General features: G+C 45.1%; 1 protein-coding gene across 1 annotated transcript; it reads left to right on the top strand.

Annotated features, from left to right (window-relative positions):
• The first annotated feature begins 30,514 nt into the window (after nt 1-30,514).
• C8H16orf72 (chromosome 8 C16orf72 homolog) lies at nt 30,515-62,608 on the top strand. Its single transcript, XM_044304874.1, has 4 exons — nt 30,515-30,983; nt 31,439-31,519; nt 43,852-44,127; nt 62,103-62,608. The coding sequence occupies exons 1-4, from the start codon at nt 30,788-30,790 to the stop codon at nt 62,345-62,347; spliced, it is 798 nt and encodes a 265-aa protein (XP_044160809.1). The 5' UTR covers nt 30,515-30,787; the 3' UTR covers nt 62,348-62,608.
• The last annotated feature ends 9,481 nt before the right edge of the window (nt 62,609-72,089 follow it).

The following is a 72,089-nucleotide window of genomic DNA, read 5'->3' as shown; positions in this document are numbered from 1 at the left end:
ATATACCTGCTCAAGCCTGGCAGGCGCAGCTGCATTATTTAAAGGGGGGGGGCATACATTTTTTTTTGCTATGGGGCCCAGTCATTTCTAGCTACGCCCCTGGTGACCTCCTAATAATCCCTAGGGCTTTCCCTAACTCCTGCCAGTATGAGCAGATCCTGATGGTGGAAATGCTCATACGCCGTATACCTAGGCCCTGCTGAAACTGACGATCCCTAGGATAGGTAGCAGGACACTAGACGGCTGGTTCTTTACTAGATGAAGGAACCGGCGTCTCCCTGAGGCTTAGAACAAAACACACAAGCGAAAACAGAAAAGGCAACAAGCACTTAGCTTTGGGATGTCTGGAGAAGCAAGAGATCCAAAGCAGCAGTGTGAGGCGGACCTAAATAGAGCCTCATCACTGATAACGAGCAGAACCTGAGGAGACGTGAGATCCTGCCAAACAACATGCTAAGAGTAAAACAGAGAGACCTGTCAGATAGCCTCACGTGCAGCAAGTCTATCCGATCTTCTCACCTCTGTCACGGGAGGGACCGTGACACTAACGTCCCAAAAAAAGAAAATGTAATTTACAAAATGATCGAAACATGAAGTAGACATATGGGAAATGTAAAGTAATAACTATTTTAGGAGGTATCACTATCTGTTTTAAGAGCAGAGAAATTGAAGTTTTGAAAATTTGTTTTGTTTGTTTTTTTAAATGAAATATTTGGACTCAAATTTACCACTGTCATGAAGTACAATATGTGAAAAGAAAACCATCTCAGAATGGATTGGATAAGTAAAAGCATTTTAACGGTATCACCACACTGTCACGGGACGCCGAGGTGCTCGTTCTCCTCAGCGCCGCCGGCCACGCTCTTCTCCTTTGTGCGGCCGGCGTCCTCGGTCCCCCCGGCAACCAGGCAAGGTCTGAGCATCGAGCTGGGCACTCGGTGCTCAGCTGTATTTACTAGTGTGGGTCATGTGGCGCTGGCCATGTCACATGACCCCAGCTAGCCAGTATTTAACAGGCAGTCTGTTAATTAGGTTCTTGGCGATTTTGTATCTGGCATACTTACCTGTTCCTGTTTGTTCCCTGACGATCCTCTGCCTGCTCCTCCTGTACTGCGCTGCTCTTCTGGTATTCTGACCCCGGCTCCCACCTGACGATTTTCTGCGGACTCCCGTGGTACTTTATTACTCTCCTGGTATTTGACCCCGGCTTTTCCTGACTATTCTCTACCTAGCCCTTTGTACTGCGTTGCTCTCTTGGTCTTGACCCGGTCCGTTCACTATCCGTCATTTGTCTTGTGTGTCCTCCCACCACTCTAAGTTAGGGATTGCCGTCCATTTGTCCCCTGTCATTAGGACTTGCGAGGCAAGTAGGCAGGGCCAGGGGTGAGGGTGGAGCGCAGTTGTCACTATCCTCCCCCCTGTGTGTAGTGTACGCGACCGTTACACGCACAAAGTGACACATGTCAGATTTGCAAAAAATGGCCTGGTCCTTAAAGTGAAAAATGGCAGGGTCCTGAAGGGGTTAAAGAGTCTTTGTAAATGTCCTAAAAAAAACAAACACAGTTTGTAGCTCACCAAGTAGCTGTACAGTTTCCTGGCAATGGTTTTCCAGTTAGAGAGGCCTGCAGCCTCAACACTTGCTTTCCAGCAGCTCATTGTCACGGATGGTGCTGCAGAAAACTAGAAGACACAAATGAAGATCCGACTGACTTGATCCAAAACTAAGGAACAAGGGGGTAAGTCCTGTAACAGCCCTAGCACTCTCCCTTACTGCTCAGCGTATGCAAAAATCTCTATGGTAGATAATTGCATACCCTCGTTCCTCGACTGTATGACACCTGAACACCCTATTATAGTGAGGGGACACGACCACCGGCTCCCTACACTAAATACAGAGGGAGTCAGGGTCACCTAGGATCAAGACCACAGGAAAACTGAAATAAAGGAACAGACTTATCTTGTGGATGCAGCAGTAGCAGCTTCTAGCATCAGCACAGTCCAGGAAGTTGTATAAACCGCAAGGTGAGGCAGTATGGGGAGGGGATATATAGGGAGGCAATCACTGCTAATAGATGACAGCTGGGAGAGGGAGGAGAGATGTCAAAACGAAAGCAAAACAAAAGAAGATCATGCAGAAAGTACTGAAGAACGTCTATCAGAACTTCTCAAAGATCTGGTGGTGATACTCATACACCATCCCTGCTGCTAGCTGGCCTCTTTTTAATTACCCAGAAGCCCCACATGGAATCCTAGTCCAAACAATGTGAAAACTTGGAGAGGGTAAAACTGGATCTGTGCCAAATGATTCCCATACTCCAGCACCAAGATGGGAATTATACTGCTGAGACTAATAATCTCAGTGGCACGTATCTACCCTCCAGTACTTTTCCTGCTGGATGCCTATAGAAGATAGTTTAAAGAATCAGGCCAGAAGTAAACATATGTTACCTTGCCTCACTCAGCCCCCATCAGACCTCAGGTCAGCCCAAAGACCCCCAGTCAGCCCTTATCAGACCTCAGATCAGCCCAAAGACCCCCATCAGACCTCAGATCAGCCCAAAGACCCCGTCACCATCAGACCCCCCACTCAGCCCCCATCAGAACTCATATCAGCCCAAAGATCCCCAGTCAGCCCCATCAGACCTCAGATCAGCCCGAAGACCCCCATCAGCCCCCCACTCAGCCCCCATCGGCTCAGATCAATCAGCGGCAGCCCACAGAGTGATCTCCAGGCCCCAACATACTTACCTGTTCTGCGTCGCGGATACTCTTCCTCGAGTCGCGCTCCTCTGTCTTTTCAGCCGGCGCTGCACTGTCACCTGACAGCATGCAGCGTCAGGTCATAGTACGAGCACTACGTTCTGATGCTGTACGAGCTCAGGACAGTGAAGCGCCGGACGTGGAGGGTAAGTATATTATAGGAATGGGTCGCACGGAAACGAGGAGCACTGGGCCCCAGGTACAGCACTACTGCAGGGCGGGGCCAGGAGTCCACAGGCAGCCGGGGCACCCTGGAGTGCCGGGCCCAGTCGCAACTGCGCCCCCTGCGACCCCTGTATGTACGCCAGTGCTTGCAGGCACTTGTGTATATAGGTGTCCACTGTAGTACAGGCTTAATGTTTGTCTGGTCTAGCGATGGTTTAATTAAGTGGTAGTGTCTGAGCTGTTGTCCCTCACCTTGCAGCAGTGTCTGTAAATCTGTATTTCACTGATCACTCTGCTGTCTTGTCTCTCAAGACTTTTCTTGAGGCAGCATTACGTTGTTCTCATAGGAGAATATCTGGTTCCCGAGTTTCCCTCACAGGGGAATAAGATACGGTTCCTGGGACCTCTGAAATGTGCTTCCTCACTCCCCCACTTTGTGAACAGAAGCTCTCTTTCCTCTCCTAGCTACAGTGGAACTCCCCTTCCTGGGAGGTAGCAGGACCAGCCCACTCCTACCAAGAGGGGAGGAACAGGGTGGTTAGCCCTGCTCCTGTCAACCATTACATACTCTGCTGGAACACATGACCACTACAATGAAAAATCCACATAATACATTATAAACATTTGCAGATACCCCCAGCTCTGTGGTATTACACTGGAGATTCTGCACACAGCACACAGACTTTTAGGGGGTCATTTATCAAACTGGTGTAAAGTAGCACTAGTTTAGTTGCCCATAGCAACCAATTAGATCCCACCTTTCATTTTGGACAGCTCCTTTGGAAAAATGAAAGGAGGAATCAGATTGGTTGCTATGGGCAACTAAACCAGTTCTACTTTACACCAGTTTGATAAATGACCCCCTTAGCATATTGACTACAAAGGAGAGCAATGTGTGGACTGGCGGTCAGACTGGGGATCATATGACACAGCTGCCCATAATGAAAGGGCTCAAGTGTAAAAACAAAATCCACCTATATTAACCCCTTCCCGACCAGCGGCGTACTATTACGGTGCAAAGATTCCCCGGCCCCCGGGCATAATCGCTCGGGAACCGGGGTGCAATGGCTGCTCTGCCGAGCAGGAAGCCATGTTAGCTAAGGGCTGAGGGAGGTATTTCCGCCCCTGCAGCCCTGATCGCTGCTATTGGCCGGATTACACAGACATGCGCATCGAAGCTCCGGCTGCGATATGGAGCTGTAGGGGGGAGGCGGGGGGTGTCATCTGGAGGTGACCGGTGCTGAACAAGTCATTACCTGTCTCCTCTTAGGTCAGGCAGTGTCACCAGTGTTTTGGGTCCCCTGCCAGGGCTGCTATTGGCTGGACCAATGCTCCAGCCAATGGTAGCGCTATAGCTGCACAGGAAGAGGCAGAACTTCCCTGCATGCAGCCACTCTAGCTGGTGACTGTGTGCAGAGAGGTTCTGTGCCTTTCTGTGCTGCTTGTGGCTTGCTGGGACTTGGTGCACCACCACAGCGTTTTACCCCTGTAAAAGAAGAAAAGAAGAAGAACATCTGGAATAACTGCACAGATTTGTTTTTTTATTTGCAGCTGTTCCAGATCCTTAAACCACCCTCCGTCCCTGTCCCTTCCTGCCCCCCCCCCCCGTCCATCCCAACGAGTATACTCAGCTGAAGAGGCATACGCCATTCTTGCCTCCGAGAAGAAAGGGAAGGACCCAAAAAAGATGCAGAGTGTGTTCAAAAAGGGGTATTAGGAAGGACACCATTTACCACTGCAAAACCTGCCCTGAATAACCTAGCCTGTGCATGAAGGAGTGTTTTAAAATATACGACACATCCATGGAGTATTAATTTAATGTAATCCTTTATGCTCCCTGTAATATTTCCACTTTATATCTCTGATTTAGTCCACCTCGCTTGCATATCCACTTTCCAACAACCACTACATATTTTTTTCTGTGAGACAACCATGCCCTTTCCACCCCTTAAAATGTTCATACGGGGGTGCACTTTCCAAAAAGGGGTCACTTCTTGTTTTTTTTTTATTTCAGGGGAACTGAGGAATTTTTTTAATGCGACATGGCACCTAAAATCCATGTGTGTTTATTCAGGCCTGCAAAAAACATATTTTTCACTATGCCTCTAAAGCCCGGCTGTGCACCCATACAGCAGGCTACAAGCACATATGGGGTATTTGCAAAAAGGGGAAAAAATGGGAAACATATGCTGGGGTTCATTTTTTCCTTTAACCCCTTGTGAAAGTTGAACATTGGGGTCTGCTAGTAATTTTTCATTTTTACAAATATGTGCTTTGAAATCCTTTCTCTAGTATTTCTGCCTTCTGTGAGACACCTGTTTGCTGAAAAGTACCCTTTCCACCACTTAAAATGTTCGTACGTGGGTGCTCTTTCCTAAATGGGGTCACTTCTTGGGGTTTTTCATTTCTGGGGACCTCAGGAAATGTATTTAATGCGATACGGCAGCTAAAATCCATGTCTGTTTATTCAGGCCTGCAAAAAACATATTTTGCACTTTGCCTCTAGAGACCTGCTGTGCGCCAATACAGCAGGCTACAAGCACATATGGGGTGTTTGCAAAAAGGGGAAAAAATGGGGAACATATACTGGGGTGCATTTTCTCCTTTAACCCCTTGTGAAAGTAAAAAAATGGTGTCTGCTAATAATTTTTCATTTTTACAAATATGTGCTTTGAAATCCTTTCCCTAGTATTTCTGCCTTCTGTGAGACACCTGTTTGCTGAAAAGTACCCTTTCCACCACTTAAAATGTTCATACGACGGTGCTCTTTCCGAAATGGGGTCACTTCTTGGGGTTTTTCATTTCTGGGGACCTCAGGAATTTATTTAATGCGACATAGCACCTAAAATCCATGTCTGCCAATTGCCGTTTGCCTGCTGTGCGCCCATACAGCAGGCTACAAGCACATATGGGGTGTTTCCTGAATGGGGAAAAAATGGGGAACACAACCTGGGGTACGTTTCCTCCTTTAACACCTTGTGAAAAGAAAATGGGGTCTTCTAGTAATTTTAATTTTTTTTACAAATGTGTGCTTTGAAATGCTTTCTCAAGTATTTCTGTCTTTTGTGAGACACCTGTTTGCTAAAAAGTACCCTTTCTACCACTTAAAATGTTCATACAGGGGTGCTTTTTCCAAAATGGGGTCACTTGTTGGGGTTTTTCATTTCTGGGGACCTCAAGAATTTATTTAATGCGACATGGCACCTAAAATACATGTCTACCAATTCAGGTCAGCAAAATCCATATTTAGCTGTTTGACTCTAAAGCCCTGCCATGCGCCCATACATCATTTTTTGAGCACATATGGGGTGTTGGCATATTCAGGGGGAAATGGGGAACAAAATGTGGGGTGCATTTTGTCCTGTTACCCCTTATGAAAGTGAAAAATGTGGATGTAAAGCAACTTTTTCTGGAAATTTTTTTATATTTTTCATTTTCACAGCCAAGCGTTTCCTAATTCTGTGAAACACTGGGTGGGTCAAAGTGCTCACTACACACCTTAAAATATTCCTTGGGTCGTTGTCATGCTGAAAGATGAAGTTCCTCTTCATGTTCAGCTTTCTAGCAGAAGCCTGAAGGTTTTGTGCCAATATTGATTGGTATTTAGAACTGTTCATAATTCCCTCTAGCTTCACTAAGGCCCCATTTCCAGCTGAAGAAAAACAGCCCCAACCCCAAAGCATGATGCTGCCACCACCATGCTTCACTGTGGGTATGGTGTTCTTTTGGTGATGTACAGTGTTGTTTTTGCGCCAAACATATCTTTTGGAATTTTGGCCAAAAAGTTAAACCTTGGTTTTATCAGACCATAACACCTTTTCCCACATGGTTTTGGGAGACCAGGTGTGTTTTTGCAAAATGTAGCCTGGCTTGGATGTTTTTCTTCGTAAGAAAAGGCTTTCGTCTTGCCACTCTACCCCAAAGCCCAGTAATATGAAGAATACGGGAGATTGTTGCCACATGTACCACACAGCCAGTACTTGCCAGATATTCCTGCAGCTCCTTTAATGTTGCTGTAGGCCTCTTGGTAGCCTCCCAGACCAGTTTTTTTATTGTCTTTTCATCAATTTTGGAGGGACGTCCAGTTCTTGGTAATTTCACTGTTGTGCCATATTTTCTCCACTTGATGATGACTGTCTTCACTGTGTTCCATGGTATATCTAATGCCTTGAAAATTCTTTTGTACCCTTCTCCTGACTGATACCATAAAAATGAGATCCCTCTGATACTTTGGAAGCTCTCTGTGGACCATGGATTTTGCTGTGGGATGCGACTAAGAAAATTTCAGGAAAGACCAACTAGAGCAGCTGAACTTTATTTGGGGTTAATCAGAGGCACTTTAAATGATGACAGGTGTATGCTGACTCCTATTTAACATGATTTTGAATGTGATTGCTTAATTCTGAACACAGCTACATCCCCAGTTATAAGAGGGTGTGCACACTTATGCAACCACATTATTTTTTATATTTTTTTGTTTTCTTCCCTCCGCCTAAAAGATTTCAGCTTGTTTTTCAATTGAGTTGTACAGTTTATAGGTCACATTAAAGGTGGAAACAGTTCTAAAATGATTTATCTTTGTCTTTTTTTTTTACATCACAGAAACCTGACATTTTAACAGGGGTGTGTAGACTTTTATATCTAATGTATGGGGTGTTAGCGTATTCGGGGGGAAATGGGGAACAAAATGTGGGGTGCATTTTGTCCTGTTATCCCTTGTGAAAGAGAAAAATGTTGGTGTAAAGCAACTTTTTCTGGAAAAAAATGTAATTTTTCATTTTCACAGCCAAGCGTTTCCTAATTCTGTGAAACACCCAATGGGTCACAGTGCTCACTACACACCTTGAAATTGTCCTTGAGGGGTGTAATTTCCAGAATGGGGTTACTTTTTGGGTGTTTCCCCTGAAGGGCCACCTCAGGGTGTCTTCTTATACGTCATAGCTTCCAATTACCATTCCAGCTAAATCCGCTCTCCAAAAGTCATATGGTGGTCCTTCCACTCTGAAGCCTGCTGTGCGCCCATATATCAGTTTTTGAGCACACATGGGTTGTTTCTGTAAACTCCAGATTCAGGGTAACAGATTTTGAGTTTTGTTTGGCTGTTAACCTTTGATTTGTTGCAGAAAAAATAGATTCAAATTTTAAATCTGCTAAAAAAATAATCTAATTTCATTCCCATTTTCATTTAATTTTTCGTGGGACACCTAAAGGGTTAACAAAGTTTGTGAAATCAGTTTTGAATAGCTTGAGGGGTGTAGTTTCTAAAATGTGGTGATTTATGGGTGGTTTCTAATATGTAAGCCCCAGAAAGTGACTTCATAACTGAACTGGTCCTGAAAGAATTGGGTTTTGGAAATTTTAAGATTTGCTTCTAAACTTTAAACAGGAGTCCAGGGGGTCACGTATACCGTTTGTTACTAAGTTCCACCCATGGGTCAATAGGTGTCGACTTATTTTTTCTAAGCATTGGAACATCTTGTCAAGGGCTTATCCCTCTATTGAGGAGTTTAAAAATCCTCCATTATTGTGTTATAAACGTAACAAAAATATTCGCGATATGGTGGTGAGGGCGGATGTGGGCAGTGCTCAAACTGAGAAGCGACAGAAGACTCTATCAACTCCTAGAAAGGGCACATTCCCTTGCCTAGGGTGTATACCCTGTTCAAGTGTTATTAAAGGGGAATATTTTACGCATCCCCATACAGGCAAGCGCTTTCCAGTTCGAGGCTTTTTCACATGCAATAGCAGTTTTATCATATATCTACTTAAGTGTCCTTGTGGACTGTTATATATAGGTGAAACATCCATGCGCATGAAGAACCGCTTCTCCAAGCATAAGTCCACTATTAGAAAAAATAATTTACTCCTACCCGTCCCTCATCACTTTGACCGCTGTAAGCACAATATTGCGCAATTGCGCTTTCAAATTATTGAGCAGGTACAACAACCTCGCAGAGGTGGTAATCGTTTAAAAATGCTAAAGAAGCGTGAATCCTATTGGATTCATACACTTCAGACACTGGAACCCATGGGGTTAAACCGGGAGTATGATCTCCATAGCTTCCTGTAGATGTTTGTTTCTTTTATATGTACGTTAAACTTATACTTTATTATTCTTTTGTATTTTACAGAGAACGTGAGGAACCCCCCAACCGCATCATCTGAATTGCAAGCTAGTACGAATATCTAGAGAACTTCATAAGAATTCATGATTGCTACCATTTTCATTGATGCTGTTGCGATTGGGCTGTTTCTCACGTGTATCTGATTATTTAAATTGTTACTTTCTGTTTTCTCTTTTCTTTTGTTCCCTCCCCCTTTGCTTTCTCTCTTTCCTTTTTTATTTTTTTCCATTTTGTTTGTCTAAATCACCATGACTACATGATGTCATTTCCGCTGTGGCGGTCTATTTAAATCACCTGTATTGTATGACTTTGTTATATGCCATTGGTTTGAGAAAGGCTCGCTATAGAGCCGAAACGCGCGTCACTGAATATTTCTATGCGTGGCGAATAAAAGGAAAATAACCTTTGAAGATAAAGTGAGTGCCGGTCTTTTCTTTCTTTCATTTTTACCACTGTCATGAAGTACAATATGTGACGAGAAAACAATCTCATAATGGCTTGGATAAGTAAAAGCGTTTTAAAGTTATTACCACATAAAGTGACACATGTCAGATTTGCAAAAAAATGGCCTGGGCAGGAAGGTGAAAACTGGGCCGGGGTTGAAGGGGTTAAAAATGTACTGCACAATCTGAACCAAACACATAAATAAGCAAATAAATAGCACATGTTTAGGGCACTTTCACACTTGCGTTTTTCTTTTCCGGCATAGAGTTCCGTCACAGGGGCTCTGTACCGGAAAAGAACTGATCAGGCATATCCCCATGCATTCTGAATGGAGAGTAATCCGTTCAGTTTGCATCAGGATGTCTTCAGTTCAGTCATTTTGACTGATCAGGCAAAAGATAAAACCGTAGCATGCTACGGTTTTATCTCCGGCGAAAAAAAAACTGAAGACTTGCCGGAATGCCGGATCCGGCATTTTTCCCCATTGGAATGTATTAGTGTCGGATCCGGCATTCAAAATACCGGAATGCTGGATCCATCCTTCCGGCCTGCGCATGCGCAGACCGGTAAAAATGTGAAAAAATGACAAGCGGAGAGACGGATCCAGATGCGGATCCGTCTCACAAATGCTTTCAGTCACATCCAAATCGGCGGATCCGGCAGGCAGTTCTAACGACGGAACTGCCCGCCGGATCACACTGCCGCAAGTGTTAAAGTAGCCTTAGAGATATTCAGTATGATGTAAAGCAGGGGTGCACAACCTGCGGCCCGGGGGCCACATGCGGCCCTTGATACCATTCTGTGCGGCCCCCAACCATCTGGTAACACACATGTATGCCTATGTCTTGTGGCTGCTCACATTTATTTTTCATGTATTTCTCCCATTAGATCGGAGTCCTGGAAGTGTAACTAGACATTTATGTTATATAATGTGTGTTCAATATGCCATAAGTACAATATTTCAGTTGATAAAACACCTTAAAATTTTTGTTTCGGCCCTCGTCATTGGTTCAGTCTGGCAATGTGGCCCCCAACCAGAAAACGTTGTGCACCCCTGATGTAAAGGAACCAAGCTAGTGCTTATTAGATGACTCAGAACAGGAGAACAGATTTGTTTTCCATGAATCTGAAGACACTGCATTCATTCCTTCATCCTAGAGCACAGAGAATGTAACATTCGGAGATGTAATTACAAATTTACTGCTGAAATTACTTGAAAAAGTTATCTGGGTGGAAATATGTAAATTCTTCAGGTATTTAAAGAAAGCTGAAAATAAATGTTGATTACTAACCTATTTATCTGTTTCACTTGCTGGTTAAACATAGGAATGAGGCTTTCTTCTTAAGCCCCAGAGCTCTGTGTAAAGCAGTGGTCCCCAACCTTTCTTGCCTTGAGAGCCACATTCAGCGCTAAAAGATGGTGTCGAGCCATCCTTGACATGAAGAGATTGTGGAAGCTATATAACTAATGTGAAACAGCTGGAAACGGTCCCAAATAATAATTAATCAGTTCAGTGAGAGACATGGTGCTGCATGCTTTCTGCTAATCTTTCAAAATCTGGATTTTGGCGGGGTGTATGGCGGGTCTCACCTGACTATTACGCATTGTCTCCACCCAAATCTTGCTTGAAGCTCTATAGAATAGCAGAAAGGTCTTCCTTTTCTGCCAGAGGGTCGACTTGGGAAACCCCTGCCCAGATTACCCCAGGAAGGAGTTAACTAATCAATAGGTTTATTTGGGAAAGGGTGAAAAATGGTGAAGAACATAAAGATAATACAATAAAAGCAACATAGCACAGATTACAATACTGTCTAAGGAAAACCCCTGGTGACGGCGGCGGCTATCTATAATGGTAAAAAGTGATGGTGGTCACACACACACTCTTCTTTGGAAGATAAAAGCAATACCCTCTTCCTAGCTATCTACTCCTAATACTCAGATGGCCATAAACTACTGTCTAGCAACTAACCCAGTCCAAACGTTGGGGTCCGGTTGCAGAAAACGTTGGTGTGCAAGTGTTTGTGCCCTTACGATTATCCTGCCTGAGAATCAGCTGAGGTCTGCAGCATTAAGACGCTTGGATGCCAGGGGGTAAGATCCTCCTGGAGTGTAGAATGATACTCCTCTGGGAAAGCGGGTTGGACTAAAGAGTTGATGCTGCAGCTGGACTCTCTCCTTGCCCTCTGTAGTGCCTTAACTAGGTAAAATAGCCCAGGTAGAGCCCTCAGTAGATATAATGCCCCCTGTCGTGCCCTTCATAGGAATAATGCCCCTCTGAAGTGCCCTCAGTAGGTATAATGCTCCCCTTAAGTGCTCCCAGTATGTTTAATGCCCCCTTTAAAAAAAAATTGGAAAAATTAGCAATTTTCAAAATTTCTGTTTCTCTCCTATTAAAGATAGTGATACCACAAAAATAGGCATTACTTTACATTCTCCATATGTCTGTTAGAAGGATTTGAATTTTAGATGCAATATATTGTCCTTCCCAGCATGGGTATAACTACAACTGTAGCTGTCTTAACTGCTCATATGGGTCTCATAGGCTGACACGACTAAGGCTACTTTCACACTTGCGTTTGGGGTTCCGCTTGTGAGATCCATTTGAGGGCCCTCACAAGTGGCCCCGAACTGATCCGTTCATCCCCAATGCATTCTTAATGGATAAGAATCCATTCACAATGCATCAGTTTGGCTTCGTTCCGCCTGCATTCCGCTCAGGAGACGGACATCCAAACGCAGCTTGCAGCGTTTTGGTGTCCGCCTGGCCGTGTGGAGCCAAACGGATCCGTCCTTACTTACAATGCAAGTCAATGGGGACGGATCCGTTTGACGTTGACACAATATGGTGCAATTGCAAACGGATCCGTCCCCCATTGACTTTCAATGTAAAACCAGGAGTCCCTAATAACCCCTTAAGGACACAGCCTTATTTCACCTTAGGACCAGGCCATTTTTTGCAAATCTGACCAGTGTCACTTTAAGTGGTGATAACTTTAAAACGCTTTGACTTATCCAGGCCATTCTGAGATTATTTTTTCGTCACATATTGTACTTCATGACACTGGTAAAATGACGTAAAAAAAAATATTTTTTTTTGCATAAAAAAATACATAATTTACCAAAAATTGGGAAAAATTTGCAAATTTCAAAGTTTCAGTTTCTCTACTTCTGTAATACATAGTAATAGCCCTAAAAATTGTAATGACTTTACATTCCCCATATGTCTACTTTATGCTTGAATTATTTTGGGAATGATATTTAATTTTTTGGGGATGTTACAAGGCTTAGAAGTTTAGAAGCAAATCTTGAAATTTTTCAGAAATTTACAAAAACCCAATTTTTAGGGACCACTACAGCTCTGAAGTCACTTTGCGAGGCTTACATAATAGAAACCATCCAAAAATGACCCCATTCTATAAACTACACCCCTCAAGGTATTCAAAACTGATTTTACAAACTTCGTTAACCCTTTAGGTGTTGCACAAGAGTTATTGGCAAATGGGGATGAAATTTGAGAATTTAATTTTTTTGCCTAATTTTCCATTTTAACCCATTTTTTCCACTAACAAAGCAAGGGTTAACAGCCAAACAAGACTGTATCTTTATTGCCCTGACTCTGCCGTTTACAGAAACACCCCATATGTGGCCGTACTGTACGGCCACACAGCGGGGGGTAGAGTGAAAGGTGCACCGTATGGTTTTTGGAAGGCAGGTTTTGCTGGACTGGTTTTTTGACACCATGTCCCATTTGAAGCCCCCCTGATGCACCCCTAGAGTAGAAACTCCATAAAAGTGACCCCATCTAAGAAACTACACCCCTCAAGGTATTCAAAACTGATTTTACAAACTTTGTTAACCCTTTAGGTGTTGCACAAGATTTAAGTGGGTAAGTAACTGGCTCAATGATAGAAAACAGAGAAAACGGTACATACTCAGATTGGGTCACTGTCACTAGTGGAGTACCTCAGGGGTCAGTATTGGGCCCTATTCTCTTCAATATATTTATTAATGATCTTGTAGAAGGCTTGCATAGTAAAATATCAATTTTCGCAGATGACACTAAACTGTGTAAAGTAATTAACACTGAAGAGGACAGTATACTACTACAGAGGGATCTGGATAGATTGGAGGCTTGGGGCAGATAAGTGGCACATGAGGTTTAACACTGACAAATGTAAAGTGATGCACATGGGAAGGAATAATTCAAGTCACCCGTACATACTAAATGGTAAAACACTCGGCAACACTGACATTGAAAAGGATCTAGGAATTTTAATAAACAGCAAACTAAGCTGCAAAAACCAGTGTCAGGCAGCTGCTGCCAAGGCCAATAAGATAATGGGTTGCATCAAAAGGGGCATAGATGCCCGTGATGAGAACATAGTCCTACCACTTTAAAAATCATTAGTCAGACCACACATGGAGTACTGTGTACAATTCTGGGCTCCTGTGAACAAGGCAGACATAGCAGAGCTGGAGAGGCTCCAGAGGAGGGCAACTAAACTAATAACTGGAATGGAGCAACTACAGTACCCTGAAAGATTATCAAAATTAGGGTTATTCACTTTAGAAAAAAGACTACTGAGGGGAGATCTAATTAATATGTATAAATATATCAGGGGTCAGTACAGAGATCTATCCCATCATCTATTTATCCCCAGGACTGTGACTGTGACGAGGGGACATCCTCTGCATCTGGAGGAAAGAAGGTTTGTACACAAACATAGAAAAGGATTCTTTATTGTAAGAGCAGTGAGACTATGGAACTCTCTGCCTGAGGAGGTGGTGATGGTGAGTACAATAAAGAAATTCAAGAGGGGCCTGGATGTATTTCTGGAGCATAATAATATTACAGGCTATAGCTACTAGAGAGGGGTCGTTGATCCAGGGAGTTATTCTGATTGCCTGATTCGAGTCGGGAAGGAATTTTTTATTCCCCTAAAGTGAGGAAAATTGGCTTCTACCTCACAGTTTTTTTTTGCCTTCCTCAGGATCAACTTGCAGGATGACAGGCCGAACTGGATGGACAAGTGTCTTTTTTCGGCCTTATGTACTACTATGTTATGTACTACTATGTTAATTTAAAAATTTCACTTTTTTTTGCAGATTTTCCATTTTAATATTTTTTTTCCAGTTACAAAGCAAGGGTTAACAGCCAAACAAAACTCATTATTTATGGCCCTGATTCTGAAGTTTACAGAAACACCCCATATGCTGTACGGGCACATGGCAGGGCGCCGAAGGAAAGTAATGCCATACGGTTTTTGGAAGGCAGATTTTGCTGGACTGTTTTTTTTGACACCATGTCCCATTTGAAGCCCCCCTGATGCACCCCTAGAGTAGAAACTCCATAAAAGTGACCCCATCTGAGAAACTACACCCCTCAAGGTATTCAAAACTGATTTTACAAACTTTGTTAACCCTTTAGGTGTTGCACAAGATTTAATGGAAAATAGAGATACAATTTCAAAATTTAACTTTTTTGGCAGATTTTCCATTTTAATATTTTTTTTCCAGTTACAAAGCAAGGGTTAACATCCAAACAAAACTCCTTATTTATGGCCCTGATTCTGTAATTTACAGAAACACCCCATATGTGGTCGTAAACTGCTGTACGGGCACACGGCAGGGCGCAGAAGGAAAGGAATGCCATACGGTTTTTGGAAGGCAGATTTTGCTGGACTGGTTTATTTACACCATGTCCCATTTGAAGCCCCCCTGATGCACCCCTAGAGTAGAAACTCCAAAAAAGTGACCCCATTTTAGAAACTACGGGATAGGGTGGCAGTTTTGTTGGTACTAGTTTAGTGTACATATAATTTTTGGTTGCTCTATATTACACTTTTTGTGCGGCAAGGTAACAAGAAATAGCTTTTTGGCACCGTTTTTTTTTGTTATTTACAACATTCATCTAATAGGTTAGATCATGTGGTAATTTTATAGAGCAGGTTGTCACGGACGATGTCTAATGTGTATACAGTTTTTTTTATTTATGTAAGTTTTACACAATGATTTCATTTTTAAAACAAAAAAAAGTTTTAGTGTCTCCATAGTCTAAGAGCCATAGTTTTTTCAGTTTTTGGGCGATTATCTTAAGTAGGGTCTCATTTTTTGCGGGATGAGATGACAGTTTGATTGGCATTATTTTGGGGTGCATATGACTTTTTGATTGCTTGCTATTACACTTTTTGTGATGTAAGATGACAAAAAATTGCTTTTTTTACACCGTTTTTATTTTTATTTTTTTACGGTGGTCACCTGAGGGGTTAGGTCATGTGATATTTTTATAGAGCCGGTCGATATGGACGTGGCGATACCTAATATGTATACTTTTTTTTATTTATGTAAGTTTTACACAATGATTTCCATAGTCTAAGAGCCATAGTTTTTTCAGTTTTTGGGCGATTATCTTGGGTAGGGTATGATTTTTACGGGATGAGATGACGGTTTGAGTGTTACAATTTTGGCATACATGCAACTTTTTTAATCACTTTTATTACCTTTTTTGGAAAGTAAGGTGGGCAAAATTTCTATTTCATCATAGTTTTTTATTTTTTATTTTTATGGTGTTCACCGTTCGGGTAAAGTAACATGACCGTTTTATAGATCAGGTCGTTACGGACGCGGCGATACCAAACATGTGTAGGTAATTTTTTTTTTTCATTTTTAATCAGTGATAAATGTGTTTTTTGATTTTTACTTTATTTTCAATATTTTCAATTATTTTCAAATTTTCTTTTTTTTACCCAGACCCACTTGGTTCTTGAAATCCAGTGGGTCTGATGTCTGTATATTACAGTACAGTACACTATATAGTGTTTTGTACTGTATTTTACTTACACTTTGTCTGAACAGATCTATGCCTTTAGCACAGATCTGTTCAGCACCATGGACAGCAGGATGCCTGAGAAGGCGTCCTGTTGCCATGGGAACCTTCCCCGTCTGCTCAGTAGTGGCCAGAACTGCGCAGACGGGGAAGGGTAAGGAGGGGGGCTGTCTGGGGGCTCTCTCCCTCTCCATCGGGGGGCTGCAAAGGCACAGCAGCCCCCCGATGGGAGAGGGAGGGAGCTCCCTGAGCTGTTAACCTTTTCCATACGGACCGCGGTATGGAAAGGGTTAAACGGCTGACATCGCAGTTTTCTGCGATCGCATACATGGGGGGGGGTCACAGGACCCCCCGGCGCATTTGCCCCAAGTGCCTGCTCAATGATTTGAGCAGGCACGGGGTTCCGATCACCGCCCGCCGCGCGGCAGTGATTGAAAATACACAGGGCGTACATGTACGCCCTGTGTCCTTAAGTACCAAGACACAAGGGCGTACCTGTACGCCCTATGTCCTTAAGGGGTTAATATACCATCAGATCGGAGTTTTCTTCAATCTGATGGTATATTTTAACTTGAAGCGTCCCCATCACCATGGGAACGCCTCTATGTTAGAATATACCATCGGATTTGAGTTAGATCGTGAAAACTCAGATCCGACAATATATTCTAACACAGAGGCGTTCCCATGGTGATGGAGACGCTTCAAGTTAGAATATACTAAGAACTGTGTACATGACTGCCCCCTGCTACCTGGCAGCACCCGATCTCTTACAGGGGGCTGTGATCAGCACTATTAACCCCTCAGGTGCTGCACCTGAGGGGTTAATTGTGCGTATCATAGCCCCCTGTAAGAGATCAGGTGCTGCCAGGCAGCAGGGGCCAGACCCCCCTCCCTCACCAGTATTAAATTAATTGGTGGCCAGTGAGGCCCCCCCTCCCTCCCCTGTATTAAATTCATTGGTGGCCAGTGCGGCCGCCCCTCCCTCCCTCCCCTGTATTAAATTTATTGGTGGCCAGTGCGGCCTCCCCTATCCCCCCCCTAATTAAAATCACCCCCCTCCCCCATGGCAACAGAGAGTTCCAGTCGGAGTCCCAGTTTAATCGCTGGGGCTCCGATCGGTTACCATGGCAGCCAGGACGCTACTGCAGTTCTGGCTGCCATGGTTACTTAGCAATTTTAGAAGCATTATACTTACCTGCGCTGTCTGTGGACGGCCGGCCACTCCTCCTACTGGTAAGTGACAGGTCTGTGCTTTAAGCAATGCGCCGCACAGACCTTTCACTTACCAGTAAGAGGTACGCTCTTACTTGTAAGTGAAAGGTGACGCTGGCCACATCATGTGGACCTATTTAAACAGGTCCATCAAGAGGACCTATTTAAACAGGTAACCTGCTGGCCACAGGTTGCCTGTGATTGGTCTTATCACCTCACTAGCGTATCCTGCATGTGTGACTTCGGTTTGTTTGACCTCGGCTTGTATTTCACTTCGACCTTGTGTTACCCCCTTGCACTGACGCAATATTTTGGCTCCTGACTTCGGCTTGTTTTGACTTCGATCTTGTATTACCCCTTTTGTGCCTCCATTATCTCCAGGCTCTTGATCTCAGCTCCATTGATTCTATTGCTATTTTGAGGCTGGCCTGGGAAGCTCTCGCTTCCGTGTTGTCTGTCTTTGTGTATAGTTTGCTCCCTGTGTTGTGTTTCCCCTTCCTTAGGCCCCTGAACGTACCTAAGCTAGGGACTGCCGCCCAGTTGTGCACCGTCGGTTAGGATGGACCGTGCAAGTAGATAGGGATAGAGGTGTGGGTGGAGTTAGGGCCGCACTTATCCCTACCTGTTTGTGACAGGTGCGCAAGGGCAGACCGACATGCTAAAGCGGCACAGCTCACCTCCAAAATGAACCATAGGGCTGCACGTGTCTAAAACAACAGTTCACCGAATCCTACTGTGTATAGGGCTCTGAAGCAGATGAATGGTCACTGCACCTTTGCTTCAATTTTCGCTGCAGTATCGGAATTGGACCACTGCTGATTGGCAAAGGGTTGACTTCTCCAATGACTCATGTCATCGGATGGACGTTGGCAAGTCAGGCAAGAAACATCAGAGAACAAACACCCTGAAACCATTGTTGGTGGTGGCAGTGTTATGGTCCGGGGAATGTTTTTGTGGTATTCTCTGGGCCAACTTATCCATGTGGAAGGCACTGTCAACTGATTTGGGTATGAATCCATCCTTGCAGATCACATATACCGATATATGCTGACTCTCTTCCAGCAAGACAATATGACACGTCACACGGCTAGAAATGTCCAAAATTTGTTGGAAGAGCATGACAAAGTCTTCCAAGTACTACCCTGGCCCTCTAATTCCCCAGACTGTGGCTCTGTGGACTCATATTGATCATCGTGTTCACTCTATGGATCCTCTCCCGCGCTCCTTTCAGCAACTGTGGGATACACAGTCAGTATGGCTCCAGGTACCTGTGATAACCTACCAGGACCTTATTGAGTTACTTCCAGTCCATCTACCTGCTGTCCATGCAGTACATAGCAGTTACTCTGGATATTAGCTGGTGGTCATAATAATGTGACTCGACTGTGTACAATTCTCACTTGCCTGCCCATGGACACATTCTGTTTTCCAACTCTCTCGTACTCACACCATTTAAAATAAAAGATATATTATGTAATTTATTTGATTGTGGAAATGCCATTTTTACACTGTTAACCTATCACAATAAAAGCATTAAAAAAATTACAAAACAAAACACCTTCAGTACTTACATGAATACACTTTGTAAATGTATATCTTCCTATGTATGTGCAACAGGAGATCTTTTTTATGCTACAAAAGATGTAACAATGGTAAAAAAAACACCTGATAAAAATGAAGATGAGGACAGAAAGTATATTATTTCTACTATGAAAGCAATAGAATTATTATGTCTAGATAAAGGTTTAACTATGGCAGGTGATTGATAATGACGTATCACTGCTTTGCAGGGAGACTATATTACAAGAGGAAACCACCTAAAAGTTTAATATTTACAATTCTGATCTCAGGACAAACTTTTAAGATAAAACTGACTGTGTTGACTCCATCTGCCATTGTTTTCATGGTGTGACATTGGGGGGGGGGGGACATGGTAACAAAACAGTGGTTCTGTCTAACAGTAAAAGAGAGATTTTCTTCATTTTTAGATAGTTCATTTCGAAGTACTTCTAAGTACCGTAATTATGCACTGTGTAAGGGCTCATTCAGAAAGCCTGTTTTGCGGATCCACAAAATACGGATACCGGCAAAATGCAGAATGCACACAGCTAGCCCTATACAGAAAATGCCTATTCTTGTTCGCAATTCCGGACAAGAATAGGATATGCTCTATATTTTTTGAGAAGGCTCAGAACGGAACTACGGACATGGACAGCACACGGTGTGCAAAATTGCGGAACAGATGCGGACTCATTCATACAGTCGTGTGAATTTTTAGGATTTTTGTGGGAACGGAACAGCTGGCCCCTTATAGAACAGTACTATCATTGTCTGTAATGTGGACCATAATAGGACATTAAAACTAAATGGGCAAGCACTCAAAACATCATGGGACAGGCACAATATTTAATACTGGTAAAAATACAGTAGATGTCGGTAAAACAGACAACAATAGTAAAATAAGCAGCAATAATAAAAACAGATGACACAATAAAATATCATAAATATCACTATGGAATAAGGTGCAAGGTAAGTTCCTGTCGGAATGAATAGGTGTTCCAAATTGTGTCCTTATTAGCGCATCTGATGTTACCGCTAAATTGGTAGCAGCCTATATGTCATGCACGCTTTGGTCTAGCGTTGTATCAGAACCGCAAGCGAAAAAGTTTTTATGACCACAGTATGGTGTCAATATGCGGATAAATGGTTGCTCACTGAGCACTCACCCAACCTAATGGTAAAGATCTTCACACCGACTGGTATGCGCTCAGGTGTGCGCATTTGGAGCTGATCGATACCTGTGGCGGGGTCCGACTTTCAAACTGTTGTTCGGACTGCTTCTGTGTCTTGCTATGTGTGTAGTTCTCGCGAGAGTTTGGGTGCGAGGTCACGGGTCAGATCTCTTCTTGCATTAGATTCTAGTATTGCTGAAGGATCGTCTCACAGGTCACTGAATTCATTCGTAGAGTTTTAAAATCGCATGGCCATGCTTAGACTAGTTGTGGAATCTTTCAGAGCATCGGTATACGGCACCAGACGCGTTTCGAGGTCTTGCTAACCTCTTCCTTGGTGGTTATACTCCACATGCTTAGACTCTACTATTTATACTCTACTCAGTGATAAGTAAATCCTGGAGAAACAAATCTCAAGGTGGACCAGATGGTAATAGATAAGTCCTGGAGCAGCGGATTTCAAAAGGACAAAATTCAATCTAATGCGATTTTGATGCGTTTTTTTTGATTATGCGATTTTTTTTCAGCAGATGCGTTTTTATGACCAAAGCTGCTGAATTGGAATTATAATTCATTTTAATGTACCGAAAGTTAGAAAATTCATTCTTATTCCTTAAAAATATACAAAATGAATAAACAATGCAATATACATATAGGTGATGTTAAAAGTGCTTGAATGGTTAAAAAATGTTTTATAAAAAGTGTACATAAGGGTGGGGATATAGAAACTTTATTTAAGTGACTTAGTAAACAATCGATTTGTGGGATATCTTGCAGGTGTATTAGGATGGGGGCCCGCCTCCAAGGGGACCGCAATGGCAATAATATACCAACACCGCGATCTTCCGTCAGAGGCCCCCACTCACAAGAAGCCGAAGATCTCTAGTTCAGCATTGAGACCGGCTGGAAGTAAACTCCCAAATTCGTAGATTCGTCTAGATTCAATCCTAGCCATTCGGTGAATATGATCACCACCTCTCCAGTGTCGATCCACCTTCTCCAGTGCCGCAAATGTCCATTTAGTAGGGTCTTTATTATGAAATTCCCTAAAATGTCTCGAACCCATTTTTGATCTTGGTCATATGTTCAGATATTCTTGTTTTTAATGGTCGCTTTGTACGTCCAATACATTTTTTCTGACATGGGCACTGGATGATGTAGATGATGTAGACTGGAGGAGTTACATGATAGACTATTCCTGATTTTCCAGGAAAACGAATTCTGTGTGGATGACACTTCTAGTGTTCTTTTAGGGAATATTGTATTTGTACAGGCAGAGCACCTCCCGAACCTAAAGAAACCGTTCATATTTGTCCAAATTTGGAACATAGAGATTTTCTTACTCTTTTGTTGTTTAATAGTGGGCGCTATTTTAAGGCCTAAATTAGGCACTTTCGTGAAAGATATCAAAGGTACCTTTGGTAATAGATCTCCTATTATTTTATCGTCCAATATATAGTGCCAATGTTGTTTCAGAATATATTGGACTTTCTTGTAGTGTGCATTAAATGGTAGGATGACTCTCAATTCCGTTTCTTTTTGTGTTATATTTTTATTCTCATTTTTATTTTTATCCGAACCATCAGAGAAGAAAGAATGTCTTTCTAATCTCTTAACCCGATCCAATGCACTATTAACAATTTCCTCAGGATATTCCTTATTAATAAATTGATCTTTCATTCTTATGGCCTCCTCTTCAAACTTACTGTCTTCCGTACATTTATTTTTAATCCGGCGGAATTGCCCAACCGGAATATTTATTAGCCAACTCGGCAGGTGGCAACTAGAAAAAAGTATGAAACTGTTTTTGGATGTTGGTTTCTGGAAGGTGCTACAAATATATTTTCTGTCCTGTCTGGAAATCCAAGAATTTTGTATGCATCTTATTAACATTAACAAGTCAAATTCCTTGTGTTATTATTTATTTATTTCAAAAACTCCCCCAATGTATCTTCTGTGCCTTTCCAGATGAATATTACATCATCTATATAGTGCTGCCATAGGGCCAGGTCAGCCCCTAGCCTAGGTCCAATAGTGGCCTGCTCCCAATCAGCCAGGAACAAGTTGGCGTAGCTGGAGGCAAACCTGGTCCCCATGGCGGTGCCCCGTTTCTGGAGGAAATATTCCCCCTCAAAGAAAAAATTATTGTGATTTAAAATATAGCCTATACCTTCCACTATAAAATCAATTTGAGATAGATCCAATGAACCATCTAATATCAGCTGGGATTTGATTGCCTTCATCCTTTGTTGGTGATCTATGACTGTATATAGGGACTGGATTTCTAGTGTCCCCATAATCCAGTCAGTTGGATTTCCAATTTTTCGAGGGTCTGTATTATATGCGTTGTATCCTTGATGTAGGAACTCATCTTTTTTAACTACAGGTTGTAATAGAGTGTCGATGTATTTTGAAAGGTTAGAAGCTAACGATCCTATCCCCGATATTATAGGGTGGCCAGGGGGCTCCTTCAAGTTTTTGTGGATCTAGGGCAGGCAGTAGAAGACAGGGAGTCTTTGCTGCGTGCCCAAGATAAAGTCATGCTCTTGTTTTGATAATATATTTACATCCAAACCTCTCCCACAGTATTCCTTCAAAGTCCAGTGGAAGTCCTCTACAGGGTCCTTTTTGAGTTTCAAGTATGTATTACTGTCGGACAGTTGGCTGTAACATTCCTTATTATAATAAGCTGTGTCAAGGATCACCACTGCCCCTCCTTTATCCGCCGGACGTATCGTGATATGGGCTTGCTTCTGAAGCTGTTTAATGGTCTGTATTTCTCTATTATTTAAATTCTTCTTCTTAATATATCCTTCTTTTATTTTTTGTAAATCACTTTCGACACTCTTTTGAAATGTAGCTATTTCGTAGCTGATTTAGTTTCTTGGGAATTTCATGGATTTATTCCGTAAATTTGTATGTTTTATAAGATCTTGTTTGGTGTTATCTGTTTGAATAGCTATCGGATTTTTTAGATGGTACTTTTTTAAACAGAGTTTACGGATGAATTACTGAATACCAAAATATGTATCAAACTTATTTTTTTTTTAGTGGGGGCGAATTTTAAGCCTTTATCAAGGAGTTTTATCTGTGCATTTGTGAGTGGAGTGAAGCTGAGATTTACTATTGAACCGTGATCCTTTTCTAGTACCGTCGTTTGTGTTGTGTTTTTCTTCCTTTTTCCTCTTCTCGTTTTTTTGGTTCTGGTTTGTGGTAACTGTGTTTTTTGGGGGAAGGGATTGGGAGTGAATTTGTGATATTGATTCCATACTTATGTTGTCCTGTAGTGTATTTTTTCTGGAGTGAGTTGGTGGTGAGTGTTTTTCTGTCTTAGATTGTATGTGTGTGCTGGGGCCCTCTGTTTGTGATAATTCGTTTCTGGTGTTCTGTGTCTCGGTCGTGATCTGTGGTGTGGCGGGGTTCGATCTAAAAAAATGATGTTCTGAAAGTCACTCATATCTGTTATTAACAGGTATAGGATATTTACCGGGTCCATCTACCTTTTCTTTACTTTGTATAGAGGATTCCCCTTTTTGTATGTTCTCTTCATATGCTGGTATTCGGTACTCATTTCTCTGTATGTATAGATGTTTTTTATTTTTTTATCAATAATATCCGATTCGATTTTATCTAAGCTTTTACAGAGTTTTTCTTGCCAAGATTCAAATTCACTGTTTTTAGGTAGTTTGTCAACTGTATCCTTTATTTTATCTATTCTATTTGTCAAATCCATTAAAATTTGAGATCTTCTTTTGATCGCTAGTTGGATCTCTGCTATGGATTGGGTAAATAGTAGGTCATTCCATTCTCTATCAAACTCCTCTGAATATAAATCTTGTGCAGGAGTCTTATTAATCAAAAGACCCTTTGGTATTTTACCCAATTCAATGCACTGTGTTAGTGAACAAATTTCCCAATGTTGTCTTAATTTTTTATGTAAAAGTCCCTCTAATTCCCTGAAAATTTCAGGATCTTTCTCCTTCAGTGGGAACATAATTAAAGGGAGTCTGTCACCACATTTTAGCATGTTAGACCGTTAAAATAGGGTTATGTGATCCAGCCAGAACATAAAAACGGTACCTTTGTGGTAGAAAACTGACTTTTCTTTTTGCCGAAAATGAAGTTATAAGATTATGTTCTGAGCCCTCTCAAGTGCCCAGGGCGGTCTCTTAATCCTCGGAGCCCCAGGCAGGCACCTCCTAAACGGCTCATAACCCCGCCCTCCGTGCGCCTCTGCCCGCCCGTTTACTCCCCTCCCCTGTCCTTTTCCACTGCGGCTGTGCGGTCCAAATCGTAGCGGGCGCATGCGCAGTAGGTATTGCGATGCCCTGCCAGGAGCGGGCATCGCATTGCGCATGCGCCCGCTACGATTTGGACCGCACAGCCACAGTGGAAAAGGACAGGGGAGGGGAGTAAACGGGCGGGCAGAGGCGCACGGAGGGCGGGGTTATGAGCCGTTTAGGAGGTGCCTGCCTGGGGCTCCGAGGATTGAGAGACCGCCCTGGGCACTTGAGAGGGCTCAGAACATAATCTTATAACTTCATTTTCGGCAAAAAGAAAAGTCAGTTTTCTACCACAAAGGTACCGTTTTTATGTTCTGGCTGGATCACATAACCCTATTTTAACGGTCTAATATGCTAAAATGTGGTGACAGACTCCCTTTAAGTTTTTCAAAGATATAATTTTCTGCATTTTGTTTTTTACTTTCAGCATGACTCCAGATGTCTATAGTCATAAAGGGCGAGCTCACTCACCTAAAGGGTGACGTGTGTCAGAATGTTTTGGAATATAGTATTAGGGTGGCTCACCCCCTATGACTGTGGATAGGTGCTAAAACCCTGAAATTGAATCACCCTATTCAATACATGCAAAATAGATACAATAAAACTAAATGGGCAAGCACTCAAAACATCATGGGGCAGGCACAATATTTAATACTGGTAAAAATAGATGTCGGTAAAACAGACAACAATAGTAAAATAAGCAGCATGTCACGGAAGGTGTACAGAAAACTAGAAGACACAAAATGAAGATCCGACTGACTGGATCCAAAACTAAGGAACCAAAGGGATAGCCCTGCAACAGACCTGGCTCTCTCCTTAACTGCTCAGCCTATGCAAAAATCTCAATGGTAGATGATCGCATATCCTCGTTCCTCGACTGTATAACACCTGAACACCCTATAATAGTGAGGGGACACGGCCACCGGCTCCCTACACTTGATACGGAGGGAGTCAGGGTCACCTGGGATCCAGCAAACAGGAAAATACAAATGAATGAACAAAACTTATCTGTAGAAGACTCAGTAGTAGCATCCAACATGCACACACTCCAGGAAGTTCTATAAACCGCAAAGTGATGCAGTATGGGAAGGGATTTAAAGGGATGCAATCAGTGCAACTACATGACAGCTGAGAGAGGCTAACGAGATGAGAAAATGAAAGCAAAACAAAAGGAACCTCAAGGAGTAGGTTCTGAAGGACGTCTGTCAGAGCTTCTCAGATGTCTGGTGGTGACACAGCAATAATAAAAACAGATGACACAACAATAAAATATCATAAATATCACTATGGAATAAGGTGCAAGGTAAGTTCCTGTTGGAATGAATAGGTGTTCCAAATGGTGTCCTTATTAGTGCATCTGATGTTACTGCTAAATTGGTAGCAGCCTATATGTCGTGCACGCTTTGGTCTAGCATTGTATCAGAACCGCAAGCTAAAAAGTTTTTATGACCACAGTATGGTGTCAATATGCGGATAAATGGTTGCTCACTGAGCACTCACCCAACCTAATGGTAAAGATCTTCACACTGGCTGGTGTGCGCTCAGGTGTGCGCATTTGGAGCTGATAGATACCTGTGGCGGGGTCCGACTTTCATGCAGTTGTTCGGACTGCTTCTGTGTCTTGTTCAGTGTGTAGTTCTCGAGAGAGTTTGGGTGCGAGGTCACGGGTCACACTCAAGGGAATAAAGCTTACCCAAAATATAGTGTGCTTGAGAAAGGCTTAAATGTGGGGCCAAAACGTCGCTACAACACGGGTGAATAAACTTTTTGTATTTTATTTTATCCTGCGTTGAAGTGCTGCTCTTTTTTGCACAATATATATATATACCGGTGTATCGTATTTTTACTACTCCTGAAGGAGGGGCTGTTTACCCTAGACCCCCGAAACGCGTTGAGTGCCGTGAGTTTATCCAACAAAGGAATATTGATCAGACGCTGGACATCCGGTTGCCATGATTTCTACTATCCTAGAAGCGAACCCGGCCCGGGGGGCTCTGTCTGGACGTGTCTTGAGCTTTATGCGACAGACATCCTCCCCAGTAAAGTGAATTCTACTTATGCATATTTTAGCTATGATTTGAGTGCTTTTATATATATATATATATATATATATATATATATATATATATACAATTACATTTGCCCATTTTTACTTATTTATTCGTTCTGTCCACTATTATCCATTATTGATTTTATTACAACTATCTTTACTTCCACCATCCCTATCCCATTTAATATTTTACGTTTTTCACTTTTTGGTGTGTCGCTATATCGTCTCTTGGGCCTTATCTCTGGACTTATAGTGCACATTTCCTTCATTCATCATTAGTAGTTAATACTGTTTTTATTTCATTTACTTATATTAGGGTTACTTGACTGTTCTGGCCAGGGAGTTGCGCCTGTCTGTGGGTCACCTTTTTACGGTTGATTGGTTTTCTGGTGTGCTCTTTATTGAGCCTCTAGATATTCCATTATAGGCCGAATTGTCTTTCTTGTATTTGGGTGTTAGCTTTGCTACACTTTGACCACTAGTGCTGCCTTCCCTTTACATTTCCTTAATACATCTTTTTTCACTGGTTTTCCACTTCCCTTTTGGTGTCTACATTCCACCCTCCCGGCACCCGTCACATTGTTGCTTTCTATATTCTGGGTATGTTACCCTTAATATATATCCTGTTTCCTAATCCTCTCTTTTATATATTTTTATTTCTGTTCCATCAGGGAACAGCCTGCCGGATCTCTTTGCATTCCAGCATTGCTGGAAGCTTGTATGTCTCCATTTGGCCCTGTTTGGCCAGTGAATAGCGGCTGTCAAAAAATAGAGCCTTTCCTGCCAGATGGACCTGATTGAAATCAATGGGACTGTTTTTAACGTCTGTTTAGACAGGAGTGCACCAATCTAATGGCCGTTAAAAACAGCTACAAAGAACTTTTCATGGGTTAAAAAATACTCACCTCATCCACTTGAACACAACGTTTCAGGAGCCCAGCCACGCCCACTTTGAAGGTGCCCAGCACCCCCCCCAAATCCTCAGAATCCCCTCCTTGCTCCCCGACGTCACAGAGGAAGCGCCGTAATCTCGCACATGACAGCTAGCACGCGTGCTGTTCCTTCTCTGATGCCAGCACAGGGAAGGAACACCATGCTGGCACTGACATGCGGCGTAATTGCGCATGTGCAAGATTACGGTGCTTCAACTGTGTGACATAGGGGGAGCAAGGAGGGGATTTGGAGGATGCGGGCGGTGCTGGGCTCCTGTACAGTGGGAGTGCCTGGGCTCCTGAAACATTGGGAACTGACCCTTGGGCTCCTGTACAGTGGGAGTGGCTGGGCTCCTGAAACATTGGGAACAGCCCCTTGGGCTCCTGTACAGTGGGTGTGCCTGGGCTCCTGAAACATTGGGAACAGCCCCTTGGGCTCCTGTACAGTGGGAGTGGCTGGGCTCCTGAAACATTGGTAACAGCCCCTTGGGCTCCTGTACAGTGGGAGTGCCTGGGCTACTGAAACATTAGGAACAGCCCCTTGGGCTCCTGTACAGTGGGCATGGCTGGGCTCCTGAAACATTGGTAACAGCCCCTTGGGCTCCTGTACAGTGGGAGTGGCTGAGCTCCTGAAACATTGGTAACAGCCCCTTGGGCTCCTGTACAGTGGGAGTGCCTGGGCTACTAAAACATTAGGAACAGCCCCTTGGGCTCCTGTACAGTGGGCGTGGCTGGGCTCCTGAAACATTGGGAACAGCCCCTTGGGCTCCTGTACAGTGTGTGTGCCTGGGCTCCTGAAACATTGGGAACAGCCCCTTGGGCTCCTGTACAGTGGGCGTGGCTGGGCTCCTGAAACATTGGGAACAGCCCCTTGGGCTCCTGTACAGTGTGTGTGCCTGTGCTCCTGAAACATTGGGAACAGACCCTTGGGCTCCTGTACAGTGGGTGTGCCTGGGCTCCTGAAACATTGGGAACAGCCCCTTGGGCTCCTGTACAGTGGGAGTGCCTGGGCTCCTGAAACATTGGGTACAGCCCCTTGGGCTCCTGTACAGTGGGTGTGCCTGGGCTCCTGAAACATTGGTAACAGCCCCTTGGGCTCCTGTACAGTGGGTGTGCCTGGGCTCCTGAAACATTGGTAACAGCCCCTTGGGCTCCTGTACAGTGGGTGTGCCTGGGCTCCTGAAACATTGGGAACAGCCCCTTGGGCTCCTGTACAGTGGGAGTGGCTGGGCTCCTGAAACATTGGGAACAGCCCCTTGGGCTCCTGTACAGTGGGTGTGCCTGGGCTCCTGAAACATTGGGAACAGCCCCTTGGGCTCCTGTACAGTGGGCGTGGCTGGGCTCCTGAAACATTGGGAACAGCCCCTTGGGCTCCTATACAGTGGGCGTGGCTGGGCTCCTGAAACATTGGGAACAGCCCCTTGGGCTCCTGTACAGTGGGCGTGGCTGGGCTCCTGAAACATTGGGAACAGCCCCTTGGGCTCCTGTACAGTGGGTGTGGCTGGGCTCCTGAAACATTGGGAACAGCCCCTTGGGCTCCTTTCTAACCTAATTTACATAGATATAAAATCGTTTTTCTGACTGAATAAAAGCACTCAGAGAGCTATAGAAAATGTATATTGCGGACATGCTAGTGGCGATCTAGCAGCGCATGTCCTCAGCTCTATACGCTAAAACTAGCTGAAACAATCCCCTTAAAAGTTAGTAATTTCCGGAATACAGCTTTAAGGGCTCATGCACACGGCTATAGTTTCTGTCCGTATCAGATCAGAATTTTTTGCAGATCGGATGCAGACCCATGCAAAGGATGTGGACAGCCCACTTTGTGCCATTCACATCCACACATCCGTTCCGTGGCCCCTTAAAAAAGATAGAACATGTCCTATTCTTGTTTGTTTTGCGGACAAGGAAAGGACATTTCTAGAGGAGTGTGAAACAAAATGGCAGCATGCACTTCCGTGTTTTTGCAGATTCTGTGTTCCGTCACAACACATCCGTGTTTTGCAGATCCACGATGTGGGGACTGCAAAACGGATGCGGTTGTGTGCATGAACCCTAAGGCTGATCGGAGTAGGCAAGGAGTGGGGGTCTGTCTGTTGTCTGTGACCTTTGGGGATACAGGCCATGGCTATGCAGATACTTTCTGGGTTCATGTAAACCACCTTTGTAAAATCCTACTACACATAAATGGGGTGATGTCACTTGGTGGAAATTTTCACCCTAAGGTCTCATGCACACAACCATATCCATTTTGCGGTCCGCAAAGTTCGGAGCCATTCCGCAGATTTCTCACACCCATCAGTAGAAATAGCCAGATGGGCAAGAGGACATGTTTTAGAATTAGCGGAACGGTCACACGGATGCGGACAGTTGTCTGCATTTTTTGCGTCCCGATACAAATTAATAGGTCTCTGTGCGAACCGCAAAAAATACTGATAGGACGCGGACTCGAAGTATGGTTGGGTGCATGAGGCCTAAGGATGGGAGGCGCTGGCTGGCATTGTACCAGGGGTGCCCACTATAGAAGGGGGCTTTGTGGCATCACGCAGTCATGGAACGCCTCAGTGACATCTAATATTTTTTATAATTGACAACAGGGATCCATTATCCCATAGGCTGCATTACAATGTGGTTATTCCCAATTCATGTCTTATTTAATACTGATATTCCCAAAAAACTATTGGCTTTATCCATTCAGGAAGAACAATAGCTTTGGACATGAGGTCAGCACAACCACAGCAAAGAAGAGGAAGACAAGTGCTACTGCCCCACTGACTGCCATACACAACCACTGAGATTCACGCACATGCGCAGTGCACACGTTCTGCCTTCATGTAGCCAAGCTTGTCTGAAGCTTTCCACCCTTTGTGACGTAGTTAGACGTACGGCGGCATCAACCAATCAAAACAACGTCCTGGAGTTCAAAGCGCCTGCTCTACCAATGGTGGGGAGGGGAGACGCCAGGGGGCGGTCTTCTCGTACTAGCAGGTTTTCGCCGAGCTTACACTTAGTGTCAGGTCAGCGGCGTCACAGGTTCAGTTTGTTTGGCGTCAGCACGGAGGAACTATGGGGGTGAGGTAGCCGGCGGGCCGCTGTGGTCTCTCGTTGTCGCTACCTGTTGTGCGCGGCACGGACTTCTTTTTTTTAGGAGCCCGGCGACGACAGACGTAAAAGGGCGTCAGCCGAGCTCTGTAACTGCTAACCACCCTACCCCCCCGGAGGAGGTGGAGAACGACAGGCCCGGGGGACGGTATAAGATGGAGGACAAGAAAGAGGAGGGCGAGGCGGAAATCCAGGAACACGGACCCGAATACTGGTTTACCAAATGGGAGCGCCAGTGTCTAGCGGAGGCCGAGCAGGAAGAGCAGCCCGAGGCCGACGCCGAGGACGGCCAGCACAAGCTGTGGCATCTGTTCCAGAACTCGGCCACCGCCGTGGCGCAGCTCTACAAAGGTCAGTCCTAGGGGAGGCCGGGGCCTGCTGGAGCTCCTCGGGGGCCGGGGCGGGGAGTTCCGCAGCAACAGAGGCGAAAATAAGATGGCGGACGGCTTTACCTCAGCGCTGGCCCGGGGTAGTTCCGTGCTGCCCCTCCCGCCTGGTCTCCCCGGGGGGCGCGGAGAGGGGCTGGCTGCACCCCGGGTGGCGGCCTGTGCTCCTGGCCTGACAGCTGTGTGCGCCCCGACGTAACCCCTTCCCTGCCGGAACCGAGGGCTTGATTACAAAATGGCGTTGGCTATTGTGAGGAACAGCTCCGTCCTGCGGCCGCCCGGCGGCGCTGCATGCCTTCCCGATCTCCGCTGTTATTTCACTGGAACCGACCGGCTGATCAAAATGGCCGCCCGCCCCGTGTGCTGAATGTGCGCCTCTGTGATCCGCATTGACATCGGCCTCTCTGTTTTCCTTTCCAGATCGCGTGTGTCAGCAGCAGGGGCAGCCTCTGTGGGCCACCTTCCAGAATGCCGCAACAGCTGTCACCAATCTATATAAAGGTAGGGCTGGAGCTGTCACCTGGCATCTCCGAGTGGAGGCCGTGCCAGCCTGTGTGGTTGGCGAACGGGACTGGTCCAGTGAGGGCTCCTGACTCTGCCACTAGGGGCGCTCTGCATGTAAACAAACTGAACGGCCTACCCCCCCAGCTGTGGCCCTGCCACATGGAATCTACTGAGAATGGACGGGCAGGAGTCTGACCACACCTTTTGTTGGCCTCATCTGTGCTCTCAAAGTCCTGAAAAAATGCACTTAATCTGGTATGAAAATGAGGCCTAAAGGGCCCGGAAGGGCGTACCAACGGTTTAAGAGCCCAGGACCGCCTCGCCCAAGCCCAGCTCTTCACCCCCTCCTTGCGTTTCCACTCCACCCCTCTTGGACACCACTGTTTCCCCTTCAGCTCCACTTGCGAGATCAGCCGGTGTCTGACCAAAAACCTGCTCAGGCGTAGAGCGTGAATCTGCCCACACAGCGCCCTTTCTGCAGTGGGTCTAGTGCAACCACATATGCATACCAAATAAAGTGCCTTTTCTGGGTTTTGAAAGAATGGATAAAGCTCCCAGAGGTGTCAGACGGATGCACTTTGTGCTGGCGTTACATATAGTGGAAGTAGCTGACAGATTCCCTATAAAACGCACTATATTTTCTGGTTCGGACCTCCTCTGCACCTTCTGGCCTAGCTTTAAGTCACCTGCCCGTATAGCGCTGAGGCCAGGAACTGGCTGCAGCAGTCAACGTGCTATATGGACAGGGGATCGGAGCGGTAGAGGTTTGGCATGGCAATTGTAACCTTTTTTGCTTAACACTTTCCCTGCCATTTAGACATTTATTTCAACACTGCGCTCTGCTAAATGCACCTCATGACCGTTGTCCAGTTGTGAATAATGACTTTAACTGCTAAGCTTGGGCGCTTCCTTGTGACCCTCTCCGGCCAGTCACCTGTCTGAGCCGCTATAGACTAGACCAGTGTTTCCCAACCAGTGGCTGTGCGAGCATGCTGGGAGTTGTAGTTTTGCAACAGCTGGAGGCACACTGGTTGGGGAACACTGGACTAGACCTTGTACTGTGACCCCCTGGTTATGGTATTGGAGGGGACATGGGCGTCAATGTAACAAGAGTCTGTTCTTAGTGTTATCCTGGAGTGGTCTTTCTCAATGGCTTTCCACTTGCCTTTTTAAGATTCTGCCGGTTAAGTTATTTTCACAACTGCGCAAAAGCTAACCGGCGGAGGAGAGCTGCCGGGGTTCACCATATCTGGGCTAGCCGTTCACTGCCATGTCCTATTGACTAATGGGATTCCGCCCGACAAACTGGTGCTCGCACTTGTTTTGGTCCTGCCAAACCTGTCGCTCATGCTGGAAACTAACCAAATCCCTGACAGGTCCCATTGTAGTCAATGGGCTCCGGCAGTGCGTGGCCCTGTCCGGCTAGGCCGGTTGTGGTGAACTCCGGCAGGCTGTGCCTCTGCTGGATAGCTTTAGTGTGTGTGAGAGTAGCCTTACGCCTTAACCACAGGCCACAAACTGCTGCCAGTGTTCACCATTACCGGGAGTTGGTAGTCCTCTAATGGTTGTGGAGGCCTACTTGTTCTGTGGCACTCGGTGGTCAGGTCACAGCACGTTACTATGTAGCCATAGCCTCATTCGCCCATATGACCTTTTGGCATCTGGTCAGTATACAATTCTCCTGACGCCTACTGTACCTCCCATGGTAGGCTGTAACGCTGTGTGAACGGAGCCTAAGGGCTTGTTTATTTTGCCTGATACTCAGGATCTGGAATGAACTGACTGTTCTTGATTACTGCCAGTACTCGCACATCCCCATAGGTTCGTTATGTGCCAGGAGGACATCCCCCGCTTAGTGGTGTGCTGCCCACATGAAAGATCTGATCACTGAGTGATCGACAGCAGCTTTACATGGGCCAGTATTTGAGAACGAGCGTTCCTGTGACTTTCTCCCCCACAGTTGTCCCCGTGCTGGGTCTGTGTGAAGGGATCTAGGTCTTGTGTATGTTCGGATGCACCTGACACAGTTGGGCCTGTCTTGCCGTTTACTCTGGTATTCCTGACCTTGCACATTACACAAATTACTTGACTGACATACCTGACACATAGCTGCTGGAAAGATGGTCGGGTAAATCCTTAGGGTTAGAGCAGGAAGGAACGCTTTCCACTGTTGGCGGCGGCCGCATGTTATGGCCATATCTGGATTTAGATATTTGGGGATTGCTGGGCTCCTCTGGTAGAAGAGTATTGCACATGATTGGGAAGTCCTCCCCAGTAAGGACCGGTTTTCTTATCAAGATTATCTACGACTTGTCCCTAAACACTTTTTGCTGAAATATTTCTCCTGTGGACAGTAAAGGTATGTCCACATCCACACAGGGTGCAAAGTCTGCATGACATGCGGTTATTGCCACGGAAATGGCTTTGGATTTCATCTTCTCCATTGCGGACAGTGAATTCTTCAGTGGGAAGCAGCAACGTAGATTCAGTTCCGCACCAGTCTATGCTGCAGCCTTTTTTTTTTTTTTTTGCATCATGTGGGTGGTACTTGGCGTTTTACACCACCAGGAAAATGGACTAAAACTACATGTGTGGATGTACAGCGGTCTTTACTGATTTTGATTGGCTTTAATGGGACCTATCAATTGTCCAAGGGGTTGTTCCCACCCACAACATAACAGGCTGACTGGTCAAAACAAACATAAAATTATTGTTGGGGCTTGCATGATGTTGCAAATGATTGGCCGAATCCAGCTGGTCATGCGTTCAGCCGGCCACATCCCAAATTTTCCTACTGGACAGATGAAACATTTAAAGGGGTTCTGAATTTTATTTTTTTTATCCGATGATCTATCCTCTGGACAGATCGGCGGGGGTCCGACACCCGGGACCCCTGCTGATCAGCTGTTTGAGAAGGCAGTGGCGCGTCCTTCTCACTGTTTACCGCAGGCCCAGCGACGTCATGACTAGTATCAATGGCCTGGGTGGAGCTAAGCTCTGTTCATTTTAATGAAGCTTAGCCCCGCCCAGGCCATTGATGCTAGTCGTGACGTCGCTGGGCCTGTGGTAAACAGCTGATCGGCATGGGTCCCGGGTGTCGGACCCCCCCGCCGATCAGATGCTGATATTCTATCCAGAGGATAGATAATCAGTTTAAACAAACTGCAGAACCCCTTTTAAGTTTTATCCAATGTTTACGGCCGCCACAATACAATTGTGAGATGAGGCAGTTGGGCTTCTGTGACATTTCTAGTGGGGGCCATGTAAGACTGTTTCCTTTACTCTTATATGCTGAGGGTGGGCTGCACCTCACTGCTACAGTTTTTGGCCACCTTGTATGACAAATTGGAGGTCTCAGAGGCTAGAACGTTCAACTAAGATATTTGACATATCTGTCTTTGGTCAGAATTGTGTTTTCTGGGATCTTTATATTAAAGGGACTGGGCTCCTTTGCTGGAAACATCCGTTTTGACATCTGTAGCCAATCACTGGTGGCAGTGGTGACCATGCCCCTTGCATTGTGTGGCCATTTATCATGATATAAGGGGACCTGGTCAGTGATTGGCTGCAGACGATGTTAGTGGATGAGCACAGTGGAGCATTACAGGGAGGAGGAGGGGTGGGGAGTGAGCGAGTGCAGGTCCGGCCAAGTGGGTGGGGGTTGCGTTGCCAAAACCACTTCGTTCTTGCACAACCCCTTTAGTGGCCTATCCTCAGGATAAATCCTCAATATGAGATTGTGGGGGTCTGACTCCCTGAAACAGCTGATCAGCGGGGGTGCTGGAAGCCATTGCACTCACTAGCACTCCGGTGAGCGAGGGTGCCTTCTTGCAGCGTACCCTGCGCAGCACCATCCACTTGATGGCTGCTATGCTTGGTATTGCAGTGCAGCCCATTTCCATGAGCCCACTTAAAGGGGTTCTGCAGTTTGTGTAAACTGATCGGCGGGGGTCTGACACCCAGGACCCCTGTCTGTCAGCTGTTTGAGAAGGCAGCGCTGCAGCCTTCTCACTGTTTACTGCAGGCCCAGTAATGTCACGACTAGTATCAATGGCCTGGGCAGGGCTGAGCTCTGTTCACTTGAATGGAGCTTAGCCCAGGCCAGTTGATCTGCAGGGGTCCAGAGGATAGATAATCAGTTAAAACAAACTGCAGAACCCCTTTAACTCTTCAATAACTGGTCTAAACTGATTCTCAAATCTGAAGCAAGTGGTGTCCTCTATTTGATATGAAATGAACTGATATGTGGATGAATGTGAAGTAGACCAGGTCTCCTGTCAGTAAGCTGCTAGTGAGGCATGATCCATCGTTCTGGATGTGATGGTGTTACTATGACTTTTCAGTGTGGTCGAAGCTGCGGTATGCCCTCTTTGGCTTTGACGTTCTATCATGATTTTATCCCCTTTGATGGTGAGGAGTTAAAAGCAGTTCTTTAGTGTTATCTGTCAGAAGGTGCTCAAGTTTTGAATGGCAGAATTGTCTAAAAGAACATGCATCTGCCTGGTTAGAGGTTGCCTACTTTGCAGGATATTGGGCTAAACTGCATGGACGGTTTTGTTTTATTTCCCCCCCCCCCCCCCCACTTCTAAACTGTTACCATGTTCGTTAAAGAGGAGCTGTCACCTCTCCCAACATGTCTGTCTTAATGTCTTCATGCATTCCCCTTGTAATAACTCTGGAGCATCTGTTCTTATGCTCTGTTGTGCCATTCCTTTATTATTCCTAGTAGAAGTTATGAATGAATTGCTAGCAGTCTGCCGTAATGGTACAGAGGGGAGGTAACCAGTTTGGGGGGGGGGGGGGGGGGGTACATGTACAGACTCTCTCTACCCAGTCAGTGCTGCAATTGTCAGACTGTGCAGGTACACCTCCCCCAACTGGGTAACACCCTTCTGTACCCCTACTGCAGACTGCTAGCAATTCATTCATAACTTCTAGTAGGAATATTAAAGGAACGGCACAACATAGTCGTAAGAATAGTTCCAGATATGTTGTTACATGGGGAATACATGAAGCTATTAAAACGAGCGTATCAGGAGTGGTGACAGGTCCTCCTTAAATGGGTTGTCTGCAGAGGCTGCAGTAACATCTGTACAAGCGTTAGACACCTGTACAGGCAATTTCTACACTTGAGAATTTCTTCGGTCTGGAGAGTGGCTCAGCTTGTAAAGTCTATTAATTCCCTGTGTCCCGCACTATTAACCCTAGCATGGGCAGCAGTAAATGAAAAGACCTGCGCTTCGGATCACTGACTGAAGCCAGGTTTCTGGAACCTCTAGCATCAGAGTGAAATCCATTTAACTCCCTAGATGCATCAGTCAATAGCAACTGTGGCATCTAGACATTTAGATAGACATGGCTGTATGTCTTTTAAACTGTGCAGCAAGCATGGCCAATAGACTGGTACAGTGAGAGGCTGTAATGCAGTGGTATGCACTGCCTTGTAGGTGATTTGGTGTCAAGGGAAGGTAACATCTATAAACTTGGTGAACATGAGGTGGAGCATTATGGATGACAGGGCTTCTAAAGCCAGAATTTATAAAACCGCCATAGCTGGCGGTGGATCTGCCAAAGTTATGAAGTGTCACAGGTCTCTCCATAACTTCGGCACATCCAGTTCTAAATGTAAGCCGGCCTCCGCCTAAACCAGGCGTAGAAAACGATGAATGAAACGGGCCTACAATGTCACACCCACAATTTTAGACCTGGCGTGAGTGGGGAGAAGTCACAGATGGCGGTGCATCTAACCGTTGTGCTGCCTTCTGCGCCTGAAATACGTCTAATTTAGGCTGATTTCAGATTAGTAAATAACCCCCACATTTTTTAAACTGAACTCCGTTGATACTTAAGGCTACTTTCACACTTGCGTTCGGAGCAGATCCGTCTGGTGTCTGCACAGACGGATCTGCACCTATAATGCAAACGCTTAGATCCGTTCAGAACGGATCCGTTTGCATTACCATGAACAACACAATTTTTTATTTATTTTTTGTTCATGATAGTGCAAACGGATCCGTTTTAAAAATTGAGCCATAGTGTGTCAACTTCAAACGGATCCGTCCCCATTGACTTACATTGTAAGTCTGGACGGATCCGTTTGCCTCCGCAAGGCCAGGCGGACACCCGAACGCTGCAAGCAGCGTTCAGGTGTCCGCTTGCTGAGCGGAGGACAGACGGAGCCAGACTGATGCATTCTGAGCGGATCCGCATCCACTCAGAGTGCATTAGGGCTAGACGATCCGTTCGGGGCTGCTTGTGAGAGCCTTCAAACTGAACTCACAAGCGGAGCCCCGAACGCAAGTGTGAAAGTAGCCTTACTTTGGCTCAGATTTACCAATTCTGTGTGAATGGAAGTGGCTAGACACTACTGCGGACAGGAGCGGTCTAACCTTCTGCTAGGGCAGAGTGCACCTACCTGAGTTGTGTGTGTGCACTGATGGTGAGGGATATAATAACCCGGCTTGCAGCATATCTGCTACATGTAGACAGGCTTCACTAACTCCAGCCGTTATAAAACTAACTTCCAGCACGCTTTATTCACTTATGTGGAAGTTCTGAGAACAGCTGAACAAGTTGTTGCATGTTGTGGGTTGTAGTTGCAGCTGGAGTACCAGGTTGCTGACCCCTGGAATAGTGAGACATTTACAGCTGATGCCTATATTTGTTCCTGATGTAATTGACACTTCCCAAAACTATTTCATAGAAATCCACATCGCAGTACCATGCATTTTTAAAAATGAGGGGGTGCGTGAGGTCAACGAATCGGAGTTATCGGATTAGTTTGTTAACCTGACCCTTGTCTTAATTATGTGGGTATCGGATTCAGCTATGACTAGCACTAATAAGTACAGGCAGAACATAAGTAAGGTACTCGGATATTATGGATTTTCTATAGCACCATGTTTTCCATACTGCTCTACAGTGTAATAAAGTAATAACTTGCAGGCGTGTGCACATATAGAAATTACTGGGGATCTGTCACCAGGTTTATGCTATCCTATCTGGGTGCAGTGCAGTCTGGTGATGAGGACCCCTTTAAAATCACTGTGAGCTGTCACAGCATGAGCTGAGGGCAGAATATCTAGAGTCCCGAATTCATGGGCCCCTTCCCGCTGGTGATTGACAGCTCTTCCTAATGCTTCTGTGCACAGCCATAAGTGTTTTTTGGCTGCAAAAAACATGGATACCAGAAACGTCCTGTCTTTGTCAGCTAAATAAAGTAGGGCATGGCTGCGGCACGGACTTGTGGGTGTTCTGTTTGTATCTTTTGCGGCCCCAGTGAGATGAATGGATCTGCATCCAGTCCCCTTAAAATGCGGACAAACTACGGCAGTGTGTATGAGTCCTAAGAGTTGGGGGGGGGGGGGGGGGCTCCTGAGCTTGTGCACTGCATTGAGCAGACTCCAGCATTAGGCAAGGAGCGCACATTGTGTGGTCATGGATCACTATGTAGCACTGCAGCCAACAAACTGAATGGGGTCACAGTTCTATATCAAAGTTGTCACAAACAATACATCTGTGTCAGACCTTTTAATTCTACGGTCACTGCAACTTGCGTGTTGTGCTGCGACTCTGTACAGCGTCGTCTTCAATGTTCACATGGATTAAGAAAATTATTAGGACACTTGTATTGACCCCCAGTCTTCATTGGGGTCTGTCATCTGTTTCTGGTTCCCTCAGATAGGACAGCATAAAACTGGTGACATTACCTTCAAGTTATGCAAGTAACTGTAGCAGAAGAAAAATGGTGTCCGAGTGTGTACAGGCATTTGGTAATGGTGAAAGTGCTGGATTATAAGTAATAGTTCTGTTGCCCATCCTGCTGCTCCAATGTAAATTTACGTTGGTGGGGGTTTAAAATGGGTCACAAGCACAGTGGGCGCCATAGCCACAGGGGTGCTTGCCTTTTTTAAACGGCAGACACCCGGGGCTAATATGTGATTAATGTAGTTTGCATAGATTTAACCCCTCAGATACTGTAGTCAATTGTGACAACTGCATCTGAGAAGTCAAAAACTAGTATTTGTGCTCCCAGCCGTGCGCCGCAGCCTCTACTCCTGAGTGATACGAGGCTGCCGCTTGTTAGTTACCATGGAGAAGCCTGCCTGTGGCAGGGCTCCATAGGAACATAGTGTAATCCTCATAGACCCCCAATGCTTTAGCTTATTGATTGCTTGTTAACGTTCCCTAGGGAAACTATTAAAAAGATAAAAAGAAAATATTAAATATATAAAAAATGCAAATCGCCCCCTTTACCCAAAATAGCAGTAATATACATAAGCAATAAAAAAAAATAAACATCATGGGCATCGCCCATACTATTAAAATATAAAAATACTTTCCCATACGGTAAAATGCTCCCGGGTCTGCACAGCCGCACCTCAAAAGATAAAACCGGTCTTATTCATCGTTGCATCTTGTGGATCGCGGGACCTGTTGAAGTCATTGGGGTGCACGCTGATGCATCGTGTGTTTTGCGGTACGGAAAATTGAGTCATGTTATTGGGTTGGGTAATATAAAAAATATTCCCACAATATTAAGAAATTTATAGCAATAACTATAACCAACAAGGAAACATTATACTGTATGGCGTGTATTCTCCTTGGGTCTTGCACATCCCCCATCTATGTGCACTACTGAGAAGTAATTGTGGGATAGCGGTCATACATCATTATGGCCTCTTTCACACTTGCGTTGTCCGGATCCGGAGTGTACTACACTTGCCGGAATTACACGCCGGATCTGGAAAAACTCAAGTGTACTGAAAGCAAATTTCAAAATGCTTTCAGTGTTACTATGGCACCCAGGACGCTATTAAAGTCCTGGTTGCCATAGTAGGAGCGGTATACTTCCAGTCTGCGTGGCTCCCGGGGCGCGCCAGAGTGACGTCAGAGCCCCCCATGCGCATGGATGACGTGTCATACGATCACGTCATCCATGCGCGTGGGGCGCCCCGGGAGCCGCACGGACGAAGTATACCGCTCCCCACTACACTTTACCATGGCTGCCAGGACTTTAGCGTCCCGGCAGCCATGGTAACCACTCTAAAAAAAGCTAAACGTCGGATCCGGCAATGCGCCGAAACGACGTTTAGCTTAAGGCCGAGTCCGGATCAATGCCTTTCAATGGGCATTAATTCCGGATCTGTCCTTGCGGCAAGTCTTCAGGATTTTTGGCCGGAGCAAAAAGCGCAGCATGCTGCGGTATTTTCTCCGGCCAAAAAAACGTTCCGTTCCGGAACTGAAGACATCCTGAACGGATTTCACTCCATTCAGAATGCATTAGGATAAAACTGATCAGGATTCTTCCGGCATAGAGCCCCGACGACGGAACTCTATGCCGGAAGACAAGAACGCAGGTGTGAAAGAGCTCTATATCATGTGTATATGCCACTGCTTATGGCACCACTATTCTATTTGGACTCCATAGCAACTGCAACAGCTAGTGCTACACCACAGTGCACTCCCTCTTCAGCCTGGCAGGGTATCCTCTTCAGTGAAACTGCAAGTCCCAGCTAAACCCTCCAGTACAGCCTCAAACCAGAGGGCATACGGACTTAACACTACGCCCAGTCATACTTTACTATGCTTCTCATACATCACTGCTGAGGGAGCGGGAGGGCGGTGTCTGCTCCAGTGTGCTGCTCCTTGTCACAAGCTGGGGAGACTTCAGCATCCACTGTTGGGCTAGTGGGTTGGGGATGTTGTTTATAAGGCGCATGGCACGTGCTCAGATGATAGCACTGCTTTATGGAGTGTATCTGCACCCGTTTTGTCTGACTGCCCCTATGATGATGTTAAAATACAGTGGTATTTACGAAACTGAAATCGCTTCTATTAGATCAGCAATGCTAACAGTCCCTGGCCTGTAAACTTCAGGACGAATTGTCAGGTACGCATCTGCAGCCAATCGCTAGCCTCAGAGTTATGTCCAAGCGGCATGTCACTGCTGGTACATGTGCTTCTTGGGGACAAGCCGCCAGTGATTGGCGACAGCTCCACACGTGACTCCCGCTCATAAGTTTACAGGTCTGGGATCAGTAGCAGCATCGAAGTGCACCTCAGCTCTGGCATCAAGTAGCTGAGGCACATTCTGGTGCCAAATAAGTGCGCTAAAGCTGTAAAACACCATTAAAGGGGATCTGCACTTTGTTTAAACTGATCTATCCTCTGGATACATCAGCAACTGATCGGCGGGGGTCCGACACCTGGGACCCCTGCCGATCAGCTGTTTGAGAAGGCAGCGCCGCTCCTGCAGCGCTGCGGCCTTCTCACTGTTTAAAGCAGGCCCAGTGACGTCACGACTAACCCTGCTTTCACACCTGAGCGTTTCTCAAACGCGCGTTTTTGTCGCGCGTTTTTATGCGCGTTTTTTTGTAATAGTAAACGCGCGTTTGTGTGATTGACTGCAGTGTCCTATGGCCACAAACGCGCGTCAAAACGCCCCAAAGAAGCTCAAGTACTTGAATATGCGTCGGGCGTTTTTACAGCGCGATCGTATGTGCTGTAAAACGCCCAGGTGACAACCATTCCCATAGGGTAGCATTGGTTTTCATGTGTTGAGCGTTTTACAGCGCGTTTGAACGCGCTGTAAAACGCTCAGGTGTGAACTTAGGGTAAGATCACAGGCTTGGGCACGGCTAAGCTCCATTCAAGTGAACACTGGGCCAGCGGTAAACAGTGAGAAGGCCGCTGCGCTGCTGGAGCGCCGCTGCCTTCTCAAACAGCTGAGCGGCAGGGGTCCTAGGTGTTGGATCCCGCCGATCAGGTGCTGATCTATCCAGAGGATAGATCATAAGTTTAAACAAAGTTCAGAACCCCTTTAATTAAGGCTACTTTCACACTAGCGTTCATGGGTCCGTTCGTGAGCTCCGTTTGAAGGAGCTCACGAGCGGACCCAAACGCCTCCGTCCAGCCCTGATGCAGTCTGAATGGAGCGGATCCGCTCAGACTGCATCAGTCTGGCGGCGTTCAGCCTCCGCTCCGCTCGCCTCCGCACGGACAGCTGAACGCTGCTTGCGTTCAGCTGTCCGCCTGGCCGTGCGGAGGCGAGCGGATCCGTTCAGACTTACAATGTAAGTCAATGGGAACGGATCCGCTTGAAGATGTCACCATATGGCTCAATCTTCAAGCGGATCCGTCCCCCATTGACTTTACATTGAAAGTCTGAACGGATCCGCTCAGGCTGCTTTCACACTTAGAAAAAATTCTAAGTTATTAATGCAGACGGATCCGTACTGAACGGAGCCTCCGTCTGCATTAATATGATCGGATCCGTTCAGAACGGATCCGATCAAGCGCAAGTGTGAAAGTAGCCTAATGCTGTGATTTGCGTTCTTGAGCACTTGATAACTGTGTGGGACATAGTCATGATACACTAGGAAAGCCTCCAGTATCTCTGCAGGGCTGGCCTGTTTCTGATTTTACAGGGAAGGACTGATGCCTTGTCTATTGGCTGGTGTGTACCCAGTGTTCGTCTTGCCGAGCTCTCGTGACTTTTGTTCCAGCCGCCAAACTTTTACAGCAAACTGCGTTTTGGGTAAGGGCTGAAAAAACTCCCCACCCCCACCTGGGCACACTTTGTGTCCCAGTTACTTTGGCAAGGTTTCAGCTTTGCAAGCTCAACAGTGGTCTGTGTTAAAATGTGTGAAGTCAGCAGTTTTTCTGTGGATGAAGTAGTTGACTAGAGTAACAAATTGGGTTTTGTTTTGCATAACTAAAATTGTTCAGTCCTTCTATGCCTTGTAAAAGGGAACTGCAAATGGAAATTGATAGCGTTTAAAGGGGTTTTCCAGGATTGTGTATATGTCTAAACGGCCTACGTGTGACTTGAGCGTTCCTTTTCATTTTCCTGCTCCGGTGCCTCCCATCCGGTCGTACAGCAATCTCGCAGTGCATGTATCGGTTTTGCCGGTAGCGTACCAGGCTTTTTATCTCTGCTAAGGCCTGACTTCCACCAATCATTGTGCCTGGTAAAGTCACTGGGATAGCTGACTATGCTCCAGCACTACCAGGGGCTGGTACTATGCAGACTTGCGTGGCCTATGGGACCCATAAGGCAGTGTGACAGGAAATGGCATGGGGAGAATGAGAATGTAAACAATATGGAGAGCAGCATCAGGGAGCTGCTGGAGGATGGCGAAAATGCCTGAAATGCCATCAAGGCAGCCTTAGACCAATGAGATTAGGTGATTTAGAAAGTAATTCAGATTTAATGTGAACCCTGATAACCCCCTTCAAGGTGTCCCTGTGGTGTTGTATTCCATCTAAATGTATGAGAAATGTTTCTCTGCCTTCAAACTGTAATTTTCCCTCTGTTTGCATTTTAGAAAGTGTGGATACCCATCAGCGGACCTTTGATCTTGGAATTCATGTTGGCTATCAGCGGCGCAATAAGGATGTTTTAGCCTGGGTAAAAAAGCGTCGACGAACTATTCGTAGAGAGGATTTAATAAGCTTTCTATGTGGCAAAATTCCACCTCCACGAAACTCGCGTGCACCACCAAGACTAACTGTTGTATCTCCGAACCGAGCTTCACCTTCAGAAACTGACTCCTCTGTAGAGACTGATTTGCAGCCATTCCGAGAAGCGATAGCTCTCCATGGTAACTGTCAACTTCTGCTTATCTTATTATGCATCACATTCCATAAGGGGTATTCCTGTTTTGAAAGAGCAACTCAAGTTTTCTAAAACCTTTTCTAAATCCTAAAAATTATTTTTGTAATGTACTTTATTAATCAGTAATTCTAATCAAATAGACGCCCAAATTTGTGGGTGCTATTGTGCCTTAAAACTGAGATTTCAGATTTCACTCGGGCCGCAGGTAACATCACAGGCCGGAGCGCAAATTACAGCTTCTGCCTGTGCTCCCCTCGAGCTTGGCTGTTCTAGCACAACGGTACCCTGCACAAGTGTGCTTACTACTACACCAATGTGCTGTAGAGCAGCGGCCCCCAACTGCCCAGCATCGGGCTCTGGAAGACTGTTTGCTGGGCCACGGCAATAGAGGAGTGGAGACGCCATGCGCGTACAGCAGGAAGGAAGGGGAGCGTTCCTTCCAACTGTGATGCCAGCCACTGCCACCAATGAAAAATGCTTGAAAAGGGCTAGTGAGGCAGGTATTTGTTAGGTCCCACTGCCCCACCAATGGAAATAAACATGACGGCCCCGGGGGGGGGGTTGTCGGCATCCAATTTCAGCTAGTATCTGAGGGGGGGCTCAGTGCCCATTAGACCCTAGTCAGTTTTGTGCAGCCAATTCAGGTATAGTTGCCATGTCAGATTGAATAAAGGCAGGGAGATATCAATGTAATAGTAAGGCCTATTTCACACTGATTCTGCATAATGGTGAGTTGAGTCACACTTAAATAATTGTCATATAGTGTTATATATTTTAATATGCACCTGAATCAGTCAGCACCCCACCCCCGGACCCTGCTGTAAGTCTGAGCTGAGTGGGCTCAGGCAGGAGCCTGTTCCACTCAATCCTTGCATAGCACACTTGTACGTGGTGCCGTTGTGCTGTGCAGAATTTAGCTTTGCATGATGGGAGCACAGGCATGAGCAGCGATCTGTGCTCCTGCCTGTGCAGCATTACCTGTAGTCCTCAGTGAAATCTGTACAGCACTCTACTAGGGGAGTGATTTTTAAGATGTGATAGCACCCAGGGGTTTGGGTGCCTATTTGGTTAAGGCTACTTTCACACTAGCGATTTTACTGGATCTGGCAGGGTTCAACAAAAAAAACCGCTTCCGTTACTGATAATACAACCATCTGCATCCGTTCAGAACGGATCCAGTTGTATTATCTAACATATCAAACACGGATCTGTCATGAACTCCATTGAAAGTTAATGGGGGGATGGACCAGTTTTCTGTTGTCAGAGAAAACTAATCCGTCCCCATTGACTTGCATTGTTGGTCATGACGGATCTGTCTTGCTCTGCATCCCAGAACGGAAAGCAAACCGCGGAATGCATTTTAGAGCATTACGTTCAGTTCAATTACATTTTGTCCCCATTGACAATGAATGGGGACAAAACGGAAGCGTTTTTTTTCTGGTATTGAGATCTGTCATAGGGAAAATATTAATGCTAGTGTGAAAGTAGCCTAAGAATTATTTTTTTTAAAGGTTTTAGAAAAGTTGGTACACTTAAATTTATTTGTTTATATAATAGGAAATTATAAAAAAAATTCTAATATACATGTATTTAAAAGCTTTCATACACTTCTTTTTTTTTATTTATTTTTTTATCAGGTTTATGGCCCCTTTTCTGTATAACTGAATGGTATAGCCCTGTGATGGCTTGGGCCTCTTTCACACTTGCGTTGTCCGGATCCGGCGTGTACTCCACTTGCCGGAATTACACGCCGGATCCGGAAAAACGCAAGTGAACTGAAAGCATTTGAAGACGGATCCGTCTTCAAAATGCTTTCAGTGTTACTATGGCACCCAGGACGCTATTAAAGTCCTGGTTGCCATAGTAGTAGTGGGGAGCGGGGGATCACGTCATCCATGCGCGTGGGGCGCCCTGACATCACTCTGAAGCGCCCCGGGAGCCGCACGGACTGTAAGTATACCGCTCCCCACTACACTTTACCATGGCTGCCAGGACTTTGGTTACCATGGCTGCAGGGACACTATTCAGAAAAAGCTAAACGTCGGATCCTGCAATGCGCCGAAACGACGATTAGCTTAAGGCCGGATCCGGATTAATGCCTTTCAATGGGCATTAATTCTGGATCCGTCCTTGCGGCAAGTCTTCAGGATTTTTGGCCGGAGCAAAAAGCGCAGCATGCTGCGGTATTTTCTCTGGCCAAAAAACGTTCCGGTCCGGAACTGAAGACATCCTGATGCATCCTGAACGGATTTCTCTCCATTCAGAATGCATTAGGATAAAACTGATCAGGATTCTTCCGGCATAGAGCCCCGACGACGGAACTCTATGCCGGAAGAAAAGAATGCAAGTGTGAAAGAGCCCTAACCTGCACTCCAGCTGTGGTGAAACTATGACTCCCAGCATTCTCCATTCATAGAACAACGATGGGGGGCATCTTGGGAGTCGTAGTTTTGCCACCGCTGGAGTGCCGGAGGTTAGCCATCATGGGTATAGCCCATGAATCGGTCCTTCCACTACCTAAGTGAACATGGCATCAGTCATGTGACATCCCACTGACAGATTAGGTAATGGGTCAGCACATGGGACACTTTCATGGGATAACTACATAGGACTAGTCAGTGCTCCAGATGGCAACCAAAATGGTTGCCAATGCGACTTAGAATTGCAAAATGTTTTTGTGGACCGCAAAAAAAATATATGCAACGGACACTGAAAGAAAATACGTTCGTGTGCATGAGCCCTCTGGCCTCTTTCGCCCGAGAGTAGTGAATTGGCTCCGGGTGCATTCAGTGAAACTTGCACCATTTTGCAAGCAAGTTGTCAGTTTTGTCTGATTGCGTTCTGTTTTTTTTTTTTTTTTTCTTCCGCGCGGGTGCAATGTGTCTTTCACGCGCATGCTAAAATACTGAAGGTTTACAAACTGCTAACCATCTCTGAAATGCATCACACCCGCACTTGCTTGCGGATGCAATGCGTTTTTCACACAGCCCCATTCACTTCTATGGGGCCAGGGCTGCTTGAAAAGCACTGAACTGATGAGTGAAATGAATGGGTCAGGATTCAGTGCGGGTGCTATGCGTTCATGTCACGCATTGCACCCGTGCTTAAAACCCGCTCATGTGAAAGAGGCCTTACTCTGTCAAGGAAAGTTTTTGTTTGGATGAGATTGTCGAAATAGCAGACAAGCAGCAGAGGCCTGGAAGGGAACGAGCCACGACCCAGCACCTCAGGATTACCAACATATATCTGGCTAGTCTGACATGTCATGGAAATGAGTGCGAAACCCCTTTATATGTATTTTAACCCCTTAGGGGACCCATGACGTACCGGTACGTCATGTGGTGTTCCGATCACTGCTCCCCGGCGGGTGGTGATCGGAACGAGGTGCCTGCTCAAATCACCTCAGCTAAATCAGAAATTGTATCTCTATTTTCCATTAATTCTTGTGGAACACCTAAAGGGTTAACAAAGTTTGTAAAATCGGTTTTGAATACCTTGAGGGGTGTAGTTTCTAGAATGGGGTAGTTTTTGGGTGGTTTCTATTATGTAAGCCTCGCAAAGTGACTTTTTTTATTTAATCCAATAAAGTACAAAAAAAGCAGTAGTAAAAACATCAGGCATCAACCAAGAGGGAGTAAGAGTGCTTAATACAATTGCACCAATAAGAGTAGCAGGGTATTCGCTATTTGCTTCTAAACTTCTAAGCCTTGTAACATCCCAAAAAAAAAAAAAAAATTTCCAAAAATGATCCAAACATGAAGTGGACATATGGGGAATGTAAAGTAATTATTTTTGGAGGTATTACTATGTATTATAGCAGTAGAGACATTGAAACTTGGAAATTTGCAATTTTTTAATTTTTGGTAAATTTGGTTTGTTTTTTTTATAAATAAAAATGAATTTTTGTGACTTCATTTTACCAGTGTCATGAAGTACAATATGTGATGAAAAAACAAAAAATAATCTCAGAATGGCCTGGATAAGTCAAAGCGTTTTAAAGTTATCGGCACTTAAAGTGACACTGGTCAGATTTGCAAAAATAAGGGATTAAATTTGAAGAAAAAAAAAAAGTTTCAAACACGGCACATACAGGGGGGGGGGGGGGGGGGGGGGGGGGGGGGCAGTGACTGTATATTCTGTATCTCGCTAAACCCCCCCCCCCCCCCCCCCCAGTCACCTGTTAGAGCTGGACAGTTAACGGACATGTCACGCTTGAATGTCACATGAGCGATACAATCTTTAGTACCGATCAGATCTCCTACGTGTATATTTTGCAGGACTAAAATAGGCTGAACCAATTTTTCTTTCTGCGAGAAGCTAGTGTGCGAGTATAACTAAGGTCTGAGAGCGAAATTTAAATTACATATAAGAATATTGTAGAACTGCCTATTCTCTAAACCAGTGTTTCCCAACCAGTGTGCCTCCAGCTGTTGCAAAACTACAACTCCCAGCATGCCCGCACAGCCAAAGGCTGTCCAGGCATGCTGGGAGTTGTAGTTTTGCTACAGCTGGAGGCACACTGGTTGGGAAACACTGCTCTAAACAAATGTAGTAATTAAAACCAGAATGCCTCTAACTGTGCAACAGTTTTTGAAGAGCTGTGAGTTAACATGCTGTTCACATTAGTCATTGCACAGCCTGCAAGAAGGCCTGTCTTGCGGACAATTTGTAACATGGTGCACGGCCTCTGGAAGGGGAAAATGCAGATGCACATGGTTGGTAGCCGTGTTTTGTGGATCTAAGATTAGTGTGCCGCAAAATAAATACAGTTGTGTGCATGACTTGGGTGTCACAGCTAACAATGCATAGCTGAGCAAAAACCCAAGCCACGAGGAAGAAAGAACAGCCTGTAGAGCCCAGAGACAGGATTGTGTGGAGGTACGAATCTGGAGAAAGGCACAAAAACACTGGCAGTTCCCCAGAGCACAGTGGCATCTATAATCCTAATGGGAATGTTTCATCAGAAAATAAGTTTTTGTTTTAATCAGTTTTTTTGGTGGTTTTTAGTCTTTCAATGTCACGATTTTAAAAAATGTTATTCTGCACTTTGTACATTGGGCATTAAAACATGTTAAGACTCCCGTCTTTTAAGAGCTGCTATATGGGCCAAAGGCCTAATGGACGAGCTGACCCCATCGACTTGTATGGGGGAAGTTGTCTAAGCATGCATTGTAATATCACTGATTGTGAATGGTGGGTTCTGTGTTATCTAAGAAGAGGTGTTACCTGTTTTAATTCTGCCTTTGTAACAAGATGGCTACTAAAAACTTACATAATGATTCCTGTACAGGTAGTATTAGAGGTAGTGGCAGGTGTAAAAACTGCAGGATTATATAATATAAATTTTTTTATTTCAAATATAGCCATAGAAAAATAAACTTTTCCTAAGATATACAACTTAAAAAACGTGATTTTAAACAATAGTATTTTTTTTTTTTTTTTTGGATACATTTCCCTTTTTAATTGGAAGAGGTTTGGAATAACCAGAACTCCTAAAGCTAGCTGTTCCACCAAACTACCGTTTCGCTGAGCTCAAAAGATCCTGTGTGGAGATGAGAGAAACTTCAAGAAGGTCAGCCATCACTGCAGCACTCCACCAATCTGGGCTTTATGGCAGAGAGGCCAGAAAGAAGCCTCTCCTCAGTAAAAGACACATGGAAGTTTACAAAAGCACCTAATGGACTGAGAAACAGGCTTATCTGGTCTGATAAACCAAGATTTAACTTTTTGTCAATTCTAAGAGTCATGTTTGGAGGAAACCAGGTACTGCCAATACCCTCCCTATGGTGGTGGCCTGGGAGAGACCTGAAAATGGCAGAAACCCCAAATTCAGATGTACAAACCTTTTGTGGCATTATACCCAAGATCATTAGACATCTATGGCAGAGAGGGGGGGGGGGAAGGGGGCATTGCACCTGCTCATAGAGGCTCAGTTTGCCCACCTTTTCACGCCCTTCTTGTTTTGATTGCCAGGGCAGCGCTGCTCTCCTCCTGCCGGCTGTGTCTGCAGTGAGGAAGCCAACCACCGCCGAGTGTCCTTCCCTGCCTGCGCCAAATATTGAACGGAGCAAGATTTACACGGCGGTTGGGAGGAGAGCGGCGTTGCCCCGGACCGGTCAGTCAAAAGAAGGGCGTGAAGAGGTGGGCTAACGGAGCCTCTAGGAGCAGGTGCAACGCCTCGTTCCCGCTCCTGGAGGCTAATTAGCATATTATAAAAGTTAGTTTTTCACAGTAAAGGCTTTAGGCAGTGAGATGGCACTAATGGTTATGTTCAGCTTGCATTAGCACATCACTAGTGTCAGCCAGCTTAATACCCATTTTTCAGGTGACAGTAACCCTTTAAATATATGGCGCTCCTTTCCCTCTGCACCCTGCCGTGCGCCCATAAAGCAGTTTACGACCATGTGGGGTGTTTCTGTAAACTGCAGAGTAATAAATATTGAGCTTTCGTTGTCTGGGTTCAAAGCTAAACCCGGACATGCCCTTATTTTCACCCCAGCAGCAAAATTGTGCAGGGCACGGGCTGTTTTGTTTATCATAACACGGCCAGGCAGAAACTTCTGCCCGGCAGTGTGTTCGGTGACTTCATCGGCTCTGATGGGCGGGCTTTAGCGCTTCCCTAGCAGTCTTACTGGCTAGGGCAGCGCTAAATCCTGCCCATCAGTGCCGGTGATGTCACCGGGCTTCCTGGCAGCCCCATGGAGAGCCCCAGTACGTCACCGGAATTCCTATAAATGCCTTTGCCCTGCACGATTTAGCGCAGGGCAAAGGAGAGCATCGAAGCATGAACTGCTGCGATGTTCAAGTCAGGGGGGCTGCCTGGGTGAAAATGGAGGCATGTCCGGGTTCAGCTCTGAACCCGGACAACCCCTTTAACCCTTGCTGTATTACAGGAAAATTGGATTTAAATGGAAAATCTGCCCAAAAAAATAATTTTTTAATTTCCCCTCCATTTTGCTTTAATTCTTGTGGAACACCTAAAGGGTTAATAAAGTTTTCGTAAAATCAGTTTTGAATAACTTGAGGGGTGTAACTTCTAAAATGCGGTCATTTATGGGTGGTTTCTACTAATGTAAGGCCTCATGCACACGACCGTTTTTTTTCCGTAGATCCGTGACCGTTTTTTCGTCCGTGGGTCTTCCTTGATTTTTGGAGTATCCACGGACATGAAAAAAAAAGTCGTTTTGGTGTCCGCCTGGCCGTGCGGAGCCAAACGGATCCGTCCTGAATTACAATGCAAGTCAATGGGGACGGATCCGTTTGACGTTGACACAATATGGTGCAATTGCAAACGGATCCGTCCCCCATTGACTTTCAATGTAAAGTCTGGAGTCTCTTATACCATCGGATCGGAGTTTTCTCCAATCCAATGGTATATTTTAACTTGAAGCGTCCCCATCACCATGGGAACGCCTCTGTTAGAATATACTGTCGGATATGAGTTACATCGTGAAAACTCATATCTGACAGTATATTCTAACAGAGGCGTTCCCATGGTGATGGGGACCCTTCTAGTTAGAATATACTACAAACTGTGTACATGACTGCCCCCCTGCTCCCCCCCCCCCCCCACATCATTGGTGGCAGCGGAGTTCCGATCGGAGTCCCAGTTTAATCGCTGGGGGTTCGATCGGTAACCATGGCAACCAGGACGCTACTGCAGTCCTGGTTGCCATGGTTACTTAGCAATAGTAGAAGCATCATACTTACCTGGCTGCTGCGATGTCTGTGTCCGGCCGGGAGCTCCTCCTACTGGTAAGTGACAGGTCTGTGCGGCGCATTGCTGTCACTTACCAGTAGGAGGAGCTCCCGGCCGGACACAGACATCGCAGCAGGTAAGTATGATGCTTCTACTATTGCTAAGTAACCATGGCAACCAGGACTGCAGTAGCGTCCTGGTTGCCATGGTTACCGATCGGAGCCCCAGCGATTAAACTGGGACTCCGATCGGAACTCCGCTGCCACCAATGATTCGGGGAGGTGGGGGGATGGGGGAGAAGGGAGGCCGCACACTGCCACCAATATTAATGCAATAGAGGGAGGGAGGGGGGGCCGGGGGAGGCCGCACACTGCCACCAATGTTATTAATGCAATGGAGGGAGGGGGGGCCGGGGGAGGCCGCACACTGTGCCACCAATGTTATTATTACAATAGAGGGAGGGAGGGGGCCGCACTGGCCACCAATGAAATTTAAACGGAGGAGGGAGTGGGGTCTGCCCCCTGCTGCCTGGCAGCCCTGGATCTCTTACAGGGGGCTATGATACGCACAATTAACCCCTTAAGGTGCAGCACCTGAGGGGTTAATTGTTCGGATCACAGCCCCCAGTAAGAGATCGGGTGCTGCCAGGCAGCAGGGGGCAGTCATGTACACAGTTTGTTGTATATTCTAACTAGAAGCGTCCCCATCACTATGGGAACGCCTCTGTGTTAGAATATACTGTCTGAAAAGGCTTTTATGCAGACGGATCTTCGGATCCGTCTGTATGAAAGTAACCTACGGCCACGGATGCCAATCTTGTGTGCATCCGTGTATTTTCACGGACCCATTGACTGTCAAAAAAATAGGACGGGTCATATTTTTTTTTGACTGACCGGAAACACGGATCACGGTCTCTGCTGCAAAACGGTGCATTTTCCGAATATTTATATATATATTTTTTTCTTCCCACGGACCCATTGAAAGTCAATAGTCCGCGAAAAAAAACCCAGCACAACGGTCGTGTGCATGAGGCCTAGGCCCCACCAAGTGACTTTATAACTGAAATGGTCCTTAAAAAAAGTGGGTTTTGGAATATTTCTTAAATAAAAATTTTTTTTTTGGGGGGGGGGGGGGGGAGTTAGACTTAGAAGATTTTTTTTTTTAATGTCAATTACAAAATGATACTAACAAAGTAGACATATGGGGAATGTAAAGTGATTATATGTGTATGTGTGTGTGTATATATATTATATTATGAAAAAACAATGGCAGCACCGTCCTAAATGTAAGCTGGTGGGTGCAACGGGCCCAATATGTATCAATCCAAAAATACAAAGATAGAAAGGATGGGCAGCACTCCTTTCTATATATATCTATATAATCACCTTTTATGCATCAACTCAACGTATCAACTCAAATTTATATAGACATCGTATAAGGGGATCCTTTGCTCAGGTTCCCCTCTGTACAAGAACTGGACTTATCCTTTTATCACAAGCAGAGCCGTTCATCTGAATGCCTGCCATGTAATACTGCATTACCTCTGCAGAGGCTGTGGCTTTTCCCTGATAAAATCAGCTGTTTTCTTGGCGCTTGACCACATTTTAAATATGCTGCATCTGATGAGGTTGATTTTTACTTAGAGAAATGAAGGTTCACAGGATTTAAAAAAATATATATAGACCCGTCTGGAAGGAAGAGTAATCCAGTGAATGGTGGGGGCAGCATGCTTTATAAATTAGGCATCTGTCTCATTTAAAGGTGTTGTCTCATCATGGACAATGGGAGCATATCGCTAGCGTTTGCCCCCATTGTATTATAGGTGCGGGGCCCACAGCTGGAACCCGCACCTATATCAACAACGGGGCCCCGCAAGTGAAGGAGGGCGCATGCGCAGCCGCTCTCCATTCATTTTCTATGGGGCCGGCGAATATAGCCGAGCGCTGTCTTCGCCATTTCAGTCAGTCCCATAGAAATGAATGGCTGCGCATGCGTGGTACGCTCCTATTCACTTCTATGGGGAGCCGGCTTGGTAGTGGCCGGACCGGAGTCCTTCAGCCACCACCTTGTGGGGCTCAGGTCTCGATACAGCCACCTTTTAGGTCAATGGGGGCATATCCTAGCGATGTGCCCCCATTGTCCATGATGAAACAACCCCTTTAAGGAAAGGGGTATTATAAAGCTAATTTCAGGAAGTAATGGGGTAAAATATCAGTCTAAAGGGTACTTTCACACTTGCGGCAGAGGATTCTGTTGTCAAAACTGCCTGCCGGATGCAAACTGATGCATTTGTGAGACTGATCCGGATGTGAATCAGTCTCACAAATGCATTGCAATATCGGATCCGTCTCTCTGGTGTCGTCCGGAAAAACGAATCCAGTATTAATTTTCTATATTTTTTTTTTCATCTTTAAAAAGCCGGGACACTTAATGCCGGATCTAGCATTAATACACTTTAATGTAAATTATTGCCAGATCCGGCATTCCGGCAAGTTATCAGTATTTTTGGCCGGCGCGAGAACTGCAGCATGCTGCAGTATTTTCTGTCAAATGTAAGAGGGACTGCACTGATGCATCCTGAACGAATTGCTCTCCATTCAGAATGCATTAGGATAAAACTGATCAGTATTTTTCCGGTATTGAGCCCTGAGGATGGAACTCAATACCAGAAAACTTTAACGCAATTGTGAAAGGACCCTATGGGTCCATTAACGCAGCCGCAATTTTTTTCCAGATTTTGAAGACCCATTCATTTTCAATGGGGCTGGAACGAATGCTATGTGCTGTCTGCATATTTGCTTCTGGGTCAGCAATTCCGTTCCCAAGAAAAAAAATAGAACATGTCCTGTTCTATTCTTGTCTGCAACTGCGAAATGCGGAACGCACATTGCCGGTGTCCGTGTTTTGCGGGTCTAATTTGCGTACCGCAAAAAAACCTACAGATGTGTGGATGGACCCTAAGGCCTCTTGCACACAAACTTTAATTTTTTTTATTTTGTGTGGACCGTAGGCAGAACCATTCGTTTCAATAGGTCCGCAAAAAAAGTGTGCATTCCATTTCCGTATATCCGTTCCTCTAAAGGATAGAACTTACCCTATTGGCAGCATTGCTGACGGGGCTAGTACTGTTCTATTAGGGGCCATGTGTTCCGTTCTGCAAAATATGGAATGCACACGGACGTCACCCGTATTTTTTTGCGGACTGCAAAGTACATACAGTCGTGTGCAAGAGGCCTAAATTGACACCTGAAATAGGGCACATGCCTTTGATGCATATTTTTGCTCATGCAAACGACGGCTAAAATTTGCACTTGATTTAACCACTTCTGAAGGGCAAGTGTGAACACAGCTATTAGACGACTGCCAAACACAGGCTACTAGATATCTGAAATCTGTTATCTGACAGTCTTTTGGCAGTGGCCATACACATATGCTGTATCTACCAATTGTCTCACCATTATGTCATTAGTTTTCGGTTTCTTGCTGGTTAATGATCCTGGTGATAAGCCACCAATGTCTGGCAAGCCTGTCCTTTATGGTTAAAAAGGCTAACACACACTGGGTTTCCCGTGTTGGTGCAAGCAGCCATTTTGCATTACAGATGTCTGCAGGTAGTGGGTTTTCATTTTAAGTGTTTATCCACCCTAACTGCCACATCACATATGAATAAATGTTTTTCGGGGGGGGGGAGAGAAACTGTTGTAGGACAAAACCTTCTGCAAATATTAGTCAACTGCATTGCCATAGTTCAGCCCATTGAGTTGACAGGAAAGGTATTGCAAAATGCCTCAAATAGGGCAATACTGTTAAATAGAATTTTACAGCACAATGTTGGGCTTATTTGTGGTACTGCATGAATACTGCAGATAAAGGTCCAGGTTGCCATTTTTATTTTTTCATTCTTCCACCCGTTCCACTCTCAATGCTTCACTGAAATATACGGTCATGACTGTTGTGCCATGATGGCTTAACCCTTATGTGCACCATGCTGTACAGTTACATTAAGGGTGTAGTGTATGCAGCATGTTCACTCGCTGAGCCCAACCCATATACAGTGGGTGCTAGGGCTGGGATCAGCGATGCCAATCCTGGTCATTTAACACTGCAGATGTCAGTCACTTGTGAACACAGCATCTGAGGCAGCTTTCCCCAGGAGTGCAGCACTCCCAGGGCCCAAACTGCACCCTCCCATCAGGATTGAAGGAGTTGTTTGCTGTTATAAGCCTGGTAGCCTCTAGCAGGCTTGGTGCTACCACAGCAGAGCTCCATAGGAACTCCCACAGACTGCACTGATAAATCATTGTGGTCTATGGGAAAAGTGATCGCAAGTTCATGTTCCCTAGGAAGACTAAGTGAGGAAAAAAGTTTCACAAAATATATGAAAAATAAAAATTTCAAACCACCCTAGTTTACATATAGAAATAATAAAAAAAAATTAACATAACCGATATCGCCACATTCCAAAATTGCTGAACTATTAAAATAAAAAAAAATTCCCTGGGTAACGGGGAATGAAATAAATCCATGGTTCGCCATTTTTTTTTTTTTTTTTTGGTCACCTTATCCCCTCATAAAAATTTAATAAGCAATCAAAATTCAAAATGTTAGTCTGCCCTGCAAAAAACAAGCCCACATACAACTCTGTAGATGGGAATATAAAGAATCTGACCGTCAGAACAGGTTTTAATATTTTTAAAAGTAGAACACGAACTATATAAATTTGGTATCAATGCACTGCAACAATCTTTATGGTAAAATGAATAGTGCCATTAAAGACTACAATTTGTCCCACCAAAAACAAGTGCTTATGCATCTGTGTAAACAGAAAAAAAGTGGCTCTTGAAACTTGGGGAAGGAAAAATGGAATTGAAAAAATTAGGTTGTGTCCTAAAAGGGTTAAATTGTATGGGCATAAGTGATCACTCTTCCCTGTACAGTGGGGTTGATTGCTGCATGTAAATGTGGCTCTCCTTCTCAGTTACAAAATGATAGGCAGTTATCGGGAATTAACAGTTTTGTCCCGATAATTGCCTTGTCATTCAACCATGTTTAAAGGGCCTTTAGAACTGATGAGGCTGGTATACTTGCCTTGATAAAAACATGATGGTGTGCCTTAGTAATCAGTTTTTGTAATTTAACTTATGCGGACCCAAACAGCGGTCGTGTGCATGAGACCTAATGCTGTTATTCTGGTCTTGTATGAAAGCCTGGAATGCCAGCTTTCAAACAAGACCAGGCCCATGTCTCTAGCTAAGAGAGTGCCAACCTGTGGCTCTCCAGCTGTTACAAAACTACAACTCCCAGCATGCAAAGACTGTGAATTGTAGGTTTATAACAGCTGGAGAGCCGCAGGTTGGCCATCCCTGCTCTAGCTGCTACCAATCTTGACACATGAGCAGCTAAACAGCCACTTCGTTGATGTCCAGAACATAGGATTTGCGCTCACACATGGAGAGTGATTTCTGAACTGCACATGCTCATGTGAAATGGCCGTTAAAGGGAAGTATGGAGTTGGCTCGTGCTCAAAGCTTGCTCCACATGTGGTGGGTGATGGCTGTATAATACAGCCTACACTCACTGGCAGGGACTGGGATTTGCGATAACTCCAGCCCGGTTATTTAACCAATCATATGCTGCTGTCAATGGGCACCGTGACATCTGTATGGTTAGACGGAGGAAGGGAGATCTTTCCTTGATTGTAGCTTCTGTGGTGAAATTGTGGGGCTCCCACTTGTTCTTATTACGCTTGGGGCTTTGAAGGCTCACAGGACTGTCGGGGTCCATTCAGACGTCCGTAGAATGGGTCTGGATCCTTTTAGCAATTATGCTGAATGGGTGCGGACACATTCATTTTCAGTGGGGCCGGAAAAGATGTGGACAGCACACAGTGTGCTGTCCGCATCAGAAATTCCGCTCCGCAGCAACATGGTTGCTAGGTGACGATCGGGCTGGGGACCCGATCTGTATTTTCCCTTATAACATGGTTATAAGGGAAAATGGCATTCTGAATACAGAATGCAAAGTAAAATAGTGATGGAGGGGTTAAAAATAAAATAAAAATTAACAGTCCACTTGATCGCATAGTTGCGGATCTCTTTAGTCGTCTTCTGTAATGTTGAGCTGCCGGCTAAGGACCTGTGGTGACGTCACATCACATGGTCCCTCACCATGGTGATGAACCATGTGATTGGACAATGTGATGAGCACAGTGACGTCGTCAAAGATCCTATTCCTGTGCACAGCAAAGAAGACAGAAGAGAAGCCGGGCTGCCCGATCAAGTGGATTAAGGTGAGTTAAATAATAAATAAATAAAATTTAACCCCTCCAGCCTTATTGTACTATGCATTCTGTATTAAGAATGCTATTTCCCCTTATAACCATGTTATAAGGGAAAATGGCAATCTACAGAACACCTAGCCCAAACATGCCGATTTTTCTCACACGCGTGCAAAATGCATTACAATGTTTTGCACTCGTGCTGAAAAATTGCGCATTTTCCCGCAACGCACCCGCATCTTATCTGGGCAAAAAACACCGCCCATGTGCATGAGGCCTAAGGCTAGGCTTTACAGGCAGCAAGTGAGTGCCATTCTCTCAGTCCTATGGGACAGGCGATCAGAAGATCACAAGTCTTCTATGGGGACTAAAAGGTACTGTAAGGAAAGAAGTGAAGCAAAATACCTAAATTTAAAGGACCCCTCCACCTCCACATGTTAAAAAAACATAACTGGTATTGTTGACACATTTCTGAACTATTAAAATATAACTATTGTGTGTACGCTGTAACGAGAATTACAACTTTCTGTTTTTTCATGTTCTTCCCAGAAATGGAATACAAAGTGATCAAGAAGTCATAAGTATCCCAAATTGTACCAATAAAAGCAAAAAATGAGCCATCGTAGAGATCTGAATAATCATAATATGCCGATGCAAAGATTATTTTTTTTAAAGGTTTTTTTTATTTGGGGAGTATTAAAAAATAATTTAAAGAACTATATTTGTCATCGCTTTAATTGTACTGACCCACAGATTAAAGCCTCTTGCACACGGCCGTTGTGCGGCCTTTCAGTGCATTGCGGTCCCCAATGCAAAGGCGGCGGCTGGGACAGATTGAGACCCATTCAACTTAAATCGGTCCATGATCCTTCCGCAGTTTCTATTTGCGGTGCGGAGGACAGAAAAAACACCATGGAACCACTCCATAATGCTTCTGTGGGGTTCTGTGCCTCCATTCCGCAGCTCTGGATTGCAGACCCATTCAAGTGAATGAGTCTGCATCTGTGATGCGGGGGGAGCACACGGCTGGTGCCTGCATATTGCGGACCTGCTGTTTGCGGGCCACGGCCGGCCTAAGGTTGTTGGTGCACTGTTAACGCCATAAACACTAAAAACATGGTAGAATTTACTTTTTTTTTTTTTTATAACTAACTTTTTTTTAAATGAATCATCAAAAAAAATCATGTACCCAAAAATTCTACCAATCGCCTTTTTTTCCAAAATGGGGTCACTTTTTGGGAGTTTCTGCTGTAGGGGTGCATCAGGGCTTCAAATTGGGACATGCATCTAAAAACAAGTCCAGGAAAATCCAAAAACTATATGGCGTTCCTTTTCTTCTGCACCCTGCCGTGTGCCCTTACATCAGTTTACGACCACGTGAAGTGTTTATGTAAACCGCGGAATCAGGGTAATAAATAGTTTTATTTGGCTGTTAACACTCTGTGTGGTAAAGAGGACCTTTCATCTTGAAAAACATTGAACGAAGTATGCTGCCATGGAGAGCGGCGTCCGGGGATCTCACTGCACTTACTATTATCCCCGGGCGCCGCTCCGTTCTCCCGTTATGCCCTCCGGTACCTTTGCTCTAAGTTATAGTAGGCAGTGTCTGCCCTTGTCCTGTGGGCGTCTCCTTCTCCTAGGCTGCAGCGCTGGCCAATCGCAGCTCACAGCCTGGGAGAAAAAAACCTGGGAGAAGGAGACGCCCACAGGACAAGGGCAGACACCGCCTACTGTAACTTACAGAGCAAAGGTACCGGAGGGCATAACGGGAGAACGGAGCGGCGCCCGGGGATAATAGTAAGTGCAGTGAGATCCCCTGGCGCCGCTCTCCATGGCAGCATACTTCGTTCACAATGTTTTTCAAGGTGAATGGTCCTCTTTAACCGCCTCCGGACCGCCTAACGCAGGATCGCGGTCCGGAGGTGGCAGCGCTGCGCAGAGTCACGCATATATGCGTCATCTCGCGAGACGCAAGATTTCCTGTGAAGGAAGGATCGGAAGGTAAGCAAGTGGATCTCCAGCCTGCCAGCGGCGATCGTTCGCTGGCAGGCTGGAGATGCGTTGTTTTTTTTTTTTTTCAACCCTTAACAGGTATATTAGACGCTGTTTTGATAAGTGTCTAATATACCTGCTACCTGGTCCTCTGGTGGTCCCTTTTGTTTGGATCGACCACCAGAGGACACAGGTAGCTGTGTAAAGTAGAACCAAACACCACTACACCCCACCCCCCCCCCCCCCCCGTCACTTATTAACCCCTGATCACCCCATATAGACTCCCTGATCACCCCCCTGTCATTGATCACCCCCCCCCCCCCCCTGTAAGACTCCATTCAGACGTTCGTATGATTTTTACGGATCCACGGATCGGATCCGCAAAACACATACGGATGTCTGAATGGAGCCTTACAGGGGGGTGATCAGGGAGTCTATATGGGGTGATCACCCCCTTGTCATTGATCACCCCGCTAACTTGTGACAAAAAATAAACTTCCATGAACTCACTATGCCCATCAGTGAATACCTTAGGGTGTCTACTTTCCGAAATGGGGTCATTTGTGGGGTGTTTGTACTGTCTGGGCATTTTAGAACCTCAGGAAACATGACAGGTGCTCAGAAAGTCAGAGCTGCTTCAAAAAGCGTAAATTCACATTTTTGTACCATAGTTTGTAAACGTTATAACTTTTACCCAAACCCTTTTTTTTTTTTTTAATCAGACATGTAGAACAATAAATTTAGCGAAAAATTTATATATGGATAAAACATCCATATATAAATTTTTTCCAAAATTTATTGCGTTTTTTTTTTGCAAAATTTTACAACTGAAAGTGAAAAATGTAATTTTTTTGCAAAAAAAACATTAAATCTCGATTAATAACAAAAAAAGTAAAAATGTCAGCAGCAATGAAATACCACCAAATGAAAGCTCTATTAGTGAGAAGAAAAGGAGGTAAAATTAATTTGGGTGGTAAGTTGCATGACCGAGCAAAGTGGTCTGGTCATTAAGGGGGTTTCAGCTAGGGGGGTTGAAGTGGTTAAAGGGAAAAAATGGATTAAAATGCAAAATCTGCTAAAAAAAAATGTGAAAATTGGAAATTTCATCTGTTATCCTTTTTAATTCTTGTGGGTTAACATTTTGTAGAAACTACACCCCTCAAGTTACTCAAAACAGATTTTACAATGGGGTCATGTTTGGGTGACTTCAGACCTGAATTGGTCCTTTAAATTTTTTTTAAATAAAATTTTCAAAACCCAATGGCTTCTAAGCCTTCTAACGTTCTAAAAAAATGACATTTACAAAATGATGCAAACATAGTAGACATATGGGGAATGTTAAGTAATACATATTTTATGAAGTATCACTTTCTGTTTTAAAAGCAGAGAAATTGAAATTTTGGGTAAATTTGTGATTTTTTTTTTTTTTTCATAAAAGTGAAATAAATTGACTCAAATTTATGACTGTCATGAAGTGCAATATGTGATGAGAAAACAATCTCAGAATGGCTTGGATTAATCAAAGCATTCCAAAGTTATTACCACATAAAGTGACACACGTCTGATTTGCAAAAAATGACCTGGGCAGAAGGGTGAAAACTGGCCCGGGGTAGAAGAGGTTAAAACTTGATTTTGGCACCTGAGGTACGTTTACACTTCACCTGTATTCTAAGGGGTCACAACTGCCGACACTAGCCTTAACCCCTTTATGGGCTAGGCCAATTTTTGACATTTCTGCTAAGCTTTGCAGTTTCTTCCTCTCGCAGTGCTCTGTGTTCATTTAAGTGCGTGGGAGTAAGCCCTGCCCCTTTCCCAAAGGTTTTGCTAGTGCACAGTTGGACCCCGGCCTCAGATGTAGGAGCTGGAATGGAGGAGTCACTTCTCCATATGAAAATTATGTTGTCTGTGTGTACATATTAATATATTATACCGGTGTGTGTATATGTTCATGTGGGAAATTGTCTTCTGTTACAGTTGTTTTCTATAATTGCAGGTCTGAGTGGTGCAATGGCTAGTATAAGTGTTCGCTCAAGTACTCCGGGCTCACCCACCCATGTCGGTGGAAGTTCTAATACCAGCCGTAGGAGAAATGGACTCCTCGATGTCGATCTGAATACTTTCATATCGGAGGAAATGGCACTCCACTTGGACAATGGCGGCACTAGAAAGCGTACTTCAGCCCAATGCAGCAACGTCATTACGGACTCTCCAACTAATAAACGCAACAGAATGATCTAATCCTACAAAATTCTAAAAAAAAAATCAAAAAAAAAAATCCACCATGCTGCTTGAAAGCCACTTTATCCTCAACATGCTGTCTGAAAGGAACCATCTTCCCCCTTTCACTGTTCAAAACGCGTGAATTCAACAATTGCCATAAGGAAGTTCTAAATATTACCGTAGATGCATATTGGCTTTCTTTACCGAACTTCTTCACAGAACATCTAAAATTGTGTAGTATATGGTAAGACCATCCTAGGTGAACATCAGTCTATTAAATGCAAAGTGACCTTACTTGTGTTTGCAAAGGGAAAGGAATCATTATTCACTTTTTTGTTTTTTCTCTCCAGTGTATTGCCATTTGAGTTTGGCCAAGACATTAGTGGGCATACCCATCAGTTCTCTAGGCTTCCATTTGTTTTCATACACTGTGCAAATTTTATTTTCTGTTCAGTTTTGGTAATCGTGTGATTATGTACAGAGATGCTATGATGGTCGTACACACTGGGCCTCATTTATCAAGACTCTTAACAGTAAGACTGTCTGTCTTAACCAGTCAAAGCTGATTACATTTTTTTTTTATTTTTTATTTTCTTCAGAACTGCTTATAGGGCTTCTGTCACCCCCAAAACAAATTTTTCATTTTTGGGCCTATTAAAATCCTTATTGGACGACTATTCCCTATATAGGGCTCTTACCTTGTTCTGTGGCTTGGTTTCACTAAAAATAAATCTTTTAAAATATGCAAGTGACTTCACTACCAGCAAGTAGGGCGTCTACTTGCTGGTAGCCGCCGCATCCTCCTTTTAAAAAAAAAAAAACACCCCTCCTCCTGTTTGACGAGCGCTCTCCTCCTCCGGCTGGCCCTGTCTGCAATTCATATCCCGCGCCTGCACCTCATTCGGCGCAGGCGCTCTGAGAGGACGCTCTCTTCCTCAGCATTTCCTCAGTGCGCCTGCGCGGATGACGTCTTCTCTTTCGGGTTTAGAGGTGACGTCATCGGCGTGGGATTTGAATTGCAGACAGGGCCAGCTGGAGGAGGAGGAGAGCTCTCCCTGGCCCTGTCAATCAGCAGGAGGAGGGGGCGTTTTTTTGAAAGGAGGATGCGGCTGCTACCAGCAAGTAGACGCCCTACTTGCCGGTAGTGAAGTCATTAGCATATTTTAAAAGCTTCCCCCCCCCAGTGGAACAAAGTCACAGAACAAGGTAAGAGCCCTATATAGGGAATAGTTGTCCAATAAGGATTTAAATAGGCCCAAAAATGAAAAATGAGTTTTGGGGGGGTGACAGAAGCACTTTAAGAAATAAAAGATGAGCTGTGATTGGTTGCTTGTGGGGAGCAAAGACCGTCTTGCTGTTTTTGTTTGTACCATCTTGCTGTTTCCACGGCTCTAGGTGGCCAGGCTTAGAGAAACAGCCGAGCGAGCCGGCGCCCCAGGAGATGCGGAAGCAGCATAGCTTGTTCTGCTATGTTTGCATACTACAATGGAAATGACGGAAACTGGGTAACGCCGGTCTGTGCAGCTTTTTCCGTAAGCCCAGCCAGCACTTAGTCCCATCGTGGAAATGTCGAGATGGGACAACCCCTTTAAATGAGACCCAATGAATCCATGTATGAAAGGCTCTTGGATTCACTTTGTATGTTATTAGTGCTCTGACATGCCAATATTAAAATGTCTCCAAATAATTCTCCGTAGGCTTTTAAAGTTGGTCAATTTAAGCAAATGTATGCACTTATTTACATGCTTGTTGTAACCTTGTTAGGTAATTGTAACTGTATAAGCCACACTAAAACCTAAAACCCAGACTCTCTATAACGTTCTCCTTGTACATTCTTGGTCAGTAGTGTATTTATTCTCTGGTAACTGATGGTATCGTTTTCTCTCCCCAGCTTTTATTTGATTTGTTCTGCTTCCAACCAGGCAGATGTCTTTTCCCAGACTACTTGTAATGAACAATTTTTAGTCCTGTTGGGGTTGTGTTGCAGTATATGCCTTTTGTGAGCGATAAGGTGACTCTAGCCTCGTAGTGGTATTTCTTTGTATCTGTGGCATGCCATCTGACACATTTGAGCGCTTGCTGCAGCTTCATTATTTGCCCTAGACTGCAAAAAAAAGTTTGTTTGTATGGTCTGACGAAGTCTACAACGGCTACCCAGTTTTAGGTTTTTATAGTGCTTCAAATGTCCTCTCCCCATGTAAACAAATGATCTTTGGGAAGAATGAGCTCACGTCCATTCTCTACCAGTGTTTAAGCTTACAGTTGGAATTGAACACTATCCGCTCTGTACTTAGAGATGATACTTTACCGCTTTGCAAGTAGCTCATGGATGCCCCAAACAGTAAAAGGGCTACCAAAAGAAGGTTCCTTTGTATTACTTTGGTGCACAGTGTAAACACATTGGACTTATTCCTGGCCACTTGAGAAATTTCCAGCTTTGTATAATGTAAAAAATTTTGATCTGTATAACTTTTGTATTACTGGGAATATTATCATTTAGAATCTTGCAACTGAGTATACGGAATCATTTGGCCTTAATCTGCTGTTTTCTGAATCCATGCGTTTTGTCACCAGACTTCATCCGTGACCTTGTGTAAACTGAACTTCATTTTTTATGGCAATAAAGGCACTCCTGCGAACAGTGGTGAAATGGTCTGATAGTTGGGGGAAGGGGTGGGTGTAGATGACAATGTTGGAGCGCCTTAAGTGTTCCTGTACCGTGACCTTGGAAGCGCTAACTTGCATGTGTATTCATGGGTATGGTATGCGTATTGGTGCTGGTCACGGCTGGGTGTGGATGCTGAGCACCATCATTTTTGAAGTTCAGTTTAGAGGAGACTTTACTTACTTATGGTTGTAAGGTAGCAATCGCCTGTGCAAAAAGGGGAAAAAAATCCACATGTGCATATGGTCGTCTTAACAATTACTTTTTTTTTTGTAGGAATTTCTTATAAAATTAAGTTTTAGTTTTTTTTGTTTTTTTTTAAGGGACACGGTCACCTGGATTTCACTGACTGAGCTATTAACGTCACCACATCAGTCTCCATGATTTATATTAAAATATACTAGTATTACTGCCCTGTGTCTTGTAATTGGTCTATAAAATCGCTTTTTATTAATATGCTAATTACCTCAATAAGGAGCCCAAGGGGCTGTCCCTCTGGCGGTTGGAGCCCAGCACTGCCCCACTGCTAATTTATTCACTGCTCATCGCAGATGCAATGTGTTTGTTGCGCCCGAAATCTCACGCATGTGCCGTGGATACTCATGTCAGCACCCGTGCGGTGTCCTGGCATCGGCCTCGCGAAGTGCGCATGCGCCAGCTTCACTCGACCTGGTAATGTACGAGATAATGGGCACGGCTGGGCTCCAACGGCCGGAGGGACAGCCCCTTGGGCTCCTTATTGAGGTAATTGGCATATTAATTAAATCGATTTTATAGAGAAATTACAAGACACAGGGAACTAATACTAGTATATTTTAATGTAAATCGTGGAGACTGATGTGATATTAATCGCTCAGTAAGTGAAATCCAGGGGACTGTGTCCCTTTTAACACTTGGTCCGACAAAGCACAACCAATTTCACCACAAAAGCATGTAGTGCCCGCAGATTCAATGTGGCTTTCGCCCCACTATATTGATAGGGTTGAAGTCGGTGGTGAAGATCTGCAGAAACAATTGGTATCCTGTGGTTTTGAAATCCGTGCCACATGTCAGTTTTTGCTTAAATATTTTTCTGCATTGTGTGGCTGAGATTTATTAAAATCTCATCCGCTGTGCTGTTACCGCCATGTTTGCTTACCTGCATGGAAAATCCACGGTGACACTGCTAAATTTGAACATGCCTTTTAGGCCAGTTTGACATGAGCTTGTGCGGTCTGTGTGACAGCTGCCAGTCTACTGTCCTGTGCTCGCTGAATCATGAGTACAGAACGGTAGACCCGCAGTCAGGTTGGGTCAGCCTAACCATGATTGGTCCAGTGTGCCCTCACACAGGATATATATTCTGGACAGCGCACGCTCATGTAAAACAGGCCTTGAAGGGCTATCCCAACTGGAGCATTTATGGCATATCCATCCCGGGTTTGGGACCTAATATTTCCTGAAGAGGGTCCTGGTGCTCCCAGCTGGCAGAGATGGCTGCACTTTTCATTCACTTCAGTAGCACTTTCTAAATAGCCCAGAGTGCTGACTTTATCTCTGGAAGGTCTATTGAAGTCAGTATACCTCTCCACATGTGGACACCTTTTCTATTTTTGGCCAGATGTGATGGGGTTCTGTTCTGGAGATATAAGTGGGTCTCATCTCTGGGACTCGCTCCTTTCACACACTTGTGACATATCCTGTGGAAATGCCATAAATGTCCCAGATGGGACAGCCCCTTAAAGTGTTCATTGATTAAAAAGGTTTTTTCCTCCAACATCCCAAGAGACCATTTGCAATGTTCTGGATTTTACTTGCGACAGTTCATATCCAAGAATTGCTGCTGCGAAAATTAGTATATGAAAACTTCCACATCATCTAGGTTGGTAGATGTACATGTTCTGCCTTGTGACACGGAAGCTTTCCACGTTCAGTAGTTTTCCGGTAGGGCTGGACACTAGGTATAATAGAAGGGCTGCACGAGGGGTTCCTCTGTAAAAACATTCGCGGTAAGCTCGCCATTTTTATACCATTTTGCTTGGAATGTGCCAAGTGTACATTAAAGCTGCCCTTTTAACATTGTGTGAGCTGTTCATTAAAATACATGCCTTTTCCCTTTTGGCAAGTTTAAGTAACACTTCTGGTTTTGACAGCAAATTTTAATTAATAAAACTACGCCATTAACAACCTTGTGGTGCTTCTTTTAAGTGATTAGTAGTTTTGATAGTGAATTCAGCGCTGCCAGTCAGTAACATGCTTGTGGCAATAACCTGATGCTATGATTTCTACTGCAGAGAAATGGTTCTAGGTCTCCAGACTAATGGCTTCAGTTTTCTGTCCCAGTTCCTGGATACTGCGGAATAATTGGAGGGTCTAGTGTTGCTCTACATATACTCATTCTAGAGCACTGAACCATCAAAGTCTCCCTTTTGAGTGACATTTAGGACACCACCTACTGAGCCGAGTGGTGGTGGACACACAAGTCACTCTGCTATATCAGTGTCTGATAGTTATCTCTGTAGACACACTTAAAGGGATTCTCTGGCAATGCTCATTTTTAAGCAAATGCCTACAGCCTGCGTCCGTAAACACGATTCATACATACCGGCCTCTTCTGGCTGTTCATGTTCACATGCTCCTCTGCCAGTGACCAGCTTCAGCAGTGACTTGGGCAGAAGCAGTACGTCACTGCTGAAGCCGCTCATTGGCTTCAGCCAAGCATATGCCCATGTTAAGCAGAAGAACAAGCTGGAGGACCAGAGCAGTGGGGAGCAGGGAACTATGAAGCTACGGTCTTATGGAGGCAGGCTGTGGGCACTTCCTAAAAAATGAGTTTTCCCAGAGAGCCACTTTAGGCCTCTTTCACACTGGCATGTGCAGCCCGCAAGTACGGAACGAAACCCCCTTGAAAGCACTCCGTAGTGCTTCCGTAGGGTTGAATGGGTCCGCATTCGTGATGTGGAATGCCCATGGAACGGCACCCATGTATTGCGCATCTGCAAATGCAGTGCCCAATATGGCAATGGGGCACATGCCAGTGTGAAAGAGGCCTTAACCACCTCAGGACCGCCGTACGCAGGATTGCGTCTTTGCGGCGGTCCTGTTTCTCTGGGTGGACGCGCCGGTGCGTCCTCTCGTGAGACGCGAGATTTCGGGGAAAGCCGGCCCGCGCATGCGCATCACGGGCCGGCAAAATTTAAAAGACAAGTTCGTCATCAACCTGCCAGCCAATGATCGTGGCTGGCAGGTTGCTGATTTAAAAAAAAAACGAATCAGCAGCCAGATAACACATCATATTAGTAAATATGATGTGGTTATATGGCTGCTGTGCTCCTCTGCTCCTTTTGGTCGGTTGGTTCCAGCAGAGGAGCACACATCACTGTGAGTACCCACCAACACCACACTTAGCCCCCAGATCACCTCCCAGCACCCCAATTAACCCCTTGATCACCCCTTCTTGCCCCTGTCAATCACTAGTGAAAAGGAAAAAAGTGATCAGTGCAAACTGACACTTTTTTTTTTTCTTTTCACTGGTATTGACTGATGGGTTTTAGTATAGTTTAGGTCCCTTGGTTAGGTAGTTTAGCGATCGGTTAGCGCCCAGCCCACCGCACCGCAGTCCCTTATTCGCTGATTAGCGTATCGCTAATCAGCATTTGTACTTTTATAGTATCTGGAAGTGATCAAAACTGATCACGGTCAGATCTATAATAGTATTAGTGTCACTTTAGTTCACCCTCCACCCAAAACGCAGTGTTTGCCCGATCAGGCCTGATCGGTCGCCCACACCCACGCCTGCCCCACCGCAGTGACCAAAAAATTATTATTTTTTGATCACTGCACATTCCCTTTACACGCGCTGCGGCGATAAAAAAATCTGTTTTGATATTTTTTTTATCAACCGCAGCGGCCTCCGGTACTTCGCTAGCCTCCCCTTTGTAAGACAGGCTTGCTTTTTTTTCTTGGGTAGTCTCAGGGAATACCCCTAAATTTAGTTGCCCAAATGTCAAACAGGGGGTATTCTTCTGAAGAGGCCTACAGGCTTCTGACCCAGTCGGATGAGGAATGGGAACCCTCATCTGATGAATCCAGCGGGTCAGAATACGGACCTGTAGAAAGCAGTGGCTCTCTGACCCAAAGTTCGGACGAGGAGGCTGTGGTCCCTGATAGCACCAGGCGTACCCGGCCCCGTGTCGCTAGACCGCAGGTTGCGCAGGATCCACTTCAAGAGCAGCAGAGTGGGGCTGGTGCTGTCTTATTATGTGGTGAGACATACACCAGCAGCGCAGCCCTTCCTGGACCTAGTACCAGCACTGCCGTACAACCTGGTGAAGTAGCGAGCACCAGAAGGGCAGTTGAAGCTGGTACGGTGGCACGAGCAGTAGTGACCCCGTTGCAGCCACCGCAAAGACGTGCCCGTAGAGCCCCTAGAATCCCTGAGGTGCTGGCAAACCCTGATTGGCAGTCCCCAACTTCAGCCGCACCTGTAGTTCCCCCTTTCACCGCCCAGTCTGGAGTTCGGGTTGAGACAGCTCAGATCGGTTCGGCCCTGGGATTTTTTGAGCTGTTCTTGACTGCGGAGCTCTTGGACTTAGTCGTGGCCGAAACAAATTGGTATGCCACACAATTTATATCCGCTAACCCGGGAAGCTCTTATACCCAGTCTTTCCGGTGGAAACCAGTCCAAGTTTCCGAATTTAAAATTTTTCTGGGCCTTCTCCTCAACATGGGTCTAACTAAAAAGCATGAATTGCGGTCATATTGGTCCACGACCCAATTCATCACATGCCCATGTTCTCTGCTGCTATGTCCAGGACACGATTTGAGACCATCCTGCGTTCCCTGCACTTTAGCGACAACACCACCTCCCGTCCCAGAGGCCACCCAGCTTTTGACCGGCTCCACAAAATTCGGCCCCTCATAGACCATTTCAACCAGAAATTTGCAGATTTGTATACCCCAGAGCAAAACATCTGCGTAGTCGAGTCCCTTATACATTTTACCGGGCGCCTTGGCTTCAAACAATACATCCCAAGCAAGCGCGCCTGGTATGGGGTCAAATTGTATAAGCTCTGTGAAAGGGCCACAGGCTATACCCACAAATTTCGGATCTATGAGGGAAAAGATCAGACCCTGGAGCCAGTCGGTTGCCCTGACTACCTGGGGAGCAGTGGGAAGACAGTCTGGTACTTGGTGTCACCCTTATTCGGCAAGGGGTACCATCTTTATGTGGACAATTTCTACACAAGTGTGGCCCTCTTTAGGCATTTGTTTCTAGAATGGATTGGCGCCTGTGGCACCGTGTGAACTAGTTGCCGGGGCTTCCCCCAACTGCTCGTTACCACCCGTCTTGCAAGGGGGCAGAGGGCTGCATTGTGTAACGAAGAACTGCTCGCGGTGAAATGGAGAGACAAGTGTGACCTTTACATGCTCTCCTCCATTCACGCAGACACAACAATCCAAATTGAGCGAGCAACCAACCCGTGTCATTGAAAAGCCCCTCTCAGTGCATGACTATAACCTTCACATGGGAGGGGTGGACTTCAATGACCAGATGTTGGCTCCGTATTTAGTGTCCCGCAGAACCAGACGCTGGTATAAGAAGGTGTCTGTATATTTAATTCAATTGGCTCTGTATAATAGTTTTGTTCTCTACAGTAAGGCTGGGAGAACTGGATCCTTCCTCAAATTTCAGGAAGAGATCATCGCGAACCTCCTGTACCCAGGAGGTTCCGTGGCCCCATCCACCAGTGTAGTTAGCCGTCTACACGAGCGACATTTCCCCAGTGTCGTTGCTGGTACCTCAAACCGACCGCCACCCTGAAAAAAAAGTTGTCTGTAGCAGGAGTGAAATAAGGCGTGACACCCGCTATTTCTGTCCTGACCACCCTGCCCTATGCTTTGGAGAGTGTTTCCGGAAGTACCACACACAGGTACACTTAGCATAGGGATCACATCTCACCAGGACAGGCACACAGGGCTATTAGGGCCCATTCACATACAGCTGCTGCAAACGTCTCCTTTCACCTGGGACAAAGTGCATAACGCACTTCGCCACATCTTTGGGCGATTTGCGCTTTGCACATTGACCCATGCGGAAGGAGAGGTTTGTTCTATAAAGGTAAAAAAAAAAACACCAGTAAGCAAAAAGGTTAATGTTTAGTTCAAAAAGTTAAAGTTTATATGTTCTGTTGCAAAGTTAATAAAATTATTGCGTTGCGGCCTGTTTTTTTTTTTTTTTTTTATTTTTTTTTACTTTCCAGGTGGACCAACCGATCGACTAGCTGCAGCACTGATGTGCATTCTGACAGAAGCATTGCGCTGCTGTCAGATTACACGCAAGTCGGTGTATGCGGCGCTGCAAGACGAGATTTCTACTCTGCAGTAAAAGATACGTTTGCCGAGGCATACGAGCTGAGGAGGAGGCAGCGTTCCTATGCTTTGGCAAACACTTTGTATATAAAAAAATAAATAAAAAATCCCGACATTGATTTATTCATCCACATCGATTGATGTGAATGGAGAAATCTGGTTTGCCAGGGCATACGAGCTAAGTGGGTATGGATGTAGGGCGGAGCTCCTATGTCCTGGCAGACGCCTTTCCCCTCCTTTTTGTTTTTTGGCAGAGATTTTTCCATCCACATTGATCGATGCGAATGAAGAAATCTGTGCCGTTCATTTTTTTCTTTCAGCCCAGAGGCTGAACGGAAAAAAACATCTCATTACCTGTATGCTCAATATAAGGAGAATAGCAGAAACTCCTAATGCTGGCCATACATGTAATGATTGCGGAGACCCTCAAATGCCAGGGCAGTACAAACACCCCACAACTGACCCCATTTTGGAAAGAAGACACCCCAAGTTATTCGCTGAGGGACATATTGAGTCCATGAAAGATTGAAATTTTTGTCCTAAGTTAGCGGAAAGTGAGACTTTGTGAGAAAAAAACAAAAAAAAATATCAATTTCCGCTAACTTATGCAAAAAAAATAAAAATTCTATGAACTCGCCAAGCTCCTCATTGAATACCTTGGGGTGTCTTCTTTCCAAAGTGGGGTCACATGTGGGGTATTTATACTGCCCTGGCTTTTTAGGGGCCCTAAAGCGTGAGAAGAAG

Source organism: Bufo gargarizans, chromosome 8, assembly GCF_014858855.1.
Source record: "Bufo gargarizans isolate SCDJY-AF-19 chromosome 8, ASM1485885v1, whole genome shotgun sequence".
Lineage (NCBI taxonomy): Eukaryota > Metazoa > Chordata > Amphibia > Anura > Bufonidae > Bufo > Bufo gargarizans.
Note: the sequence above shows the minus strand (reverse complement) of the source record. Positions and strands in the feature narration are given on the sequence as shown.

What these genes read in the sequence shown, in the direction of transcription:
- C8H16orf72 (XM_044304874.1), top strand. Translation starts at nt 30,788, where the DNA reads ATGGAGGACAAGAAAGAGGAGGGCGAGGCGGAAATCCAGGAACACGGA. An exon ending in TGTCACCAATCTATATAAAG is followed by an intron (nt 31,520 to 43,851) that starts GTAGGGCTGGAG and finishes TTTGCATTTTAG; the next exon opens with AAAGTGTGGATACCCATCAG. An exon ending in AGAAGCGATAGCTCTCCATG is followed by an intron (nt 44,128 to 62,102) that starts GTAACTGTCAAC and finishes CTATAATTGCAG; the next exon opens with GTCTGAGTGGTGCAATGGCT.